This window comes from Callithrix jacchus, chromosome 7 (genome assembly GCF_049354715.1).
Source record: "Callithrix jacchus isolate 240 chromosome 7, calJac240_pri, whole genome shotgun sequence".
NCBI classification, from domain to species: Eukaryota; Metazoa; Chordata; class Mammalia; order Primates; family Cebidae; genus Callithrix; species Callithrix jacchus.
Window position 1 is genome coordinate 48811765 of NC_133508.1, and position 60948 is coordinate 48872712.

The 60948-nt window shown below is 51.4% G+C and overlaps 1 protein-coding gene and 1 pseudogene across 1 annotated transcript; both read right to left on the bottom strand.

The window, feature by feature from the left end:
- Positions 1-14624: 14624 nt before the first annotated feature.
- Positions 14625-34262, bottom strand: CIROZ (ciliated left-right organizer protein containing ZP-N domains). The gene is made up of 9 exons (XM_035307709.3): positions 34153-34262; positions 28621-28659; positions 27522-27659; positions 26934-27018; positions 24394-24590; positions 23457-23580; positions 17789-17979; positions 15773-16962; positions 14625-14818 (listed from the first exon to the last, which is right to left on the bottom strand). The coding sequence occupies exons 1-8, from the start codon at positions 34249-34251 to the stop codon at positions 15793-15795; spliced, it is 2043 nt and encodes a 680-aa protein (XP_035163600.3). The 5' UTR covers positions 34252-34262; the 3' UTR covers positions 14625-14818; positions 15773-15792.
- Positions 34263-56044: 21782 nt separating this feature from the next.
- LOC128928343 (cofilin-1 pseudogene) lies at positions 56045-60448 on the bottom strand (annotated as a pseudogene).
- Between the last annotated feature and the right edge of the window lie 500 nt (positions 60449-60948).

Genomic DNA, 60948 nt, shown 5'->3' on the forward strand with positions numbered 1-60948 from the left:
ATGGATCACGAGGTCAGGAGTTCAAGACCAGCCTGGCCAACACAGTTGCCCCCCCCCATCTCTACTAAAAATACAAAAATCAGCTGGGCATTGTGGCAGGGGCTGGTAATCCCAGCTTTTCAGGAGGCTGAGGCAGGAGAATCACTTGAACCCTGGAGTTACAGTTTGCAGTGAGCCCAGATCATGCCACTGCACTCCAGCCTGGGCGACAGAGCTAGACTCCGTCTCAAAAAAAAAACCCACCTACCCTCACACACATACATCTTGGACACTGAAGACTGAAACTCTCTCCCTGCAAACAAATGACCGCGTACATGAACAAGACTGTATTCGTCCACTGTCTCCATGCAATTCTGGGAGACTCTTGCCCAGGCAAATGACTCAATTGTGCACAAGAGAAACTTCCCATATGACCCACCACTTTCTCACCGGGAAGTATCGACAGACAACACCCTGAGATTCTGAGACCCTCCCCTTGCTGTCTCCACCAATCCTGGACTGTTTTATTGTGACCCTAACACAATCCTGGTTTTTGTTTTTGTTTTTTTGAGACAAAGACCTCACTCTGTCACCCAGGCTAGCATGCAAGGGTGCCATCCAAGGATGGAGTCCAGAAGGATTCTGGGGTCCCACGGTGTTGAGGGTCACAGTGTTGGCAGGGGCAGCATCACCTAGTGGTTGGGGGTTCGGGCCCTGGAGCCATTGGCCTGCCTTCAAATCCCTGCTCTGCTACTTTCTAGCTGTGTGGCCTCAGGCCAGTGGCCTGAGACTCAGCTTCCCCACCTATAAAATTGGGACAATAGGTCAGGTGGGTGGCTCATGCCTGTAATCCCAGCATTTTGGGAGGCTGAGACGGGTGGATCACCTGAGGTCAGGAGTTCAAGACCGACCTGGCCAATATAGTGAAACCCTGTCTCTACTAAAAATTACAAAAATTAGCCAGGCGTGGTGGCAGGCACCTGTAATCCCACTGAAATGGGAGAATTGCTTGCACCTGGGAGATGAAGTTTGCAGTGAGCTGAGATGGCACTCCTGCACTCTAGCCTGGGCGACAGAGTGAGACTCTGTGTCAAAAAAAACCAAAACCAAAACAAACCCAGGATTTGTAATTTTTGCAATGAGTGCTTTTCTTATTATGACTCACTTGATTTTTAAAAACCAATTTACTGGCCAGGCGTGGTAGGTCACGCCTGTAATCCCACCACTTTGGGAGGCCAAGGCAGGCAGATCATGAGGTAAAGAGATCGAGACCATCCTGGCCAACATGGTGAAACCCTATCTCTACTAAAAATACAAAAATTGGCTGGACGTGGTGGCAGGAGCCTGTAGTCACAGCTACTCAGGAGACTGAGGCAGGAGAATTGTTTGAACCCAGGAGGCAGAGGTTGCAGTGAGCTGAGATTGTGTCACTGCACTCCAGTCTGGCAACAGAGTGAGACTCCGTCTCAAAAAAAAAATACAATTTACCTTATATAGGTGTATATAATTCAGAGTGGCCCCAGGACTAGAGAGGGTTAGAAGGTGGGCGTGAGGGAGGGGTGGGGGTCTGGGGAGGCCTGGGGAGATGGGCAGGTATGGCCACAGGCAGTACCCCATTAGGTCCAGTGCTGAGTGCAGCTGGGGAGGGTGTCTTAAGTTGGATAACCGCTCGCTGAGAGAAGGAGTTATAATCCTCCACAGTAAACACTGGGAGCTCTAACCCATGTCAGAACCCAGAGAAAGCTGGGCAGGGTGGTTCAATCCCAGCACTTTGGGAGGCCAAGGCAGGCAGATCACTTGAGGTCGGGAGTTTGAGATAGGCCTGGCCAACATGACAAAACCCCATCTCTAATTTTTGTAAAAATACAAAAATTAGTGGGGCACTGTGGCGCATGCCTGTAGTCCCAGCTACTTGGGAGGCTGAGGCAGGAGAATCGCTGGAACCCAGGAGGCAGAGGTTGCCGTGAGCCAAAATGGTACCACTGCACTCCAGAGCCCAAAGAAGGTGCCTGATCTAGAGGGCTTTCTGGAAGAAGTGGTTAGAGCAGGAGCACTTCGAGTGAGTGATGAGACTGAGCAGTCACCAGGCTGCCAGCAGGGGAGACTATCACGAAGCACCCTCTGCAGTCCAGAGCCTGGGTGGACCCCATGCATCCCCAGGGCTGCAGGCTGAGCTAGCCGGACTGGGCTGGGGGCCCTTGTCCCCTGAACCCCACATCCACACGGTTCCTGCCCAGCCCTCCCCAAAAAGTGGCCGAGGGCACCATAGGAGCAGGTATACAAATCACCTCTGGGTGTGGCTCTCATTGCCTTCTGGTGGCTGGGGCTGCAGAATGTCCTAATGCCGCCCTGGGCCAGAGGTGGGGGTAGCAGGGAGGAACAAACAGCCTGAGTCCTCTTCCCCCCAACTACAACTTCAGTGGAAAAGAAAAACATCTCTCTTCTGGAAGAGCCCCCAACCCTCATCACATCTGGTTCCCATTGGCCCTGTTTGGTTCTAATCGTCCTGCTTCCTGCTACCGTCTCTGGGTGCTCCCAACCCCCACCCGGTGTGGGAACAGCACCTACCCCTTCCCTCAGCCTCCAGCAAATCCTGCCCAGTGGGGTCCCCAACAGCCTCATTCAGACATGGGAGGTGGAGCTCAGGAGCCATGGGTGGCTGTCGGCCTGGACAGCATGGCTCTAGATTGGAAGATTTGTCAGGGAGGAGTCCCAAGTATCCCCCTGCAGTCCTGGGGATGCTTAGGGTCCATCCAGGCTCTAGTGGGTCCTGGCTTCACCATGAACATGATGGGTCATCTCGCTGCCCCCACATGTGTCCCCAGACCTTTCCTCTGGCTGTTCCCATAGCCTGGGGGCCTGCACTTTCATAGTGCCCACCCACAGCCCGCCAGGTCCAGCCCAGACCTCCAGGAACCCCGTTGTCCCCTCAGCCTAGTTCTCCTCACCTCCTGGGGTGGGCCCTCTCGTGCATCAGACACCGAACTGGGGTCCCTGCCCCCAACCCCACCTCCTGCCAATCCTCCCTGGGAGGTCCTTGGTAACCAGGAGTGAACCAGAGGCTCTGTCTGTCCTGAGAGCACAGAAGCAAGATGAAGTTGTTTACCTGGAGGGCTTTCTCCTCAAAGCTACTTCCAAAGACCCCAGGGCCTCAGGGACAGAGTAGGGTGGGGGTGGGTACGTCAGGGAGCAAAGAGATGCCAGGTGGCAGGTGAGGCTGGGAGACTAAGCCCAGAGAGCAGGGACTGCAGGCGCTGCCCAGGCAGACCCAGAGAGGGAGGGAAAGTCACAGAGTCCCTTTGCCTGCCCTCCAGGTGGTGGCAGCTTGGGATTGGCAAGGAGTGTGACTTTCTCCAGAGCAGGACACTGCCTTCAGCAATCCCAGGTGCTGCTGTCAGGATCAGGTGACACGCGATGGACAGCAATTGGCCCAAATTATAACCAATCATTAACGGGTTGTACTCGCTGTGTGCAAAGTTCTGCTCCACGTGAGCCAAGTGTGTTAACTCCCTTCATCCTCACTGCAACCCAAGAGGGAGCTGCTTCCATAATACTGATAATTATTGTCATCCCCATTTCACAGATGGGAAAACTGAGGCATAAATAGGTTAAGTAACTCTCCCAAGGTCATACAACCAGGAAGCAGTGAAGGCAGGATCTGGACTCAGGAGCCGCTTACCACTCCCCGCCCTGCTGTGCAGAGGCCTTGGGGGCCTCCAACACAGGGGTCTCTGATTCCACCACTACCTCTCCTACCTAGACTGGACTAGACTTGGGACTGGGAGCTCCTTGAGGACAGCAACAGGGACAGGTTTCACCCACGTCTCCCCAGCAGTCAGTACTAGGCCTTCATTCATGCATTCATTCATTCATTCATGATTTTTATGAACAGCACCTGGGAGCCATGTGCCAAAACCCCTCTGAGCCTCAAGGCCCCTCATCTGCGAAATGGGAATATTACTGGGTGGGGCAGCTCATGCCTGTAACCCCAACACTTTGGGAAGCCTGAGGCGCGTGGATCACGAGGTCAGCAGTTCAAGACCAGCCTGACCAACATGGTGAAACCCCATCTCTACTAAAAATACAAAAATTAGCCAGGCGTGGGGCATGTATCTCTAATCCCAGCTTTTAGGGTGGCTGAGGCAGGAGAATTGCTTGAACCCAGGAGGCGGAGGTTGCAGTGAGCAGAGATCATGTCACTGCACTCCAGCCTGGTGACAGAGTGAGACTCTGTCTCAAAAAAAACCAAAAAGAACTAAATGGGAATATTGTCTAGAACAAAGCAGTCCAACAGAAATAAAACAAGCCACATACAAAATTTTAAATGTCTCCATAGCCACATTTTAGAGTAAGAAGTACCACATGCGATGGAGTCTCGCTCTGTAGCCTAGGCTGGAGTGCAGTGGCGCGACCTCAGCTCACTGCAACCTCTGCCTCCCGGGTCCGGGTTCAAGCAATTCTCCTGCCTCAGCCTCCTGAGTAGCTTGAATGACAGGCACCTGCCACCATGCCCAGCTAGTTCTTGTATTTTTAGTAGAGACAGGGTTTCACCAAGTTGGCCAGCCTGGTATTGAACTCCTGACCTCGTGATCCACCTGCCTTGGCCTCCCAAAGTTCTGGGATTACAGGTGTGAGCACCGCGCCTGGCTGTCAATGTGTTTTTTTTAAGGTGGTAGCTCCAGAATATTATCCCGTCAGCCCATAGTCAGGGGTAAAATGATGCGTGAGATATTTCGCATTCTTTTGCTTGCACCAAAGCTGAGCAGGCCTGTGCACCTTTTACTTGTAGGGCATTCAGACACAAGAGACAGGTGCTCAGGAGCCCAGGGTGGCATCGTCCTGGACAGCACCGCTCTAGATTGGAAGGTTCTGTCTGGGTTGGGGAAGCCCCCAGGTTCCAGACCGTGCCCAGGTAAGAGGGTCCCAGCCCCCTTTCTCTCGGCCTGGCAGAGCCTCCCCCTTTCCTTCCTTGCCATCCCTGTCCAGCCTGTCATACACAGCACAGGAGTCGGGGCCCCTCTGGGGTGCTCCTGGAACCAGGACCAAGGCCTGCTGGTTTCCGGGGAAGGCGGAGGAGAAGAGAAAGAGCAGGCTGGGCGGTGAGGAGGGAGCTGCTGCCTGGCACGGGGACAGGGCTTGTTTGCACCTCTTTGAAGCCGGGAGATGAAAGCGGGACGCACATGGGCTGCCTTTGATTCTCTCCTCCCTGGGCCCCTGTGCAGCTGCAGCCCAGCCAGGCCCAGCCCTACACTGCCCCAGGGGAAGCAGAAGAGGCCCCAGGCCAAGGGTGTTGCTCCCCTGGGTGGCTTGGGGTACGTGGAGAAGACCCTCAGCCCTGGGGGATCGCCCTCCTGCAGACCCACCCGAAAGGGACAGCCACAGTGTCCCTCAGGAAGAGCGGGCAGGTGCCATGTGCAGAACCTGCAGCCCCAAACCTCTCCTCTGCCAACCCCTGGAGGCCCGTCCTAGTGGCCAGCCTTGAAGGACAAACACAGCAAGAGCACAGAGGCTGAGACTCGGGTGGTCTCTCACCCTCTCCAAGCCTCATTCTTCTTTTGTTTTTCTTTCTGAGACGGAGTCTTGCTCTGTCGCCAGTCTGAGCTCTATGCCAGTGCAGTAGCGTGATCTTGGCTCACTGCAACCTCCGCCTCTTGGGTTTGAGCGATTCTCCCGCCTCAGCCTCCTGAGTAGCTGGGACTGCAGGCATGCACCACCACGCCCAGCTATTTTTGTTTTTTTTAGCAGAGACGGAGTTTCACTATGTTGGCCAGGATGGTCTTGATCTCTTGACCTTGTGATCTGCCCACCTCAGCCTCCCAAAGTGCTAGGATTACAGGCCACGAACCCAGCCTCTTCAAGGTCTCTTAACTGCCCCCAGGCTCTGAAGGGAGAGAAGCAGCGACTGGAACAGTGCCGCCCCTAGGTCCTGTCCCTCTGGGTTCTGGCCTGACATCGGCCCTCTCCCTTCTCCCAGATCCCTTGAGGGCAGCCCCTGGGCCTGAAGGAACCAGACCACTTCCCTCTGTGGCCAGAGAACGGCAGCTCAGATCCGAGGCGTCATGCTCCAGAGACCCCCTGGCCATTATGGGGGCTCCGGGCAGCAGCAAAGCTTTGAGGCCAGCAGGGGTCAGGGTATCTGCTTTGGTGGGGGGAGGGTGGCCTCTGCAATTCTGGACCCCCCCCATCATTTCAGGCCGCGTGTATCAGGTGTCCTAGGCCCTCCCCCTGTAGAAACAGCCTCTGGAGCTCCCCAGTCACCCCACCTCTGCAGGCAGGGAGAGCCACCTTTACCTTCTTCCTCCTCCTCCTCCCAGCAGGGCGTGGACTGTACTGCTGGTCACGGCAGCCTCCCATGCAGGGCTTGCTTGGCTCCCAGGCTGCGCAGGGACAGAGGGCAGGAGGGCCCGTGAGCCCCTCTGGGCATGCACCTTTACTCCAGATGCCCCTCCCTGGACCTCTTGCTGCCTCCCGTGGGTAGGGGAGGAGAGATGGTGCAACCAGGCTGGCAACAGGAGCACAGTAGATAAGAACCAAGCCCCGCATGCCTGCGGATGGCCACTGGGTTTGCAGGCCTGCTGATGCCGGCTCTTTCCAGGTGTGTCTCTGAGCCTGGCACTGCTGTTTCCAGGCCCACGTGGTCATCCCCATTTCACAGATGAGGAGACCGAGGCTCAAAGCTGTGGAGACACTAGCCCATGATCACACTCAGGTGTTAGCATAGCCAGGATCTGATCCCAGGTCTGACTGATTCCAAGTTTCCATCCAACCTCACTGCCAGGGAATTCAGCCCCTCTCCTTGGTGTGCGCTCAGCAGCCCCAGGTGGCTCCTCTAAAGCCTGAAACTGCGCGGCCAAGAAGCCAGCCCTGAAATTGACTCGAGGCAGACCCAATGCTGGCCTTGGAGGAAGATCAGCGGGCTAGGGCTCTCACCAGCCCCGGGGCCTCAGACGGGCCGCCTCACCTGACCTTCGTCTTCTCCGCCAGGGAAGGGGGATAGATGCAGGATTTCCAGAAGCATGCCAGGTTGGCAGATGATCTTAGCCTTTTTAAATCTTCTAATCGTTTTAGATTTGTTTTACTGTGTATTAGAGCAGATAGATGTAACTACTGCATCAAATTCACAATTTCAGGGACATTTTTGCTTAGGTACTATCCATGTGAGTGAAATAAGTGCATCGATTGAAGGGAAAATACTAAGTAAATGAAAACCCAGGTGGTTGGAGGATACGGCTCAGGGCGTGGAGGAAGATCCGCTCGCTGGTGTTGCAGCAGCGGAAACCAGCAGAAAGACCTGCACTGACCAGATCGGAGCTCAGCTGGGAAAGGGCTGGAAGCAAGTGCCCTGCCTCTCCCCTGCCGGCCCCTGACCCCATGGACAGGAGAGAGGGACTCAGGAAGGCAGGAAGGCCAAACCCAGGAGAGGAAAGGGAGCAAGGCGAGTAGACGCATCTACCCCGGGACCCCGCGTGGAGCCTGTAAGCCACATTGCTGCCTCCCACCCTGGGCCGCCCCGTCCGCAGCTGGCTGATGTAAAACACACATGTTTTGACTGAAGCCACTCTCCCCCCACCTCCTGAAAAACGCCAACATTAAAGGGAGCATAGCTTTGTAAAACTGAAACTGTAAAACGCTTCTGAAACCCAGCCTGGGGGATTAAAGAAACCACATGAAAAGGGACTCTGGACGACCTGGACGCTGACTTCCTGTTCAGAAGTTCGTTCAGCATGTGCCTCCCACCCGGCCCGTGGTGTGTGTGGAGGAGGAGGAGGGAGCAGGAGGGAGGAGGAAGGCCAGGGCTAGTGGGGGCCGGTGGGGGCCGCAGGGGCCTCCGGAAATCTAGAGCGTGGCTGAGGTCGGAGGCCTGCCACCCCAGGGTACCACTTTCTCTGACCTCCAGGGGATCTGGGGAGAAGGGTTGATATTGATCTTGGCCTTGGGACCCTGCCCTGTAGTCACAGAGGGGTCGGGGGCAAAAGACCATGGGCACTCAACACCCTACATCCCTGCCTCTGCCAGTCTCCCCTGCTGTTCCCAGCATGGTCCTCGCTGGCCCTGGGCATTTGGAGATGTGGAAAGTGCTTGGACCTCAGACCTCAGCTCAGCCTCCTGTCAGTGGTGGTTAAGAACCTTCCCCAGGCAGGCCCAGGAGCAACTGTGGGTTTAAATCCCAGCTCTGCCATTTCTTAGCTGTGGGTCCACCCAGGAATCCTAAAACACTCACCCCATAGGGCTGTTCAGGGAAACTTGCTCAGCGGGGCACCTGGCACGTAGTAAGGGCTCCAGGAATGGCAGCCACCACCAGCAACCACTCACCTTCTCCCCACAGTGAGGTTGGAGCATGCAGTGTGCCTGCAAGGATGCTGGCCTGATGCAGCCAGCGCCCTGGGCTGCCACAAGAGGGACGAGGCAGTTCCTCCTCTGCCCTCTCAAGGCTGGGTCTGAGGCCGGGCCAGGTGGCTCACGCCTGTAATCCCAGCACTTTGGGAGGCTAAGACGGGTGGATCATGAGGTCAGGAGTTCAAGACCAGCCTGGCCGACATGGCAAAACCGCATCTACTAAAAATACAAAAATTAGCCAGGCGTGGTGGCGCTTGCCTGTAATCCCAGCTACTCAGGAGGCTGAGGCAGGAAAATCACTGGAATATGGGAGGCAGAGGTAATAGTGAGCTGAGATCACACCACTGTACTCCAGCCTCCAACAGAGCGAGACTCCATTTAAAAAAAAAAAATGACTGAGTCTGACTTTCCCCCTGGTCCCCTTCTTGCTATGTGGCCTTGGCAAGTCCCCTGTGCTCTCTGGGCTCAGTGCCTGCATCCCTGGGAAAAAGAGGAGAAGAGGAACTGGGTGGAAGGTCCCCTCTGGTCCAGATGTTCTAGTTAGGGGCCAGAGGATGGAAAGGAAGGAGGAAGCCTGTCCGTCCCCTATGGTTGCAGGACCTCAGCAGGTGTATTAAGTGACTTCTGGCACTGTGGCTGAAGACAGGGCTGGCTGTCCAGGGTTGTGGCTGGGGTAAGCCCTGTCTGTGGACACTCACACCCCAGAATCTTGCACAGGTCACACAAACAGACACCCACCCATCACCCACACACACCACAGGCCACTGGGTGGCCACCACCCCCGGGCTTCCTCACAGCCCTCTCTCTGCTACATAAACTCCCCATGCCCTCCAGTGTCCCCCGCAATCACTTACCTAATATTAGGATATTAAAAAATATGGCAAGATTTTAAGAGACTTATTAAAATGCAATTAGCAGCGTGTACGACTTAAGCAGAGAGATTATTTTTAAAAATGACTTGATTGTGTGGAATACCGTGCACCTTCCCAAGGCCGTAAACCTGCCAATCACGCACATTCTCAAACGAGGAGGCTTCCTTGCTTTTTCTTTGTCCTTCAGGCTTTTCTCCTGTCCCCTTCCCCCCAGTGACCACGAAGGCTATGGTCCCCCACCCGCAAGAGCCACCCACCCCCCCCACAAACACAGAGACCCCTCGACGACCCTCAGAAGGAAGCCAAGGGGCTAATGAAGTCCAAGGTAAAGCCGGAGAAGCTTTGAGAAAGCAGCCAGGGTGTGAGGTGATGGAGAAGCCCCCTGCCACTTACTCCCACCCCCGTGAGCATTTGGATCTGGGCAGAGGCTGCCACCAGGGTAAGGATGACAAACTGTCCTTGCCATAAAGGGACAGGGGGTGGGAAGGGCTGAAGGGAGGAGGAAGAGGTCCCAGGGAGGGGGCTACCGCTGACCTCCTCCGAAGGCTGAGCCTCAGGGACCCCGGCTTCGCAGCCCCCGGCAGCGCCCACCAGACCGGCTAGAACGGTGGGTTATGCTGCCCCCTGCTGCTCGTTATCTGAACTGCAGCTCTGCTCCAGGACCTGGTATCAGAGCAAAGGCATTGGCATGGCCCCAGAATCAGCCCTTCTCCTGCTGGGTGGCCCACGAGGCCCCTGGGGGCTTCCACGGCGCTAACCTGAAGAGAAACATGCATCTGGAAATGAGGGGAACTTCTCTCTGGCCGCCACCTCCCACGCAGCCCCACCCCTGGCGGGAGGAGTTTATCAAATAACTTGCTACTTCCTGGCGTGAGGCTCCCCCTGGCACTTTTATTCCAACCATAAAAAGGCTATTTCATTGAGAAATAAAGTCCCATCCCCCTGACGTGTAACTCCTTTCAGAGCTCTTACTCAACTGCCAGGCGAAATTTATGTTTCCTGGATGTTCATGCCTAAGATTGCAACTGGGAACTGAGGAGAGGGCTGGAAAAGGGAATGCCTCTCTGGTGGGGGGGGACGCACGTTTACTCTCTTGGTCTAAGAAGCTCTGGGAACCCGAAGTGTCCGGGAGAGAGCCCTCCCCTTGGAATGAGGAGGACTGGGTTTGGGCCCTGGTGCAGCCATCTGCTAGTTGTGACCTTGGGTGGGGCCCTGAGCCTCAGTTTCTTCCTCTGTAAAATGGGAAGGACAATTCTTTTCTCCCTGGAAGGGATGGTGCTGGGTGCAGTGAACAGAGGGAGGTGGCTAGCACTTGGGGGGTGTTGCTACTGTTGTGGAGGCTGTGACATTCTCTGCATGAGGTGGTGTCCTTCCCAGATTATCTCATGCAGCTCTTCTCAGTGTACACAATGGGGCACCAGAACCCCCTGGATGGCTTAATTCCCACAGACTGCGGGGCACCCCCTGAATTTTCAAATCTGTAGGTCTGGAGTGGGGCCCGAGAATTTACATTTCTTTTTTTCTTTTTTCTTTTTTTTTTTCTTAAGACAGAGTCTAGCTCTCTCACCCAAGCTGGAGTGCAGTAGCACTATCTCAGCTCACTACAGCCTCCACCTCTCGGGTTCGAGCAATCCTCCCGCCTCGGCCTCCTGAGTAGCTTGGACTATAGATTCGCGCCACCAGGCCTGGCTAATTTTTGTATAAGACCCTTTTGCATTTCTAACAAGCACGGGGAGGGGGCTGGGAAGAGCTGCTGTTCCCAGGACTTGAGCTCTGGGATGTGGAATGGCTCAACCTGGTTGTTAGGGAAAGGACCCAGGAACAGGTGGGAGGTCATCTGTGGAAGTCACAGGTGGGCTCTGGCTGGCTGCATAGAACGAGCCTCTGTCCATTTCATCCCATCTTGTCCTCCCACCTGGCTTGGCTTGATGTCTCTGGTAGTCCCCAACCCCAGACACCAGACCTGTGAGACACAGAGGTGTCGGGCGGCTGATGGATCCTCAGAAAAGAGAGTTTCTCCCCAGGCTGCATAAGGGACTCAGAACTTCCCATCTGCATGGGATGGTCCGGGTGTCCTCCTGGATCAAAGGTTGCTAGGCCATTCACTTTGGATTCCAAACAACCCAACAGCAAAACTGAGGCTCAGAAAGTGAACTAACTAGCTCAAGGTCACATGGCTTGGGGGACAGATCCAGCCTCCAGACCCCCGGAAGAAAGCCCTTCCCAACCACATCGCCTCTCTGGTTACACAGTAACTGGGAGGATTACCAAATTGAAAACTACAATTCCAGCTTAAGTAATATTCAAATGCCCAACTGAAGGTCTGGGCACAGTGGCTCATGACCTTCCAGCGCTTTAGGAGGCTAAGGTGGGAGGAGCCCCGGAGTTGGAGACCAGCTTGGGCAGCAGAGCGAGACCTTGTGTCTACAAAAAAAAACAAAAAAAAAACACTTTTTAAAGCTAGCCAGGTGTGGTGGGGCGTGCCTGTACTCCCAGCTATGAGGGAGGCTGAGGTAGGAGAATCAATTGACCCCAGGAGGTGGAGGCTGCAGTGAGCCATGGTTGCACCACTGCACTCCAGCCTGGGCAATAGAGCAGGCTCTTGCTTCAAAAACAAAAAACAATACTCCACAGAGACGTGCAGTGAAGACTGGAAGAGTGTGTTGTGACATAAAGTGTGCTGTGGAAAGCACTGAAAATCTGGCGGCCAGGCACAGTGGCTCACACCTGTAATCCCAGCACTTTGGGAGGCCGAGTTTGGTGGATCACCTGAGGTCAGGAGTTCAAGACCAGCCTGGCCAACATGGTGAAAACCCATCTCTACTAAAAACACAAAACTTAGCTGGACATGATGATGTGCATTTGTGGTCCCAGCTACTCAGGAGGCTGAGGAAGGTGAATCACTTGAACCCAGGAGGCGGAGGTTGCAGCAGGCCAAGATCATACTACTGCACTCCAGCCTGGGTAACAGAGTGAGACTTCTTTAAAAAAAAAAAAAAATGCTGGGAGCAGTGGCTCACGCCTGAAATCCCATCGCTCCCCCACCTGGGGAGGCTGAGGTGGGCTGATCACCTGAGATTAGGAGTTCGAGACCAGCCTGACCAACATGGTGAAACCCTGTTTCTACTAAAAATACAAAAAAATTAGCTGGGTGTGGTGGCGCATGCCTGTAATCCCAGCTACTCAGAAGGCTGAGGTAGGAGAATCGCTTGAATCTGAGAGGCGGAGGTTGCAGTGAGCCGAGATCGCACCATTGCCCTCCAACGAACGGAGCAAGACTCCATCTCAAAAAAAAAAAAAAAAAAAAAATCTGGGAATTCAAAACCTTCAACCAGGGAAAAACAATGAGCCTGGATGCTGAAGGGAGTGAAGGGCTTTGTGCTGGAGAAGGAACACCCGAAAGAGAACGTGGACCAGCTCCAGCTGCTCCGTGTGGCAGGAGGAAAGTATGATAGATGCTGCCTATCCTTGGACTTCATGCGGAGTCAGGGGGATGAAGGATGAGAATGCGAGCCGCTGGGGGCGGGGAGCCACCGAGTGATGTCTAAGCACCTGGAACAGCCCGGGCTGTCTGAGACCTCCCAGCAGCTGCTGACCCTGAGGGAAAGAGCCGCCCCCTGCCAGGATGTCACTGATCACAGACGTGTCAGCCATAAACAAATGACTGCAAGACCTGGGAGGTCTCAACAGCAAAACCGGACATCCCAAAGGCAGAAGCCATACCGTGCATGCTCCGGGATCAGGCATGGGTGCCAGCCAGGTCGGCCCTCGTTGCAGAGCTGGGATTGTCCCATCTGGAGAGGGAATAGGAGCCTTCTCGAGAACCCAGAGCACTTTCTAATTAAGCACGACTGCCCCTCTTTTGAGCGGGTACAGAGCGAAGCAGGGGGAAGGAAGAGAAGTAAAGTGGCTTGTTCCAGCTGCACGGAGCGGTGAGCTGGGAAGAGTGCCCAGAACAGTTAATGCCCAGACCCTCTCAGCCTTGCAAATCGCTGCCCACCTGGGGGTGAAGAGCCATTTATGCCAGGTAAAGCCTGGTGATTTCATTAACTCCATTCCCTCTGTCTCATCTCCAAGGGCGCAGGGTGGTTGTTAAACACGGGAGGATGTGGTAAAGGGTCAGCTCTGGTTTACAGGACTGTCTCACGCCTGTGTGCTCCTGGTCTGCCCTGTCCCAAAGCTGGAGGGCTCTACAGGGATGGAGAAGGGGCAGGGGTGGATGGAGGTGGAGGGGAGGAGGCAGAGAAACACAGAGACTGATTCCTGGAGAAGCGCCCGGCCAGTGTTGAGAGAAAAGATGCGTCATGTCTCCAATATCACCCAGCCACCTCCCCTGTGTCATCTGGACACAGGTGTGGGAGTGGCACAAGCCCTTAAAGAGGAGACCCTTTGAGTCACCTTTCCTTTCAGTGGACTGCAGCTCTGTCCCTCTGACGTCCACTCTCCAGCCAGCCTTTCCAAGCATCTACCCAAGGCTACTGCTTTGCTAAAAGGCCCCTGACAGATGCCCCGTCAAGGTCAAAATAAAATCTGGGCTCTTGACAGGGCCTGCAAGCCGTGCAGACTCATCCTCCTCCCCCCGCTGCACTCTTTTGCTCACCCCACCGGCTCCCACGGCCTTCTCTCGGTCCCTCCAGCCCTCCTCAGAGCGCTTGCTCCTCTGTCTCTCTGCCCGGATACCACCCCTAGCTCTTTCTGCGGTGGCCTCCTCAAAGCGGCCGCCCGACCTTCCCACCCAAAGCAGCTCTCCACCCGCCTGCACCCGAGTTGCCTGCTTGCTCCTCTTCAGAGCAGGAAGTATCGTCTGAAATTGTCTCATGTGTTTCTTATTCGTCTCCAATCCCCAGACCTTTCTCCCCCACACCAGGGACTTGACACTGTGGGAAGGCAACTGGGGGGCCAGGGACCCTCCCACATGGGCCTATGACATCAGTACTGGGCTCTAACCACTGACTCTACCCGCCTTTGAAGACCATCCAGCCTCCAGCCATGGGCTCCTGTGGGCCTCCTCCAGCCCATGTCACCCAGCCCAGGGTCCAGGGTGACAGCCAGAGACTCGGGCCTCCTCCCGCTGGCCTTCCCTCTAGGTGTCAGGCTTGCCCTGGCGTGGGGGCTGCCGTCCCTGGGCAGCAACTGCCCTCAGGGTAACTGCCTAGTAGGGCTGGTGGGGGGCCAGCCTTGGAGTAACGCCTCTGGTTCGAGAAGGGAAATCGTCTGAGCTTTTAAAAAATTAAATGGAGTCAGTAATTTGATTTCAGAGAGAAGCTGAAAACCTCGTAATGGCAGGAGCGGCTCAATCTCGTGGTGAAAAGGAAAAGCCTTAAATGGGGCTATTAAGCTTTTGCCCGGGACGGATCTGCCAGGAGAGGGGGGAGAGAGTGCAGTGGGGGGAGAAGTCTTCTTCGAGGTGGGGACCGTTTATCAGCCAAGACAACCCTGATTATTTATTTATTTATTTGTTTCTCATTCCGGGTAGGTGTTGCCGACGGCCTCCTCTTCTTGGCTGCATTTCAAATCCCACTTCCAGTGATGGGTTGGCCTGGCGGGGTCCGGGGGTCTGGGGGGCACTTTTCCAGGGAAGCACCGAGTGAGTGCTCTTCAGCCGCAGCTGGGCCTCTAAGCCAGGGAACCTGGGGGCACGGGGGCACTGAGGGTCACTGGGGTGTCCAAGCCAGCGGGGTACCAGCTGCTGCCATGGAACCCAGAGGAAGGGAGTGGTAAGTAATGAAAACAAAGCAGTGTTGTCCCATTCTCCTCCCCTGGAGTCCTTCAGAGACCTGGGATCATGGCCCCCCAAGGCCTGGGGAAGGGGTAAACACCAAGGGTTCATATCACCATCACCAGCAACCCCCAGAGGTGTCTGGACCACGGCTCAGGCCCTCCATCCTCTCCTGGGCCCTGCAAACATCCCCTCTGCCTGGGCCGGGAGGTGGACGGCAGAATGATCACCAGAAGAGAGGCTCTCAAACTCTGGGCATGCTGGGTGTCCAGCTCCATGCTGAATGGTCTACGTCCCCTTCCCATCCACCCCTCAACAGCCCCATTGGGAGAAACCATTACCATCCCCTTTGCCTCATCAGGAAACTGAGGCTCAGAGAGGTGAGTGCCTTGCCAAGGTCACACAGCCAAAGAGCAGAGGAACTGGGCCTTGAACCCTAGCTCCTGGCAGACCAGGCTGCAGAGCCTGTGCCTTACCCAGATGCTTCTCCACCTCTGACAGCACAGCAAGCCCAGAAGCCCAGCTGGCCGGGCCAAGTAGAGACCAGGGGACATTGCCCTGCCCTCAGCATCTCTTCCCTCGGGGAGGTCCACACAGGCAGGCCACCCGCCGCGTCACCACTCCCTTCCTCTGGTTTCCATGGCAGCAGCTGGAACTCTGCTGGCTTGGATGGCATCTGTGACTCTCAGTGACCCAGTGTCCCTGGACTCCCTGGCCTGGATGCCCAGCTGTGGCTGAGCACTGTGACATGGGCCAGAAGGGCACCAGTGCTTCCCTGGAAAGATGCCCCACCCCCACCTCCAGGCCAACCCATCACTGCCCCACCCTTTGCACTCCACCTCCCCAGGGTGCACCCAGGACCCACCCTGGAGTCTCCATGGAGGCTCAGCGTGGGGGCCTCTCAGACAGCCCCTCCACACTGTCCTGAAGCTCAGGAGGCCTGTGGCTTTCAGCACTGGGGGCCAAGGTGGGCTCCGTCAGCTCCTGCTGGGGTGGGACCCCCTGGCCAGCCTGGAAGGGGTGTCCATGCTCCACCAAGCTGGGTGGTGATGTTTGTGTGGGAGCCCACAGGCTCAGGGTTCTCGTGGACAGAGGGCTGGATGTGTGTGTAACCCCCCACTCCTCCTGGCCCGCTGACCAGCTGGGGGCTGACTCCAGGTCTCCGGCCCGGTCTGGCCCTCCTATAGGTGAGGCTTTGGGTGTCAGAAGAGCTGCCGGGTGAATGGGTTCTGCTGGCAGAGGTTCCGTAGGGAGAACCACCAGCCTCACCCTGGGTGTCCTGGTGAGCACAGGTCCTGAGGCTTCCACACAGGCACTGGGGTCTGGCTGATTCACAGTTGGGGTGGAGAATGTGGCCTCCCTCCCTGGCAGAATGGGGAGTCCCAGCCCCTCTGTGTCCTGGCTTGGTTCTGAGGATGACAGGTCAAAGTACTCCCTGGCCCCCTCCCTGGGGAGACCAGGCCCGGTCTGGTGAAGCCCCTCCACCTCCATTCTAGAGGACGTTTCCCGCAGCTCTCCGGGGAAATGGTGGGGAACCAGCGCCGCTGCAGCCAGCCTGACCTGCCAGGGCCTCATCAATGGCTGGAACTTCTCTCTGGCTTGGTCAGGCTCCCCCAAGACGGGCTCAGGTGCAGCCACATGCCCCCTTGCCAGCCCTCGAAGCAGGAGGGGACTTCCTAGAGGCTGGGTGGGGTCCCGCTCAGGTCTCACAGTTCCTAGACCTTCAGTCAGGGTGACAGATGGTCCTGAGACCAGGAGTGATTCAGATTGTCTAGGCCTTGGAGCTGGCAGCGGAGAGGAGGCGTCTGAGGACATGCGCAGGGCCAGAGCTGGGTGAGCTGGCAAGACTGCATGTGGCTGCTGGTGGCCAGCCTGCACACCCTCTACAGGCTCTGAGGGGAGCGTGGCTGGAGGCATGGGGTGTCCAGGGAGCCCTGCTTCCCCTGGAGGAGACTGGGGACCTCGCTGAGCTTGCATCACTCTAGGGAAAACAGAGGCAGATGTCTGGTTTCTCCTTGAAGGTTTAGCCATTTGCAGGAACGGTCCAAGCCCCTTCTTGGAGAGAGAGAAGTGGAGAGAGAAAAAGCATCAGAAACAAGAGCACATGGGCTCCGGCTGCTCTGAGGATCTCAGCCCAAAGATGGGTTTGAGGCGCTGGGTGCAATGGCTCATGCCCGTAATCCCAGCACAATAGGAGGCTGAGGTGGGTGGATCACTTGAGGTCAAAGTTTGAGACCAGTCTAGTTAACATGGTGAAACCCCATCTCTACTAAAAATACAAAATTAGCCAGGTGTGGTGGCTTGCGTCTGTCATTTCAGCTACTACCAGGGAGGCTGAGGCAGGAGGATTGCCTGAATCTGGGAGGTGGAGGCCAGGGAGGCTGAGGCAGGAGGATTGCCTGAATCTGGGAGGTGGAGGCTGATGCTGCAATGAGCCAAGATCATGCCTCTGCACTCCAGCTTAAGCAACAGAGCAAGACTCCGTCTCGGAAAAAAAAAAAGAAGAGCTGGAGGAAGCTGTGACCTCTGGGTCTCCAGTCCTCTGATGTGCCTCGGTTTCCCTCCCTCTGTTTGTGTGCATAGCTGCTGACCCCCCTTCTGCTGCCTCCTTTGGCTGTGTCTCAAGGCACTGGGAGGCTGCTGTGATCCAGACCCACCGATGAGGGGGGCTGCCCTCAGGCGGGAGCTCTTGGGAACCCAGCTTTCTCTGGGAAACATTCTGAATTCGAGGAGGTGACATGGTTGGGGATCAGAGCCAGGCTCTCTTTGGAAGAACAGTGGTGAAAGAGAGGGGACTCAGGCTCAGCTGGATCTACCAATACCTATGGGGACCCGACCCTGTGGAGAAAACTGTGGGCAGAGGATGCAGCCATGGACTTGCCTTGGCCGGCTCAGCAGAAGGCTGGTACAGGAATTCCCGAGAAAGCCATTCCTGGGCAGCTGGTCCTGCAGCCCGCACCTGGGAGGTGGTAGCAGATGGCGCTCCCACTGGAGGGGTCTCTGTTCCTGGGGATGGTGGGGAGGGCGTGGTCCTTGGTGAGGCAGTTGAGGCAGGCGACTCTGTTCCTGAACCTTCCAGAGAGAAGGCAGAGGTCAGCCTTTTTTCTAAGGAAGCAAAATCCTCCCAACACCCTGCTGAAGTGACCGTGAGTGACCCCCTTTCCACAGGTGGGCAATGAAAGCTTGGGCAGGTCAGATTTGAGCCCTGGGTTGGGAAATGTCCATTGGCTGAATTTCACAGACCTCCCACCTGGAGTCCTTTTTGAGGCTATGTGGACATCAAGGTACTTTTTTTTTCTTTTCTTCCTTTTGAGGCAGAGTCTCACTCTGCGACCCAGGCTGGAATGCAGTGGCTCAGTCTCAGCTCACTGCAACCTTTGCCCCCCAGGTTCAAGCAATTCTCTTGCCCCAGCCTCCCAAGTAGCTGGGATTACAAGCGCACACCACCATGCTCAACTAATTTTTTTGTATTTTTAGTAGAGACGGAGTTTCACCATGTTGGCCAGGCTGCTCTCGAACTCCTGACCTCAAGTGATCTGTCCACCTCGACCTCCCAAAGAGCTGGGCTTACAGGTGTGAGCCACCACGCCTGGCCCATTTTTAAAAACTAAATCACAGAAGCCGGGTGTGGTGGCTCACACCTGTAATCCCAGCACTTTGAGAGGCTGAGGCGTGTGGACCACTTGAGGTCGGGAGTTTGAGACCATCCTGACCAACATGGAGAAACCCTGTCTCTACTAAAAATACAAAATTAGCTGGGTGTGGTGGCGCATGACTGTAATCCCAGCTACTCAGGAGGCTGAAGCAGGAGAATCGCTTGAATCTGGGAAGCACAGGTTGCAGTGAGCCAAGATCACACCATTGCACTCCAGCCTGGGCAATAAGAGCAAAACTCCGTCTCAAAAAAAAAAAAAAGTAAATAACAGAAATTCAGATTTTCTGCAAGGGGTCCTGACTCCCTGCTCCAGCTTCAATGCCCCAGCAGGTTTCATCTTTGAGCCATTTCCTATTTTGAGGTCAAATCGGTTGGCCCAGCCCCAGGAACCACAGAGAACCAGAGAGTGCTGCCTGCCCGACCACCTCTCAGACCAGACACAGCTCAGGCAGCATAGGCATTTCAGGCCGATCACGCTTTGTCAAGTGTGGAAGAGGAGGGGCAGCGCTGGGTGTTTAGCAGCCTCCCTGGCCTCCACCAACCGGCTGCCAGCAGGATCCCCCCACCGAGTCATGACAACCAAAACTGTCTCCAGATGTTGCTGAGTGTCTCCTGAGAGCAAAAATCACCAGCAGTTGAGAACTGCTGGGTTTGAGCTTTTGCAAATTCTAGCCCAGGGGTCAAATATACAGCCGTCGGACATGTCTGACTTGGCCTGCAGGGTGTTTGAAATATTTTTTAAATTAAGCGACAACATTTTAAAAGCAGGAGCTCTTACATAACCAGCTTCTCTTGGAAAACCAGATTCGGCCACAGGGACCTGCCCCCCTGTAAGATAGGATCAGCTTCAGCTGAGCAAGGCTGCTGCACATAGAAGGACCCGGTGGCTGTGGGCTCCCAGGAGTCTCCACCACCACTCCCTGTCACCTCCCACTGAGCTTTGCTGCCTCATCCTCCCACACCCAGGCCCTGGTGTGCTCTTTTCCTCCCCCACTTGCCCCCCGCCCTCCACTGACATTCCCTGCCCCACCCCAAGAGGCATTTCCATCAGTGAACCGAGTTTAAAATGTGAAAACAGGCCAGGCACAAAGGTTCACACCTATAATCCTAGCACTTTGGGAGGTCAAGGCAGGAGGATCCCTTGAGCCCAGGAGCTTAAGACAGCCTGGGCAACATGCATGATCCCATCTCTATACAAAGTATTTAAGGCCGGGTATTTCCATCACACCTGTAATCCCAGCACTTCAGGAGGCCAAGGCAGGCAGATCAGCTGAGATCAGGAGTTTGAGACCAGCCTGGCCAACATTGATGAAACCCTGTCTCTACTAAAAATACAAAAATTGGCTGCACGCAGTGGCTCACACCTGTAATTCCAGTACTTTGGGAAGCTAAGGTAGATGGATCACTTGAGGTCAGGAGTTCAAGACCAACCTGGCTAACCTGGTGAAACCCCATCTCTACTAAAAATACCAAAATTGGCTGGGCATGGTGGCTTACGTGGGTAATCCCAGCACTTTGAGAGGCTGAGGCGGGTGAATCACGAGGTCAGGAGATTGAGACCAGCCTGATCAACATGGTGAAACCCGTCTCTACTAAAAATACAAAAAAGTTAGCCAGGCATGGTGTTGTGTGCCTGTAATCCCAACTACTTAGGAGGCTAAGGCAGAAGAATCACTTGCACTCAGAATACAGAGGTTGCAGTGAACTGAGATCATGTCGCTGACCTCTGGCCTGGGCAACACAGCGAGATTTCCATTTCAAAAAAGAAAAAATACAAAAATTAGCCAGGCGTGGTGGTAGGTGCCTGTAATCCCAGCTACTCGGGAGGCTAAAGCAGGAGAATCACTTGCACCCGGGAGGCAGAGGTTGCAGTGAGCCAAGATCGAGCCATTATACTCCAGCCTGGGTGACAAAAGTGAGAATCCATCTCAAAAAAAAAAAAAAAATTAAAAACTAGCTGGATATGGTGTCTTGTACCTATAATCCCAGCTACTCAGGAGGCTGAGATGGGAGGACCACTTGAGCCCAGGAGGTCAACATTATAGTGAGCTATGATTGTGACACTGCACTCCAGCCTTGGCAATAGAGCAAGACCCTGTCTCTTAAAACACACACACACACACACACACACACACACAAGCAACTATATCTAAACCACCTCCTAGATTTCTCCAGACCAGACATTTAAATAATTAGAATTTGTCCCATAGGTTCTAATTACTTATGAGATCAGGGAGGAGGGAGATTTTTTAAAAATCTCTAACCTTGGGGAGTTTAGGCAATTCCAACACACTAATATTCCAACACGCTAGTCACATATTTATGAAAGAAAATTGCTATCTGTGTAAAACAGTTTTTAAATTCCTGGTGAAAATTCAAGCCAACAAGCATTTCTGACATGCTTCCCAAGGGCAAGGAGGCAAGATAAGGCCCATCAAGAAAGAGAAACGAACAGGGCACAGCCCCTGATCTGAAGGAATATTCATACAGAAGGAGAGACAGGAGCATGCACCCACAACTATAACAAGAACAGAAAGACCTTGGAGCTGAGGGAAGCTGCAGGGGAGGTGCAGGGGAGCTGCAGGAGAGCTGCAGGGGAAGTGCAGGGGAGGTGCAGGAGAGGTGCAGGGGAGGTGCAGGGGAGCTGCAGGGGAGCTGCAGGGGAGGTGCAGGGGAGCTGCAGGAGAGGTGCAGGGGAGCTGCAGGGGAGCTGCAGGAGAGGTGCAGGAGAGGTGCAGGGGAGCTGCAGGGGAGCTGCAGGGGAGGTGCAGGGGAGCTGCAGGGGAGGTGCAGGGGAGGTGCAGGGGAGCTGCAGGGGAGGTGCAGGGGAGGTGCAGGAGAGGTGCAGGGGAGGTGCAGGAGAGGTGCAGGGGAGGTGCAGGAGAGGTGCAGAGGAGCTGCACGGAGAGGTGCAGGGGAGGTGCAGGAGAGGTGCACAGGAAGTGCAGGGGAGGTGCAGGGGAGGTGCAGCGGAGGTGTGCCGGGAACCAGGGAGGGGAGAGATTCATTCTGGTGGCTGATGTTAAATTAACAAAATGAGAAAGAGACAATTGTTTCCCGTGTAAATCTTTCCAGAGAGGCCAAAAAACTCTTCCTAAAATGTTTCTATTGCTATTGCTGATCTATTTATACATTGTATTCTGTACCTTCCTATCAAGGACCTCCCCTCTCAGCAAAACCCAGGATAAAGATCATCTACTCTCTGGCATCTCTCCTGAGTCCACCTGCCCTCATAATTCTCTGGGCATTTCTTTTTTGTTGTTTTTTGTATTTGTTTTGAGACTAGTCTCGCTGTCGCCCAGGCTGGAATGCAGTGGCGTGATCTGCAACTTCCATCTCCCAGGTGCAAGTGATCCTCCTACCTCAGCCTCCCAGGTAGCTGGGATAAGAGGTGTGCACCACCACACCCAGCTAATTTTTGTATTTTCAGTAGAGACAGGGTTTCACCATGTTCTCCAGGCTAATCTCAAACTCCTGGCCTCTTGTAATCCTCCCACCTCGGCCTCCCAAAGTGTGGGATTACAAACATGAGTCACTGCACCTAGCTTAATTTTTGTATTTTTAGTAGAAACAGGGTTTCACTGTGTTGGCCAGGCTGGTCTCGAACACCTAACCTCAGATGATCCACCCACTTTGGCCTCCCAAAGTGCTGGGGTTACAGGTGTGAGCCACCATGCCCAGCCTTTCTCTGGGCATTTCTTATCTCCTCTTCCAAACTGGATGCTGCTTAAGACCAAGAACCAAATCCAGCAGCCTCTGTTCCCACCTAAGCCTTGCGTGGGGCCTCATACACTGTGACTGCCTAGTGAATATTTGTTGGATAACGTTCTAGCCCTCCCTTTCCAAGATCAATGTCATTGCTGCAGGAAACCGTTAAAATAACAGCCGAAATGTGTAAAAACTTTCAAGAAACATTTCCATTTTTAGCAGACTGTCAGAACTCACCCCCCATCCTGCCTTTTTCTTTGTTTCTAATTCTGAATTTGGGGCTAGCTGTGGTAGGCAGTCCCCCTTTTAATCTTTAAATATAGTTCTGAATATAATTACATTTTTATGCAGCCCCGAAACATCATATCCTGCTAACAGGGCATACTTGCGCTATTAACATCTGAGTTAAATCTCCTTCGCGTCTGTCTTCGATTGAGGACAGTTAGGAAGTATAAGATGAAAGTGATCGACATCATTTGTGAATTATGTGTATTTCCTTGTGCTGTATTTCAATGGGTTTTGCTCCTGGTGAGTTTGCATGTGTGAATACCAGGTTGTCCGTTAGTGGAACTTTCGTCAAAAACCCCATCCCAGTATCCTGGCGTGAAGGTGCATACCACGTTTAGAAGAAGTTTCCTCTTGAGCCGAGACAAAAAGTTGCATTGTGTCGTGCTCTTTGCCAAGGGCACTGATCTGTCTACCAAGTGACAGAGGAACTGGAGCCCACGCAGAGAGAGTGGGTAAATGGAAACGGCTCCTCTGCACCAGGCGCTCAATCTTCTAAGCCATTCATTCCCCTCATCTCATTCAATCCTCAAAACAGGTACTGTATGCCTATTTTCCAGATGGGAAAACTGAGGCTCAACACGGTTAAGTAACTCACTGAGGTGGTGCAGTTGGTTAGGAAATGGGTGCACCCCATCCACCTCCCCAGTTCCCTCTCTGGCAGACTCCAGGGCCAGGAACCGCATCGCTGCTCACTTTTCCTGACCCTGCCAGTTCCAGCCAGCATGTCTGACACCTCACTTACCTTGTAGGTGTGGGACCTGTCGGGCCCAGGGAGTGAAACATTGTCGCAGAAGAAAGAACCCCGGGGCCAAGGAAAGAGGGTTTGTGCAGTGTGTGCCTTGTGCAGTGTGTGCCTGTTATGTTACCAGCAGTCACACCCTGATGGTGGCTCACTCACCCACACACTGGAAGAAGCTCTCCACCGTCCAGAGGACTGGGGCAGCCATCTCGGCAAATTCCAGGCTCAGGTCTACCTTATAGAAAGCTTGTGTTCCCGGGATTCCTCCGACTTTCTGGCATTGCTGTGAGGCCACAAGAAATTAGTTGCACATTGGCCAGCCGCAGTGGCTCATGCCTGTAATCCCAGCAATGTGGGAGGCCGAGGCGGGCAGGTCATGAGGTCAGGAGATTGAGACCATCCTGGCTAACACAGTGAAATCTCATCTCCACTAAAAATACAAAAAATTAGCCGGGCGTGGTGGCACGTGCCTGTAGTCCCAGTTACTCGAGAGGCTGAAGCAGGAGAATTGCTTGAACCCGGGAGGCGGAGATTGCAGTGAGCCAAGATCGAACCACTCCACTCCAGCCTGGGTGACAGAGCAAGACTCTGTCTCAAAAAAAAGTAAAGAAATTAGTTTCACATGGCAGGCGGCATCCCGCGTCCTGTGGCTGCCCCCGATGGGGCTACCTTGGTAAGAGTATGGGCTTGAGGGGCGAATGTGGTGAAATCCATTTTCAGCCAGAGCCGCAGATCTGCCCTCCATGTTTCTTTCTTTTTTATTTTTATTTTTTGAGACAGGGTCTCACTGCCATTGCCTAGGCAGGAGTGCAGTGGCACAATCACAGCTCATTGCAGCCTCGGCCCCCTAAGCTCAAACAATCCTCACACCTCATTTTTAAATTTTTTTGTAGCAGTGGGGTCTCAGGCTGGTCTTGAAGCCCTGGGCTCAAGTGACCCTCCCACCTCGGCCTCCCAAAGTGCTGGGATTACAGGCCTGAGCCACCGTGTCGGGCCTACCCTCCACATACCTGACCACATACCATGGCATCGGTGGCCTAAGGAGAAGGGTCTAGGGAAAAGAAGGGACAAGACAGAGATGCCACCAGATACTCACCTGGACCTGGAGCACCCTGGCTGCTGGGATACTGACCACCACAAAGTCCTTGTTTTCAGTCACCATGAAGGTGTTGGACTGGTGAACCCGGAGGAACTGGAGGCTCAGGGTTTCCTCAATGTAGGAACCTCTTTTGACCAGACCCAGTCTCTGCTTAGGGATGTGAACTAAGACCTCTGACTCTGGCTGGGATGACACTGGAATAGGAAGGACACAGGACACAGAAAAAGACACACTTTGCAGGCTTGTGGAGGAGTAAGCGGTGGTGGGCCTTCGCCAAAGACCACACCTATAGCCAGCACAGCACACCCCGAGTCAGTGACAGCAAGTTACTTGGTGTCCTGGTGTCACTGCCTGTGCTGAAACGTAGCTGCATGGATGAAGGAGAGAAGAAAAAAAGACCATCCCCAAATACCCGATGGACCTTGCCACTTGCAAAGGCCCCTCAGGAAGCAGATGCCAGCAGGGAAGCTGCAGAAATGTCTCTACTGAGACTGTCTTTGGCTTCAGTGACTTAGCCCAGTGCCCCTTCTATTTCCAAAGCAGCTCTTAAGAAATACAGCTCCTAGGCCAGGCACAGTGACTCACACCTGTAATCCCAGAACTTTGGGAGGCCGAGGTGGGCAGATCATGAGGTCAGGCATTCGAGAACAGCCTTGCCAACATAGTGAAACCCCGTCTCTACTAAAAATACAAAAAATTAGCCAGGCATGGTGGTGGGCGTCAGTAATCCCATCTACTTGGGAGGCTGAGGCAAGAGAATTGCTTGAACCTGGGAGGCAGGGGTTGTAGTGAGCCAAGATTATACCACTGCACTTCAGCACAGGTGACAGTATAAGACGCTGTCTCAAAAAAAAAAAAGAAAGAAAGAGAGAGAGATGAAAGAAAGAAAAAGAAAGAAAAAGGAAGGAACAAAGGAAGGAAAGAAAGGAATGAAGGAGGAAAGAAAAAGAAATACAGCTTCTAGGCCAGGCACGGTAGTTCACGACTATAATCCCAGCACTTTGGGAGGCCAAGGCGGGTGGATTACCTAAGGTTAGGATTTTGAGACCAGCCTGGCCTATATGGTGAAACCCAATCTCTACTAAAAATACAAAAAATTAGCTGGGCGTGGTAGCAGACATCTGTAATCCCAGCTACTCAGGAGGCTGAGGCAGGAGAATCACTTGAACCCACGAGGTGGAGGTTGCAGTGAGCCGTGATCGTACCACTGCACTCCAGCCTGGGCAATAAGAATAAAACTCCGTTGGCTGGGTGTGGTGGCTCACACCTGTAATCCTAGCACTTTGGGAGGCCAAGGTGGGCAGATCACCTGAGGTTAGGAGTTTGAGACCAGCCTGACCAACATGGTGAAACCCCATCTTTAAAACAAAACAAACAAACAAACAAAAAAAGAGTAAAACTCCGTCTCAAAAAAAAAAAAAGAAGAAGAAGACTCTATCAGTTGTTTACATTATAACAAGAATTTCACTGTGTCAGGCTCTGGGGGGACATTTTAAACCAGCTCTGCAGTTACTAAATGGAAGCATCCGCCTTTGTACGAAGGGATTTTGAAACACTGTGAGCAGGGAAAGCGATGCTTAGGGGCTCATCACAGTCATCGCCACTGCCTGGAAATGCCCAGAGCTCTGATCCTGAAACTCAGTCCATGATACAATTCCATACAAAAGGAAAGCCTAGGCCGGGCGCGGTGGCTCAGGCCTGTAATCCCAGCACTTTGGGAGGCCGAGGCAGGTGGATCACGAGGTCAAGAGATCAAGACCATTCTGGCCAACATGGTGAAACCCCGTCTCTACTAAAAAAAAAAAAAAAATTAACTGGGCGTGGTGGTGCACACCTGTGGTCCCAGCTACTCGGGAAGCCGAGGCAGGAGAATTGCTTGCACCAAGGAGGCGGAGACTGCAGTGAGCCGAGATCGCACCACCGCACTACAGCCTGGGCAACAGTTTGAGACTCCATCTCAAAAAAACAAACAAACAAATGGAAAGCCTAAACCACCTCTAATCTACCCACATAGGATGAAGCCTTTGATCTACCCAAATTTGCACACCGAGTTCTTTGAATTTAAATTCTCCGGAGGTAGGAAGTGGCCTTCCAGGTTCCAGACCTCTTTATATAAGACCCAGGGCAACGGTGTCACTCCAGGCTGAACAAAATAGTTCTCACATACATGGTCTAGATCGGGGGTCCCCACTGCCCTCAGATCACAAAGCCAGGAGGGTGTGACCAGGCTGCAGGCTCTCTCCCATTTCTGTTCTCAGAGCCCCTGGTGCCAGTCTGCAGGTCTGTAGGAGATGATTTTACTCTTCATTCACCCCATATCCCACCCCTACTCCATGCACACACATCCCAGCACCTTCCAGCAAGAGCAAACTTCCGTTTATCCCAAGCATTTCAGAAATGCATAGGCAAGATTGGGACTGAAGAGAGGAGAGGTGGGATGAGACAGAGGGGAAGAACTTGCCCAGAGACGGGGAAAACAGGGACCAGAATGTGATGAAGTCGGAAAGGTGGACATCGGGGGCACTCCTGGGTCTTACCAGGTGGGCAAGCGGCTTCTAAAGAATAGGCATGGTGACCACTCAGCAGCCATAGTGGCAGGAGTTCAGTGGTGGTCTTCAGCACCTGGGAGGCAGGAGGGTCCCCACTGAGGTCTCCAAAACTGCTCCTTCCAGATGCAAACTCCTGCCACCGGAGCCCCCCTCCCACCTTCTAACTCGTCTCTGAACTAAAGCCCCAAGTGTTACAAAGCCCAGGTCAGGGACTCTTTCGCGGATGCAACCAGGAAATATTATTTAGCTGAGATATTTTTAGCAGGAAGCGAGCTCGGAGCAAATGTCATGTGAGCCATCTTCTCTTACACGGCAACTTTGGGCTATTTAAAGAGTTGGTAATTACGCTCCTGCCACCAGGATCAGGACGAGCTGAATGCATGATTGCAGGAGCCCCTCATCTGCAGAGCGGAGCACTTGACACTAATCGGGCCCAATTTTCAAAGGCGCCTGCCTAAATCTGTCCAGTCTCGCAGGTGGACATTTGACTTGACACTGGAGGGGTGGCTTCCTCTTCTGGGTGTTACTCCCCCAAGGCCCCCTACTGCCTGGCAGAGCCTACTGCCCACCACTGACCTCCCACCTCTGAAGAAGATCTTGTCTCGGGCTTTGGACGGTGACAGTGGTGGCGTTGATGTCCACATACAGTCCCATCAGGCTGGCGTCTTCAAGAGAAGCCACCAGCTCCCCTCGAAGGGACAGCAGCCATGGAGTCTGGAGAAACAGGACATGTTTGCAAATCATGTGACCAGGGAGGCATGGTCACTAGTGGTCATGGAGAAGGGATGCTTGAGGGGAGACATAGGGAGGTAATGGTCATGGGGAGGATGGGCTAGGCCGGGAGGCAGGACGGCAGGCCACGCAGGGAGGAGTCAACCAGATGCTAGCACCCTTTACTTTAGGGAAGTAGGTCCCTTGCAGGGGTGCTTGGCACACAGTAGGTGTACAACGAGGCTGAAAGAACGAACACACAGTTACCCCAACAGCAATGCCAGCCGGTCAACCCATATATTGTCCTGGCTGGGCACAACTGGAGTCCTGTCCTTGGCTCCATTTGCCACCATTAAGTGGGACATGGGTACCAGGGTCTTGGATAAAGGTGAGTGCCTGATGCGGGGAGAGGAGCAGGGAAGGGTCCCCAGCTCCCATCTCAGGAGGACTGGCAGGGGGACGTCAGGAAGATGTGGGGAGGTCAAGCTCACTGACCCCAAACACTCAAAGGATGTGAAATGGAGAAGAGGGACTGGCTCCTTCCGGAAGGCCGTGGAAAACACTCTGAGGACCAGCAGAAGGAAAATTTGGGAAACAACTGTGCAACGTGGAACACCCGGCCTTACGAGGGAACAAGTTCCCTGTCACTGGAGACTTGGCAGAGAGAATCTTAGCGTGGGAAGGACCTCAGAGCCTTCCAACCCAGCCTCCCACCCAAAGCTGGGGTCCCCTCTTCAAGGCTCTTCTCAGATGGCCTCAGGCCTCTGCCTGGAGGGCACCAGAGGGTGCTTCAGACTTCAGCTGGCAGGACCTGGTCCCTGAAGAGTCCGTGCCATACACGACACTCTCTGGGAGACAAGCGACCTCAAAAGCTGCCTCATAGCAAGCAACCCAAGTGCCCACCGGGCCTGGCAGAAACTTCCAGAAAGGAACTGCTCCTGCTACTCTAACGGGGTCCACCTACCTGTCCTTGGTCACTCGGCAGGGGCAGGGGCCTGGAGACCTGCAGAGACAGAGGAAGCAACATCTCCGGCATGCCGTGAGCAAAGGTGAGCAAACATCCCTGCCTGCGTGCATCGGTGCCTGCAATTACCCCAGCAGGAGGCCATCGAGAGAGCTGTGCCGCCGGCTGTTTGCTCATTAAGACAAGAAAATCATTTATGTTCTGGGACTCGAGTGTCAACAGATGTAGGGAAATGTGCCGCCGCCTCAGCTGCCACCCTGGGTCTGGCCAAGGCCCACTTCCACTGGGGCTGTTTCCCAGGCCTCTTGTCTTGTTTTTCTCCCTCGGTCCCAATTTCTTCCTCACCCTTTTGCTTTCCACTTTAGATCCAATTAGCAAAGGTAAAGAGTGAGGACTTCTACAGGCCCAGAGGGTACACCTGTGCCTGCTGATGGCACCGTTTTTGGAGGGACCAACAATTCCAGTTCCCCAGGAGTGGGAGGTTCCCCTGATTTCAGGTTTTCAGTGGTAAAACTGAGGCAGGCCCAGGCAAACAGAGACAGTGGTTACTCCTACTGCGCCCAAGTCTCATCGCCATCCCGAAGGGGGGCATCATTCTTCCATTTCACAGGGCCCAAGGCAATGGCGTGGGGAAGGGACCTTCCCCCAAACCCCTCTGCAGCCAGTGCCGCTCACCCAGCTGTTCCCTCAAGTCTCTCTACTTTCTTTTTTTTTCTTTTCTTTTGAGACTGAGTCTCGCTCTGTCACCCAGGTTGGAGTGCAGTGGGACGATCTCAGCTCACTGCAACCTCGGCCTCAGACTCCCGAGTAGCTGGGACTACAGGCATGTGCCACCATGCCCAGCTAATTTTTCGTATTTTTAGTAGAGACAGGGTTTCACCGTGTTAGCCAGAATGGTCTCGATCTCCTGACCTTGTGATCCACCTGCCTTGGCCTCCCAAAGTGTAGGGATTACAGGCGTGAGCCACCGCACCCGGCCAAGTCTCTCTACTTTCTCCAAATGCCCCTTTGGCTTTGTGTCAGGCCTGGGCAAGGGGGTTGTGGCACTGGACAGAGTCACTGACCAGCAGAGGGTCCCTCAGAGACCACCAGACCTCCTCTCCTACCCCATACAGAATGAGGAGACTGGGGCCAGGGCAGACTGACTCATCTTGACAGCTCCCCCAGCCAAAGTTACCCACCCCTTCTTCCCAGGGACAGAGAGGAGCTCCCAGGAGCAGAAAAGAGTGGGTGGGGCCAAGAGGAGTTCCCCGCCACCGCCATGCAGTCTTCCCAGCTCCCTAGCTCAGCTGTCCCTTGGCCCCAGAGAGCCCATGTTGGCAGCAGACTCAGGACAGCCCACGGGGAGCCCCTCGGGTGAGCCCTGTGATGGCCTTGCTTTTAGGGGGGCTGCCTTCCCTTGGGAAGCAACGTGGAAGAAATGGAGAACGCATCCGCAAGGTCTGGCAGGAGAATGAAGAGGATGTGGCAATTCCCCGATACCCACAAAGCTGCGCCACGGTGTTCCAGCCCATCCCACCTGCTGCAACCAGGAGGAAGGCAGAGAGGTTCCCCGGACGCCGGGCTGCAAGAAGGAAGGAAGCAATTCTGCTACAAGAAGGGAAGGCCAGGCACAGTGGCTCAAGCCTGGAATCACAGCACTGTGGGAGGCTGAGGCAGACAAACCACCTGAGCTCAGGAGTTCAAGACCAGCCTGAGCAACATGATGAAACCCCATCTCTACTAAAAATACAAAATAAAATTAGCCAGAGATGGTGGCAGGCACCTGTAGTCCCAGCTACTCGGGAGGCTGAGGCACAAGATTTGCTTGAACCTGGTAGGCGGAAGCAGTAGCAAGCTGAGATGGCATCCTTCACTCCAGCCTGGGCAACTCTGGCCAGAGTGAGACTCTGTTTCCAAAAAAAAAAAAAAAAAAAGGAAGGAAGAGAAGATATGACAAGTGTGCAGCCAAAATGCAGCGTGCCCTTTAAGTTGCCATGAGGAGGCTATATTTAGGGCCCTCGGACACTGAGCAGGAGCTCGGCAGCCTTCGCTGGGAGCAATCGCTAATCACTGCATTGAGCTTACTGGTGCCCCTGGGCACACTTAACCCAGGGCAATGAATAGTTATTGCGCAGCCTCCCGCTCGGGGCCTGTGGGCACACTTAAGCGAGCTCACAGATCACTGCGAGCAGGGCACGGCTCGGGTACACCCTTGGGCACCCTGTGCCATCAGTGGGGAGAGGCAGAGTATTAAATATCTATGTGCCCTGTGCCCACAGCTGCATTTAGCCAAGGGCAAGGCCGGTGAAACGGCTTTAATTAAAACTTAATGCAAGTTCAAGGTGCAGCCACGGAAGTGGCGGCTGCAGAAGTCACCAGGAATGAATCAGTCAATTCGATGAGGTTCTCAGATGGGGGAAGGGGCTGGAGGGGAGGCGGGGGTAGCAGAGACCTGCCTCTGTTCCTTGTGTGCTGCCCCCCTCTGTGAGTCCCTGTTCAGGGATGCAGAGGCCCCCCCACCTGCTCCCACACTTCAGTCGGTGAAGGATGCCGGGGACTAGGGCATTGGGACATCAGGGGTTCAAAGGCCAGACAATGGAGACCAGGCAGGCACCCGGGCGGGTGAGGAGTAGTTTCTGCTTTTCTCAGCAATTCGGCCCAGTTTCGCGTGATGCCGGCAACACCATCCCCCTGGCGGCAGCTTCCAGAATCACAGGCCCAGTGCAGAAGGAGACAAGATGAGCTCCGAAATGTCAAACAGGTGCCCTGGCAGCCCTGCTTGGGGTACTGGGGTGGGGTCTGGCAATTCTTAGGCTCGCCAACTTTGGCATGGCCACTCTGAGCCCTTAATAAAAACAGGTGGGGCTGGGTGTAGTGGCTCATGCCTGTAATCCCAACACTTTGGGAGGCCAAGGTGGGTGGATCATGAGGTCAGGAGTTCGAAACCAGCCAGACAAATATGGTGAAACTCCATCTCAACTAAAATGCAAAAAATTAGCCAGGCGTGGTGGCACCTGCCTGTAGTCCCAGCTAATCGGGAGGCTGAGGCAGAAGAATCGCTTGAACTCGGGAGGCGGAGGTTGCAGTGAGCCAAGATCTCACCACTGCACTCCAGCCTAGGCGACAGAAAGAAACTCTGTCTGAAAAAAGAAGAAAAAAAAAAAACCCAGCAGGTTGACAGAGGAAGCTCCTCCCGCTCAGACCCTGCTTCTTCAGGTTGAGAAGCAAAGGAACTCCATAAAGTCCAACATGGCAGTTAGTGGAGCTCAGAGTGGAGATGAGCCCAGGTCTTCTGAGCTGGGGGGTGGTGCAGGGGCCACAGCACATTCGTTTTTGAAGTTCAGACCAGATAAGGAGAAAGCCATAAGCTCTTCCTGGGGTGTCATGTCTTGGTCATATCTGTTCCCTTAGCAGCAGCACAGGGCTGGGCATACAATAGGTGATCAATAAATGTTTGTTAGGGCCAGGCACGGTGGCTCATGCCTGTAATTCTAGCATTTTGGGAGGCCGAGGCTGGCGGATCAGTTGAGGTCAGGAGTTTGAGACCAGCCTGGCTAAAAGGGTGAAACCCCATATCTTCTAAAAATACAAAAAAAATTAGCTGGCTGTGGTGGTGCATGCCTGTGATTCCATGAGAATCGCTTGAACCCAGGAGGCAGAGGTTGAAGTGAGCTCAGATCATGCCACTGCACACCAGCCTGGGCAAAAAGAGCGAGACTCCGTCTCTAAATAAATAAATAAATAAATGCTTGTTGGGTAAATGGTGTTTGTCATCAGCAGCCTTTTCACTCCAACCTCCTCCTCTCCCTTCTGCCTTCCTCTCCTTTCTCTTCCTCCTCCTCCTCCTCACAGACAGAATATGCCCACCCAAATCCCTCAGGCCAAAGCCAGCACTTTGAGCCATACGGTGCCTACAAAATTAAAGTTAACTTTTTTAAACTTGAGGATTTCACATACAGTTATAGATTTCCAGTCTATCTTGAAATGTTGGAAAATCTGGCAAAATGGGGCTGGAGTGGAGTCTAGCCTCAGCTCCCTCTGTGGGGAGGGGGGGAGGCCAGGACGGGAGCTTGTGCCTGTTCCAGCCTGCTCCAGCCCCCACCATGTGGCTGGCTCAAAGCCCAGCTCTGTTGCTACCAGCTGGCAAGTCTCCTAATCTCTCTCTGCTTAGTTCCCTCACCTGCAGAATGGGGATCAATATAGGATCACTACATAGAATCGCTGTGAAGGTGAGATGAGTTAATATTTGCAAAGTGAGTAGAACAGTGCCCAGCACAGAATGAGCCATAAACAAGTGTTTGCTGGGCCAGGTATAGTGGCCAATGCCTGTAATCCCAGAGCTTTGAGAGGCCAAAATGAGAGGCTCACTTGAAGCCAGGAGTTTGAGACCAGCCTGGGCAACATAGTGAGACTCTGTCTCTACAAAAAATTCAAACATTAGCTGGGCATGGTGTCATATGCCTCTAGTCCCAGCGACGCGGGAGGTTGAAGTGAGAGGATCCCTTAAGCCCAGGAGGTCAAGGCTACAGTGAGCCTGGGTGACTGAGCAAGATCTCGTCTCTTTAAAAGAACTTCTGGTGGCTCCCACTCGTAATCCCAACACTTTGGGAGGCTGAGGAGGATGATCATTTGAGGTCCGGAGTTTGAGATCAGCCTGGCCAACAGGGTGAAACTCTGTCTCTACTAAAAATACAAAAATTAGCTGGGCATGGCAGCACACACCTGTAATCTCAGCTACTTGGGAGGCTGAGGCAGGAGAATCACTTGAACCCAGGAGGTGGAAGTTGCAGAAAGCCGAGATCACTCACTGCTCTCCATCACACACACACACACACACACACACACACACACACACACACCTGACTAAACGAAGGAATGAGTAAATTACTGCCTCCTCAGTCCAGCACACTCATTTCTATGGCAGGTTTTGTCTTATAGATGTTCGGCTTTCCAGACACCTCCCACCCAAATCTTGTTTAGCTTAAAGAGGTGCCCCTCTGATGAGAGGTAGAGAGAAACTTGAATTCAAGGAGCTGGCAAGGCCATAAATGAGCTCACAGTAGGATATGGAGCTCAATATTCCTTCCCTGATGTTTAAAATGTAGACATTGCATTTTAAACTGATCGTACCTGAGGTCTGTAACTTTTTGACATTACTGAGGTCAAAAAAAAAGCCATTCAAACTAGCAAATGTTTCCAATCCAGAGAGAAAGGACACAACGATGCAATGTTGCAGCTTTGGTGATAACCCAAGTGGCCCCCGTGAGCCAACCAAGATGGGAAATCCAGAACCCGAGGTCAGAGACGTTTAATCTCCCTCTCCCCTCCCATCTCACCCCTCCTTGCTCAGAACCAAACCCAGCAGACCTGGCACCCAGCCAGTACCCAGCGATGTCTAGGAGAACGATGCCATACTGTATCTCTAGCTGCCACCTGTCTCCCCAGGCCACATCCTGTGGTGCAGGAGCCAGAGCTACCTGCCTTGGCCTTTAGAGAGAAGCTCAGCCTGGGAGCCCCTCTGCCACCTCCCGGACCTTCTGAACCTGTTACCTGGATGAACCTGGGCCCGCAGTGGACGCTTTCCTGGCCCAGCCTTGACCTTAGCACTGGACACTTCATTATGTAGCGATCACTCCGCTCCAACCTCATCACCCCTTTCTGAAATATTCTGATTTCCAGCCTGTAATTTGCTTTCTGGAAGTAGGGTAAAATTCACGTGTGCAAATGAGAGAGGAAAATACAGTTAGTAGGCTGCAATTATAGGTCAGTCCCTGTTCACAGCAAATAGGGTACCATGAACCTCCTAGAAGGTGGGCTTGCAGAGAGGGATGGGAAATGAGGCCAAGGTAGACAGCAACTCAGAGCCTGCATCCAGCTCTGTAAGTTTTGCCCCACCAATGAAGCCCTCCAGGCTGGGGAGCATTTGTAGATTTGGGGAAAGTCAAGCCTAGTCAGAGAGAATAGAGCTTGCATCCCAATGTCCCTTGACAGTTGACAAACATTTGTTCACGCTTTATCTCCTTTGGCCCTCACCAATGTCTCATAAGGCTGGGCTTCTTTGTTGTTGAGTTGTGTCTCGCTCAGTTGCCCAGGCTGGAGTGATCAATCTCAGACCAATCTCAGCTCACCGCAACCTCCACCTCCTGAGTTCAAGCGATTCTTGTGCCTCAGCCTTCCAAGTAGCTGGGATTACAGGCATGTGCCACAACGCCCAGCTAATTTGCGTATTGTTAGTAGAGACGGGGTTTCACCATGTTGGCCAGGCTGGTCTCAAACTCCTGATCTCAAGTGATCCACCCACTTCGGCCTCCCAAAGTGCTGGGATCACAGGTGTGAGCCACCACGCCTGGCCAAGGCTGGGCTTATGGGACATAAAATTCCCATTTTACGGAGGAGGAAGTTGAGGCTTAGAGAAGGTAAATGACTAAGCCAAAGGCATGTGGCCATTTCTGAGACTAGCTGTGGAGCTGGTCTAGCTCATTATCGTACAAGGCGGACTTCAAAGATGTCAAACCAATGGGTCCCTCCACCCATCCTGGGCTGCCCTCAGTCACCCACACAAGAAGAACCCAAGTCTAAGCTTTGTGGTGGGGCCTGAGAAGGGTGGGTGTTCACGGAGCTGTCAGAGTTAAGAGTGACCACAGAGAGGAAGGGAAAGAGGAGGAGCAGGGTAGTTCCTGAAATTCCTTCCCCACTCCAGACCACAGCCCCACTTGGGAAAAACTCTGAACTGGGTCAAGGAAGGGAGAACAAAGAAATGAAGGAATCCAGGTGCAGTGGCTCACGCCTGTAATCCCAGCACCTCGGGGGGCCAAGGCAGGCAGATCACCTGAGCTTGGGAGTTCGAGACCAACCTGTCCAACGTGGAGAAACCCCTATAAATACAAAATTAGCCGGGCGTGGTGGTGCACGCCTGTAATCCCAGCTACCTAGGAGGCTGAGGCAGGAGAATCGCTTGAACTTGGGAGGCGGAGGTTGCAATGAGCTGAGCTCGCACCATTGCACTCTAGCCTGAGCAACAAGAGTGAAATTCCGTCTCAAAAAAAAAAAAAAGAAAGAAATGAAGAAAAGGGGAAGTGGAGGTAGGGAAGAAAAGACACGAAAAAAAAAAAAAAAACAACTGTGAGCCAAACTGCAGGGCTGGTGGTCCCCTTGCAGGAACCCAGAGTGAAATTTAAGTAACAATGCTGAGCACAGTAGCTCTTGCCTATAACCTCAACTCACTGGGACACCGAGGCGGGAGGATGGCTTGTGCCTGGGAGTTCCAGACCAGCCTGGGCAACATGGTGAAACCCCATCTTCTACGAAAAAATACAAAAATTCACTGGGCGTAGCGGATCACTTGAGGTCAGAAGCTCAAGACCAGCCTGGCCAACATGGTGAAACCCTGCCTCTACTAAAAAATATTTAAAAATTGGCTGAGCGTGGTGCCACATGCCTGTAATCCCAGCTACTCGGAAGGCTGAGGCAGGAGAATTGTTTGAACCTGGGAGGCAGAAGTTGCAGTGAGCCAAGATTGCACTGCTGTGCTCCAGCCTGGGTGACAGAGCAAGGCTCTGTCTCAAAAAATAAATAAATAAATTAATTAAATTAAATAAATTTTAAAAAATAAGATAAAGAAAAAAAAGGAAAAAAAATACAAAAATATTTTACTTCTGTAAATTGATGGTCTTGTGAGCCCATAACGGGCCTGTGCAAGTGAGGGCTGTCAGTCAACCTCTGCACCTCCTTAGCTCCATTTATTCACTTAATTAAGCATTTACAGAGTACCTACTATGTGCCAGGCCCTGGGGGAAGCCTGTAGGTGTGACTCCCTCTCCCCAGAGACTCCAGGTCTAGCAGGAGATGGTGTGTGAATGGGCACATTGTGAGTCAGTGTTGGCAATGATAGAAGCAGGTCCTCTGCACAGAGGAGGGGGGATTCTCAGGAGGACTGCCTGGAAGAGGCAGCATCTGAGCTGGGCAGCCTTTTGAGTTCCATGCCCATAAACTCCATAAGGGCAGAGACTTCTGGTCTCCCTTAGCTCAGTTTCTACAGAAGAATAACAGCACAGTGTCTCCTTATTTCACATCTGAGCTCAGGCTTAGCTCCTTAAATCTCCCTCAAAAAAAAAAGTTTCCCAAACCCACCTCCTTCTCCACAAAGCAGGCAGAGTATTGAGCTCGAAAAATGAAGTCACCATCTGAAGTTGAATGCAGGAAGTAGCCACATTTAGCAAGAGAAGAATCCAGGCCGTCAGGGGCCCCCCAGGTGCCTAGAATGAGAAAGGGACAGAAGCTCGGGTTGAGCCTGTGGAGGCGGCTTCTCTGGCTGGGTCAGAAACATCAGACTTGCAGATAGAAACTGCTCTGCCTGGAAGCTTCTTACCTGGAGGGAATAAAAATAGCAGTAATTTTTTTTCTTTTTTTTTTGAGATGGAGTCTCTGTCGCCCAGGCTGGAGTGCAGTGGTGTGATCTCAGATAGCTGCAACCTCCATCTGCCAGGTTCAAGCGATTCTCCTGCCTGAGCCTCCCAAGAAGCTGGGACGACAGGCACCAACCACCACCTGCAGCTAATTTTTTGTATTTTTAGTAGAGACGGGGTTTCACCATGTTAGCCAGGATGGTCTTGACCTCCTGACCTCGTGATCCACCCACCTTGGCCTCCCAAAGTGCTGGGATTACAGGCATAAACCACTGCACCTGGCCAAAATAGCAGTAATTTTAAAAAGTCTGGAAAGGCATATACCAACAGGAAAGCCCGATGGCTCTTCATTCAAGGTATATCCAGAATCCGACTCTGCCTCCCCATGTGAGTCCTCAACCTGTGTCACTGTGGCTTCCTCCATTGCCCCTGTTGTGTATAGTTCATGCAGCAGCCTGTGGGATCCGTTCAAAACTTAGGCATATTGTGTCTCTCCTCTGTTCAAACCTCTTCATTGCTGGCCGGGTTCGGTGGCTCACACCTGTAATCCCAGCACTTTGGGAGGCCAAGGTGGGAAGATCACCTGAGCTTAGGAGTTCGAGACCAGCCTGGCCAACATGGTGAAACCCCAGCTCTACTAAAAATACAAAAATTAGCCGGGTCTGGTGGCTCATGCCTGTAATTCCAGCTACTTCGGAGGCGGAGGTTGTAGTGAGCCAAGGTCGCACCACTGCACCCCAGCCTAGAGACAGAGGGAGACTCCATCTCAAAAATATAAATAAATAAAAATACAAAAATTAGCCCAGCTTGGTGGTGAGCACCTGTAATCCCAGCTACTCTGGAGGCTGAGGCAGGAGAATTGCTTGAACCCAGGAGGCAGAGGTTGCAGTGAGCTGGGATTGCACCACTGCACTCCAGCCTGGGCAACAAAGTGAGACTCTGTCTCAAAAAATAAACACAGTTGTTGAATGAGCAAAAAATAAAGGGGCTATCTGTGGGTAGAGGGATTATGAGCAGTTTTGATTATCTCCTTTGGATTGCCTCTAGTTTCTGTACTCATCTTGTATTGCTTTTGTCATGATTATTTTCAAGGAACTTTTAAAGCTCACAGTTTCATTTTCGAACACTTGACTCGATTGTGCATTTGATGGGAGATGAATATGCTATTTCAGAAAACAGCTCTGGCAGCCTTTCTACGTGGGATTCTCTGGTGACACACTTTCCTTTCAAAAGCACGCAGCTTCCACCGCTATCTTTAGCAAGAGATCAAGGCCGAGCCACTGGCGGAGGAAGGCTCTGAAAGGTAGCTCGCTGGGGAAATAAAGCGTCTGAGCTGGGATGTGCAAATTGACCTGGATCGTTTTAGTTTTGCATTCACGTTTGCACTTTGTAAATATTTGCCTGGCACCCTGCTGCTCACACCTGCTGGCTGTCCCCTCAAGTTTATGGAAGGCAGCAGGCATCGCCATTTCTCCATCCCCACCTGGTGCTGCGTAAAATGAAAACTCTCCCTCAAAAGCCACAGGTGTCTCTGACAGCGCCTAAAACTAATGGCCTGTGGCTGGCCACTGTGACTAATTCTCTGATTATTGACTTTATGATTTTACGCTTAAAACTTCTTTATAATAACACACAGAAATGTTTAATGGGCTCTATCCAGAGCCATAAAAATTACTTATTGAACAAGCGTTTTAAAACTATTAATCTATTGTTTTCCATTAATAATGGCTCTCCAAAGAACAGGCGACAGCTTAATGTATCCACAGCTTTTCTCCTGGAAAAGTGGCCTTTTAATACACAAATGCCTCTCCCGAGGCAGCCTGGGCTGGCTGGCCAATGGGTGGCTGACCCTCCCAGGGCAGATTAAGACCTTACCGGTCCCAGAAGGTGCTTTAGGAATTTCCAGAATGAGCAGGGTCCCTGGGAGGTTTTCCTAGACTTTGGGAGAGATTGGAAAGCCTCACTCCTCCATTTCTCTTTTTCTGTGCAAAAGAGAGGAGGAATCTGGGGTCTCACTTTGCAGCCACTGAGGTGGAGAGCATGGAGGGAGGCAGGCTATTTGCTCCTCTCTCTACCCGTGTTACTTCCCAAAGGTTCCAGAAGGTTCCAGGTGCCCTGATGGCACCCAACTCTTTCCTACTTTTTCTGTTGGCAAGCTCATGGCAGAAGAGTTTCTGAAAGTGACACTATGCCCTTGTTTTTTGCTATTTTAGGTGTGCTGTTCCCCCACCAAGAATGTGGCAGGTCCCATTTCTCCCAAGTGTGTGAGAATCACCCCTTTAGACTCACTTCCACCTTTGCAGAGTGATTTAGATTTTGGAGCATATTGGCACCAGATGGGTGCTTCTTCCAGGACTCTGGGCCACTTATTCATTCAACAAATATTTATTGGGAATCTCCTAAGCACCAGGCAGTGTTCTCAGTTCTGAACACACAGCTGTAAACAAAAAGCACAGCTGTAAACAAAAAGCACGCGGGCTGAGCCCTCACAGCGCTGTCTTCTGTTGGGAAGAGGGGTGCAGATGACAAGCTTGGGAATAACGTCAGTGAGGAGTCCCTCACGGGATTGTGACTGTGGTGGGCTTGTACCACTTTAGAGAGCCTGGAGGGGCTGCGGGAGGAAGTGGCCTTTGAGCAGAGATTTGAGTGACGTCCAGGAACCTGCAAGAGCCTTGGGGGAGGAGCATCGCAGGCAGGGGGTGGAGTATCACAGGCAGGGGGAGGAGCATCACAGGCAGCAGGAGGAGAACTACAGGCAGGGGAAGACAACACAAAAGCCCAGCACAGGCCCCGCCCAGCCTCGGACTGCCTCTTACCTGGCAAGTGCAAGGCCCTGCCCAGCCACCGCCTCAGCCCCTCCACGTGGCTCTTTGGGATCCACAGGGTCATGTAGTCTGAGAAGCACTCCACTGCATCTGACCAACAAGAAGATGCTTCTGATAAGGAAGAAAGGGAGGAAGGAAGGAAGGAAGGAAGGAAGGAAGGAAGGAGGGAGGGAGGGAGGGAGGGAGGGAGGGAGGGAGGGAGGAAGGAAGGACTTATCCAAGGAAGGAAGGAAGGGCTCCTCAAGGAAGGAAGGGGCGGGGGGGGGGGGTGGAGGGCGGGCTCCTCCAGCCTTGCTTCAATGGAATAGGAAAGGGCATGTAGGAGTCGTACTGTCCTAACAGAGAGTGATCCTTTACTCCATGCGGAAGTCTCAGTTCACAGAATGTCCAAGGAGAAAGAACCTGTTGGGGAGGACCTCAAATTCCAGCATGCAGGCCAGGCACAGTGGCTCACGCCTGTAATCCCAACACTTTGGGAGACTGAGGCGAGTGGATCACTTGAGACCAGGAGTTTGAGAACAGCCTGGCCAACACGGTGAAACTCCATCTCTACTAAAAAATACAAAAATTAGCCAGGCATGGTGGTGCATGCCTGTAATCCCAGCTACTTGGGAGGCTGAGCCAGGAGAACTGCTGAGGTGAGTGGATCACTTAACCTTGGAAGTTCGAGACCAGCCTCAGCAACATAGCAAGACCCTCATCTCTAAGAAAAAAAATTTTGTTTAAATTAGCAGAGCATGGTGGTGTATGCCTGTAGTCCCAGCTACTCTGGAGGCTGAGGTGGGAGGACTGTGAGCCCAAGAGGCAGAGGCTGCAGTGAGTCCAGCCTGGGCGACAGAGTGAGACCCTGTACCAAAAAAAAAAAAAAAAAAAAGCATAAGCACTGGTGTCAGTAGGCATCTGAGTTTGAATCCCTCCTGTGTTCTGTGTGTGTGTGTGTGTGTGTGTGTGTGTGTGTGTGTGTATCTGTTGCTTAGTTTATTTCTGTGAATTGATTGTATGATAATGATAATGATGATAGTAATAATAGTGATGGTAGAAGTGGGATGATATTGATGGTGATGGTGGTGGTGATGATGGTGGTAGTAAGGGTGGTGATGATAGTAATGATGTTGGTGATGGTGGAGATAATGATGAATGGTGGTGGTGATGGTGGTGGTGATGGTGGTGACGGTGCTGGTGGTGGTGACGGTGATGATGGTCGTGATGATGGTAATAATAGTGATGTGATGATGAAGGTGATTGTGGTGGCAATGGTGGTGGTGATGATGGTGGTAGTAATGATGGTGATGGTGCTGGTGATGATGTTGACGAGGATAAGAATAGTGATGATGATTATGGTGATAGTGGTGGTGATGATGGTGGAGGTCATGGTGATGGTAATGATGGTCATGATGATGGTGATAATGATGTGATGATGATGGTGATTATGGTGGTACTAGTGATGATGGTGATGATAATAACAGTGATATAATAATGGTGGTGATAATGGTGATGATTATGGTAGTGATGATGATGGTGATAATGATGTGATGATGATAGGGATTATGGTGGTGCTAGTGATGGTGATGATGGTAATAATGGTGGTGATAATGGTGATGGTTATGGTGGTGATGATGATGGTGACAGTGAGCGTTGTAATGATGGTAAGAGTGATGGTGATGATGGTGATGGTGGTGATGATAGTTGTGATGATGATGATGGTGCTAGTGGTGCTAGTGATGGTGATGATGGTGGTGGTGATAGTGATGGTGGGGTGGTGCTGGTGATGATGACGGTGATGTAATGGTGGCGATGGTGGTGATGGCAATGATGGGACTTCATAGAGAAGACTTTAATGAGTTAATGCATATTAAAGTCTTTACAGGGTGCTCATCACAGAGCATGGGCCTAAAGATGACAGCTCTTTTTTTTTTTTTGAGATGGAGTTTCACTCTTGTTGCCCAGGCTGGAGTGTGATGGCGTGATCTTGGCTCACTGCAGCCTCCGCCTCCTAGGTTCAAGCGATTCTCCTGCCTCAGCCTTCAGAGTAGCTGAGATTAGAAGCATGCACCACCACACCCAGCTAATTTTGTATTTTTAGTAGAAATGGGGTTTCTCCATGTTGGTCAGGCTAGTCTTATACTCCTGACCTCAGGTGATTCGCCCGCCTCGGCTTCCCAAAGTGCTTCCCAAAGGGATTCATAGGCGTGAGCCACCGCACCCAGCCAACAGCTTTTAAAATAACAACAATGACTGTCATCCAGAGACGAAAGGACTTACCCAGGAACAGAGCAGCAAGACCATGGCCTAAACTCCTGCCAGCATTTTCCAGCTCATCACAGAGCCAGACAGAGTATCAGAGAAATCGGATAAATGTTAGAATACACACAATGCTGAATCAATGATGAACCCAATGTTGTGTGCCTGAGACGTCTGCCTGACTCCTACAGGCCTCAGGGCTGCATTGTGGACACAGTTTCCCAGGGGAAGCTGAGAGGTGTCCCCTGAATCTGCATGGCATGGAAATGGGATACCCACGTGCACTTTAAAAAATATGGGCCAGGTGCAGTGGCTGGCTACTCAGGAGGCTGAGGCAGGAGAATCGCTTGAACCCGGGAGGTGGAGGTTGCAGTGAGCTGAGATCACACCACTGCACTCCAGCCTGGGCAACAGAGTAAGACTCCGTCTCAGAAAAAAAAAAAAAAAGGTGAAATGAGATGATGCATGTGAAACCCTCAGCACAGGGCCAAGCCCAGAATGAGTGTTCAACAAAGACGTGTTACTCCCACAGTGTCATCTGTCTGCAGGTGACTAAGTGCAGAGGCTCCAGAGGGTGAAATCCTGGCTCTACCACTCATTGCTATGAGAACTCAGACAAGTCACTCACTCCTCTGGACCTCACTCCATCATCTAAAAGTCTTGTCAGGATAAGTTAAATTATAAAAACAAATCCCCCAAGACAGGCCTGGCACACAGCACATGCTCCCTGTGCTGGTGGTTATGATTGAAAAGAGCTCTGAGTCAGAGGCCAGGCCCAGCCCTCACTCTGGCCCCAGCCAGCCATGGGAGCTCCAGCACTCGACCTGCAGAAATGTCGCTTCCTGAACTCCACGCTTTGGTGAAGCCTTCAGAAGGCTTTCTCGCTTCTGAAGTCGCCCAGTGTCACCCAGCAGGTTGGTTCTCAGGCTGCTCGCTGGGGAAATGCCCAAAGCCTGATGCCAACCATAAAGGCATGATTGATTTACCTGTGGAAACTTCCGGTGCAGAGCTTGGCTTGTCCCTGTCTGACCTGAAGGAGAGGCTCCATGGGAACACCGTGTGCTGAATGCAGGCAAGACACACGGCCCTGTGGGAGAGGAGGGAAGGGCGTGGGGAGAGTTACTGCCCAGCCACTGCCTCATCTACCTTCATTCACTCATTTCTTTCTTTTGAGTGCCGACTATGTGCAATGGCCAAAAGATGAAAAACCAACAAACCATCTGTAAGTAAAGAAATAGATGAACAAGCCGGGCATGGTAGCTCACGCCTGTAATCCCAGCACTTTGGGAGGCCGAGGCGGGTGGATCATGAGGTCAGGAGTTCAAGACCAGCCTGGCCAACATGGTGAAACCTGTGTCTACCAAAAATACAAAAAATTAGCTGGGTGTAGTGGCAGGTGCCTGTAATCCCAGCTACTCAGAAGGTTGAGGCAGGTGAATCACTTGAACCCAGGCAGCAGAGATTGTAGTGAGCCGAGATTGTGCCATTGCACTCCAGAGACAGAGACTCCATCTTAAAAAAAAAATAAAAAAGAAATAGATGAACAAAATAATCTCAGATGATAATCATGTTTGGAAGAAAATGAAACAGAGTGGTGAGATACAGAGACCTGAGAGGACCTCTGATGGGGAGGTCAGTGTGAAAAGATCATTCTCAAAAAACTTTACATATATTTTCGGCCGGGTGTGATGACTCATGCCTGTAATCCCAACACTTTGGGAGGCTGAGGCAGGGGTGGATTGCTCAAGGCCCAGAGTTCAAGATCAGCCTGGGCAAAATGGTGAAACCCCATCTCTACTAAAATACAAAAATTAGCCAGGTATGGTGGCGGGCACCTGTAATCTCAGCTACCTGGGAGGCTGAAGCAGGAGAATTGCTTGAACCCAGTAGGCAGAGATTGCAGTGAGCCAAGATCTTGCCACTGCACTCCAGCCTGGGTGACAGAGTGAGACTCCATCTCCAATAAATACATAAGTAAAATGATAAATCTGTATTAAAGATTTTATAAACTCATTATTAGTGAGGGAACCAGGCAGAGGTTACAACCAGTTCAAAAGAGAAGAAAGAACAGATACATTTCTACATCAGGAATGTTCAAATGACTTTGCAGATAGCCACCAAACTGGCTTCTTCCACAGTGGAGAAGGGAGGCCAATGGAACCTCCCCTGATGAAATGTATTTGCATGTCCATAGACAGGTATGGATTGCATTGCCATAGGTTCTCTATGACTTAGAGCACCATAAACTAGCACGAAGGCAACGACAGGCTGGAGTTAGACAGCAGGAAGCTTCTTATCCAAACAATGCTTAGTTTTCCATTGAAGACATCAATAACCCTTAAAAATAATCTTTTTGTTTATTCCAAATTTCTCTTTTTGCCAAATGCAGTGGCTCACACCTGTAATCCCAGCACTTTGGGAGGCCAAGGCTGGCAGATCACCTGAGGTCAGGAGTTCGAGACCAAGTTGGCCAACATGGTGAAACCTCGTCTGTACTAAAAATACAAAAATTATCCAGGCATGATGTAATCCCAGCTACTTGGGAGGCTGACGCAAGAGAATCACTTGAACCTGAGGGGTGGAGGTTGCAGTGAGCCAAGATTGCACCACTGCACTCCAGCCTGGGCCACAGAGCCAGACCCTGTCTCAAAAAAAGAAAAAAAAAAGATAATTTTTTTTTTTTAAACTGGCAGCCTTGACCTCCCAGACTCAGGCCACCCTCCCACCTCAGCTTCCTGAGTAGTTGGGACTACAGGCACGTGCCACCACATCCGGATAATTTTTTAGTATTTTTTTATAGAGACGGGGTTTCACCATGTTGCCCAGGCTGGTTTCAAACTCCTGAGCTCAAGCGATCCACTCACCTCGGTCTCCCAAAGTGCCGGGATTACAGGCATGAGCCACTGCATCGGGCCCCCAAATTTTTTTATGTCAAGTAAAACATCACTGAGTGATGACATTTGAGCCAAGATGGTATGTATGTCACAGAGTCCTGCTGGGATGGTGGCTTATGCCTATAATCCCAACACTTTGGGAAACTAAGGCAGGAGGATCACTTGAGCCCAGGAGTTTGAGACCAGCCTGGGCAATACAGAAAGACTTGATGTCTACGAAAAGAAATTTTAAATTAGCCTGGCATGGTGGCATGCACTTGTGGTCCCAGCTACTCAGGAGGCTGAGGTGGGAGGATGGCTCGAGCCTGGGAGGTCGAGGCTGCAGTGAGCAATGATCATGCCACCACTCTCCAGCCTAGGTGACAAAGCGAGATCCTGTCTCAAAAAAAAAAAAACAAAAAGGGTCCTGGCCAGGAGCAGTGGCTCACCCATGTAATCCCAACACTTTGGGAGGCTGAGGTGGGCAGATCACCCGAGGTCGGGAGTTGGAGACCAAACTGACCAACATGGAGAATCCCCATCTCTACTAAAAATACAAAATTAGCCGACCATGGTGGCGGGCACCTGTAATCCCAGCTACTCGGGAGGCTGAGGCAGGATAATCACTTGAACTCAGAAGGCGGAGGTTGCAGTGAGCCAAGATCACATCATTGCACTCCAGCCTGGGCAACAAGAGTGAAACTCCATCTCAAAAAAAAAAAAAAATAGTCCCATGCAAAGACCTGAGGAAGGGCATTCCCAGCAGAGGAAATAGTCAGTGCAAAGGTGCAAAACAGTAGAAAATGAGATTAATGTGTCTGTGTTGAAGGACTCAAAAGGTCAGTGGAACTAGAGCCAGTGACAGAGGGGCCACTGGTGGGCAGAAAGGAGAGAGGCAGGGAGGAGCCACAAGGCAGGTTGGGGTTTTAACATGAAAAATTATGGGAAGCCTGGGAAAACTCTAAGCAGGGAAGGGAGAGGGTTGTGCTTTTTTTTTTTTTTTTTTGAGACTGAGTCTCTTGCTCTGTCACCCAGGCTGGAGTGCAGTGGCACATTCTTGGCACACTGCAATCTCTCCTTCCCAGTTTTAAGCGATTCTTGTGCCTCAAACTCCCAAGTAGCTGAAATTACAGGCGCATGCCACCATGCCTGGCTAATTTTTGTATATTTAGTAGAGTTGGGGCTTCACCATGTTGGCCATGGCTGGTCTTGAACTCCTGGCCTCAAGTGATCCACCCACCTCAGCCTCTCAAAATGCTGGAATTAAAGGTGTGAGCCACTGCGCCCAGAGCAAGGATCTCACATTTTTATTAAAAAACTCTCTGGGCAGCTGAGACTGTAGCTATTTAAAATGATTGCAGGCAAGAACCTAAACGTCCCACAAAGAAGTTTTCCTTAGAGGAGTTCAGAAAATAATCCTGAGGCTAGAGCTGGAAAAAAAGAGTGACAGTAACTGGGAGAGATGGCAGAATGTGGAGCGTTGAGAAAGCTCCTGCCTCCTGGTTCAGCCACTCTTGGGAACTGGTAGAATCTACTAGAACTGAACATTCCTCCACCCTGCGGCCCAGCACTTCCACTCCAACTGCGAGGCGAGGACGAGTGCATCAGGAGACACGTGTAAGACTGCTCATAGCAGTGCTGTTATTTCCTGTAACCTGGAAACCACCCACATGCCCAGCAGTGGTACAGTGAACCCATTGTGGTCTATTCCTTCAACGGAATACTGAACTGCAATGAGAAGAAATAAAATACTATTGAACGGGCACAGTGGCTCACACCTGTAATTCTAGCACTTTGGGAGGCTGAGGCAGGCGGATCACTTGAGGTCAGGGGTTCGAGACCAGCCTAGCCAACATGGCAAAACCCCATTTTTGCCAAAAATACAAAAATTAGCCAAGTGAGGTGGTGCATGCCTGTAAACCCAGCTACTTGGGAGGCTGAGGCAGGAAAATCACTTGAACCTGGGCGGCAGAGGTTGTAGTGAGCGGAGATCAATTGTGCTACTGCGCTCCAGCCAGGGTGACAGGGCGAGCCAGTTTCAAAAAAAGAACAAAGCAAGAAAGAAAAGAAAGAAAGAAATGAACTACTGAAATATCCAACTACATGAATCTCAGAAACATTTTGCTGAGGGAACAAAAATCATACGTAGACATATATACTCTTTGATTACATTTTTTTGAGACTGTCTTGCTCTGTCACCCAGGCTGGAGTGCAGTGGCACAATATCGGCTCACCACCATGCCTGGCTAATTTTTGTATTTTTAGTAGAGACGGGGTTTCGCCATGTTGCCCAGACTGGTCTCGAACTCCTTCCTTGGCTTTCCAAAGTGCTGGGATTACAGGCATGAGCCACTGTGCCTGGCCATTTTTTTTTTTTTCTTTTTTTGTAGAGACAGGGTCTCACTATGTTTCTCAGGCTACATTTCATGTGTATAAGTTATTATTACACCCTTTTAAATCTTATTTTGTTTTATTTTTATTTTTTATTTTTTTCTGAGATCAAGTCTTGCTCTGTCACCCAGGCTGGAGTGCAGTGGTGCGATCTCTGCTCACTGCAACCTCCGCCTTCCAGGTTCAAGCAATTCTCCTGCATCAGCCTCCTGAGTATCCAGGGTTACAGGTGCCCACCACCACACCCAGCTAATTATTTGTATTTTTAGTAGGGAGGGGGTTTCACTGTGTTGGCCAGGCTGGTCTCGAACTCCTGACCTTACGATCCCCCCACCTAAGCCTCCCAAAGTGCTGGGATTACAGGTGTGAGCCACCACACCTGGATGATTTATTTATATTTTATATTATTCATCAAGATCTGTTATAGGGATATTATAACCTTTTAAAGAATTCTCCTTTAAAAAATCAAAACAGATGAGCGATTCAAGATGGCCGACCACTAACAGCTCAGGATTGTAGCTCCCAGTGAAAGCTCAGAGAAGGAGACGACGCCACATCTTTAGACGAATTTTCGTCACTCACCGATTAGCCGATTCCCAGTGGAGGAGCCCCACGGGTCGCCAGCGCGACTCTTGTGGCTGCCGCAGCGGTTTTGCCGGCGTCTCGGTGCAGCAGCTCTTCACGCAGAGCCAACGGGACTGCTTCCCCTACTGACCGGAGTTTGGAGCTCCGGGAACTCAGAGCCGCTTGTTGCGGACTCAAGAGGGAAGCCAGACCAGAGATTCCCGGGCAGAAGAGCACCATCAGTCTTATCGCTGCTATTTAGGCTGCCACAGTGGGTGGCTCGGATCCCAGCACTGGGAATCAGTAAGTCGGACGTCGACTCAGAAAACTAATTAGAAAGGCGGTTCATCTATAATGAAAGGAAAAAAACAGCCTAAGAAGGCCGAGTATACTCAAAATCAGAACCCATCAGCAACGGAACAAGCCCTGATGGAAAAGGACTCATCAGCAACAGAACAAGCCCTGATGGAAAAGGACTCATCAGTAACGGAACAAGCCCTGATGGAAAAGGACTGTGTTCCATTATCTGAAGTAGGCTTTAAAAGGTGGATGATAAGAAACTTCTGGGAGTTAAAGGAACTTGTTCTAACCCAATGTAAAGAAACTAAGAACTTGGAAAAAAGGTTCGATGAAATGTTGAAAAGAATAGACAATATAGAGAGGAATACAAATGAACTTATGGAGTTGAAAAATACAACACGAGAACTGAGTGAAATATGTACAAGCTTAAACAGCCGAATGGATCAAGCAGAAGAAAGGGTATTAGAGGTCGAAGACCAACTTAATGAAACAAAACGACAAGACAAGAATAGAGAAAAAAGGATAAAAAGGAATGAGCAAAGTCTCCAAGAAATATGGGACTATGTGAAAAGACCTAATATACGCTTGATTGGTGTACCTGAATGTGACGGAGAGAATGAAGTCAAGCTGGAAAATACTCTCCAGGACATTATCCAGGAAAATTTTCCTAATTTAGCAAAGCAGGACACTATTCAACCCCAGGCAATACAGAGAACACCACAAAGATATTCCTCAAGAAGACCAACCCCAAGGCACATAATCATTAGATTCACCAAGATCGAAATGAAGGAGAAAATATTAAGGGCAGCCAGAGAGAAAGATCAAGTTACCCATAAAGGTAAGCCTATTAGGCTTACAGCAGATCTCTCAACGGAAACCCTACAAGCTAGAAGAGAGTGGGGGCCAATATTCAATATACTTAAAGAACAAAACTTTCAGCCCAGAATTTCATATCCTGCCAATTTAAGCTTTACATTTGAAGGAAAAATAAAATCTTTTAGGAACAAGCAAGTACTCAGAGATTTTATTACCACCAGGCCTGCTTTACAAGAACTTCTAAAAGAAGCATTATACACAGAAAGGAACAACCAGTATGATCCTTTCTAAAAATACACCAAAAAGTAAAGAGCATTAACATAAAGAAGAATTTTTATCAACAAAAGGACAAAATAGCCAGTTAATATCAAATGGCAGCAACCCTAAAGTTAAATCAACCAAATCTCCCAATCAAAAGATACAGACAAAATCCAACGGTATATCCAAAGATATACATAGACTCAAAATAAAGGGTTGGAAAAAAAAAACGTACCAACCAAATGGAGAGCAAAAATAAATAAATAAAAAGCAGGAGTTGCAATTTTCACATTTGACAAAATAGATTTCAAAGCTATAAGGATACAAGGGTAAAAGGATTAATGTAACAATAAGAGATCTTAACACCCAGATACATAAGACACATAGTGAGATTTAGATTCAACGAGACAACAAATTGATAACAATATCCAGGATTTGAACTCAGAGCCAGAACAAATAAACACAATAGAGTTCTCCATTTTAAACACATAAAATATGCATTAACCACTTTAAACACTCAAAATATTGATCGGCCATTATTGAAACCCATTTTAGGAATGAAGTAATATTCCTTTTTCCCTCTTTTTCTTTTTTTCCCCTTCTTTTTCTCTTTTTCCCTAAAAAAAAAAAAAAAAAGAAAGGGGCTTTCTCTGATCTCTTGCCCTGCTCCTTTCTTTCTTATGAGCATGGGTTCTACGTCTGTAGACTCAATTAACCAAGGATCAAAAAGATTTGAAAGAAATAAGAAAAAAAAAAAAATCAAAACAAAAAAAATTCTCCTTTAACAAGATTTATGATTTTCTGTATGTGTGAAACTTCAAATAAAGAAAGAAAGTTAGCTGGGCTCGGTCATTCATACCTGTCATCCCAGCACTTTGGGAGGCCGAGGTGGGAGGATCACCTGAGGTCTGGAGTTTGAGACCAGCCTGGCCAACATGGAGAAACCTCATCTCTACTAAAAATACCAAATTAGCTGGACGTGGTGGCGCATGCCTGTAATCCCAGCTTCTCGGGAGGCTGAGGCAGGAGAATCACTTGAACCCGGGAGGTGAAAGTTGCAGTGAGCCGAGATCACACCATTGCACTCTAGTCTGGGCAACAAGAGGTAAACTCCATCTCAAAAAAAAAAAAAATGTTCAAAAAGAAATATGGAAAGGCAGGAATACATGCTGCGTTTCCTTCTCGGGCTGCCTTCATTGAGCCATTGGATTCCTGGGTGGGCAGAGGGCCAGGGCCTCAGGCCCAGCCCAGGGAGGCCAAATGCCAAGGCCCACAATCTCCCTAGAGTGGGTTGGCAAAGAATGACAGGACCGGTTCCCCAGCCTGAAATTGAAGCTGAGCCTGCAGCCTACAAGCTGGGAGGAGCTCACTGCTGCCCTGCTGCCCCACTTCATTCACCAAATTCAGAAGTGGTGTGGAGAGCCTCTCCCTTGGACTGCTGGTCCCCTCCCTGGGCTCTGCTGCCTAGATGCTGAGCTCCAAGTGGAATTCGCCTCTCAGCTATTAGGGGAGGCTCTATTATTATTTGATTAATTTGCAAAACAAAAACCTGGCGGGGGCAATTGGTCTTGAAGGAAGGATCTCCCAGGGTGAGTAAATCTGAGACAGAACCAAAAGAATAAACGTGGGCCAGGTGCAGTGGCTCACGCATATAATCCCAGCACTTTGGGAGGCCGAGGCGGGCTGATCACCTGAGGTCAGGAGTTCAAGACCAGCCTGGCCAACATGGTGAAACTCCGTCTTTACTGAAAACACAAAAATTAGCTGGACATGACGGCAGGCGCCTGTAATCCCAGCTACTTGGGAGGCTGAGGCAAGAGAATTCGCTTGAACCCAGGAGGCGGAGGTTACAGTGAGCCAAGATCGCGCTATTACACTCCAGCCTAGGTGACAGAGCGAGACTCTGTCTCAAAAAAAAAAAAAAAAGAACAAACTTGGGTAAGAGGAAGTGGCTGACTCTGGCATTGAGCCCCGTCCTCGCCGGGGACCCCAACACTGCTATTACACAGGGAAAGCTGCCCAGAATTGGCCCAGCGGCTGGTGGGGGATGGACTGCTCTCTCCATCCAGTGCCCACTCCTATTCTCCTCCTTGAACACCAATCTGGAGAAAGATGTGGGTTTGGGTTTTCCCCCTCCCTTCACAGTCCAGCTGGGGCAGCCTCCAAACTGGCCCATCCCAGCCTGGGGGAGACATGATGCCTCCTTATGGGACATCCAAGAGAAGGCAGTGGGTCCCCAGAACAGGGCCCAGACCTCCCCCTTGCTCACCTGACCCCACAAAGCCCCACTCAGCTTCTCCACTACCTTCATTGTCTACAGACTTCAACCTCACAAAACACCAAACAAGCTCTGCAGTCCACGGCAAAGGCCACAAGCCAGCTATTGTGACATTCAAGCTGGCCTAGGCGGCTTCACTTCCCACTCCCAGGAGCTTTTTAAAGTATTTCTCAAAAACGCATCTCAGCTGGGGAAGGGAGGTGGCAATTCTGTTACCAAGGAAATGAGATTTTGGCCAGGCACAGTGACTCATGCCTGCAATCCCAACACTTTGGGAGGCCAAGACAGGAGGGTGGCTTGAGCCCAGGAGTTTAAGACCAGCCTGGACAACATAGTGAGACCCTGTCTCTACAAAAAAAAAAAAAAGAAATGTAAAAATTAGCCAAGTGTGATGATGCAGCCCTGCAGTCCCAGCTACTCAGGAGGCTACAGTGGGAGGATCACTTGAGTCCAGGAGTTAGAGATAACAGTGAGCTATAATCATGCCATTACACTCCAGCCTGGGCAACAGAGCAAGACCCTATCTCAGGAAGAAAGAAAAGTAAGAGAGAGAGAGAGAGAAGGAGGGAGGGAGAGGAGAGGGAGGGAAAGAAAGAAAGAAAGAAAGAGAGAGAGAGAGAAGGAGGGAGGGAGAGGAGAGGGAGGGGGGAGAGAGAGAGAGAAAGAAAGAAAGAAAGAAAGAAAGAAAGAAAGAAAGAAAGAAAGAAAGAAAGAAAGAAAGAAAGAAAGAAAGAAAGAAAAGAAAAGAAAAGAAGGAAAATTTTCTCCTAATCCTTACAATCAAATAGCTAGTGACCACGACTCTTATCATTTGAAAACTCCTTGAAATCAAGCATCTCTTAGTCAACTTGACCCCTAATTTGTTTTAAGCACCCTCTAGGACAAGAAAGCCGTGTTCTGTTTTCTCCCAACTTTCTGGAAATCCTTCCCAAGATTGAATGACTGGAATTCCAGAACAAGGGATGACAGGAGCATGAGGAAGGTGGGAGGGACTGTGGCCCGGCCTCACCTGAGAAGGTCAGCCCTTTCCAAGGCATCCGTGCACCTGGGCCACCTCGCCCACCTGGCCCCTCTTCCCTCTTAGATGCAAGGCTTCTGGATGGATTCTAATGGAAGATACTTGATTTCTCCAAGGAGTGTGGGCACACTGAGCATGCCACTGGCTTCTCCCAATTCCTGAATAAGGGACACTTACCAGGCAACTGCTGGGGACCCCCACATCCTCAAGCTCAGCAGCTCTCTCCTGCCCTGGGAGAACTTCATCTGAAGCAGTTCCAAGCTCCTAAAGGAAGGGCTGGCCCCTCCTCTCCCCCCCACCGACCGTGCAGGTCTCAAGGGTCACTCAGATGCCAGAAAACACAGGTGGGTGCCAACACTCTCAGCTCCTCCCCATCCCTTTGCATGGATGAGATGAATTGCTTTAGCTGTGGGAGCTCAAAATAAGAGCTGATCAGAAGGTTGAAGCTGGACAGGTGCCGTGGCTCACGCCTGTAATCCCAGCACTTTGGGAGGCCAAGGCAGGTGGATCATCTGAGATCGGGAGTTCAAGACCAACCTGACTAACATGGAGAAACCCCGTCTCTACTAAAAATACAAAATTAGTCAGGCATGGTGGCACACGCCTGTAGTCCAACTACTTAGGATGCTTAGGCAGGAGAATTGCTTGAACCTGGGAGGTGGAGGTTGCAGTGAGCTGAGATCACACCATTGTACTCCGGCCTGGGTGACAAGAGCGAAACTCCATCTGAAAAAAATTAAAAATAAAAAAAATAAGACCAGGTGCGGTGGCTCATGCCTGTTATCCCAGCACTTTGGGAGGCCGAGGTGGGCGGATCATGAGGTCAGGAGTTTGAGACCAGCCTAGCCAACATGGCGAAACCCTGTCTCTACTAAAAACACAAAAATTAGCCAGGCATGGTGGCATGTCCCTGTAATCCCAGCTACTCTGGAGGCAGAGGCAGAAGAATTGCTTAAACCTGGAAGGCAGAGATTGCACCACTGCACTCAAGCCTGGGCAATAGATCAAGACTCTGTCTCAAAAAAAAAAAAAAAAAGGAGAGGAGATTAGGGCATGGACACATGGAGGAATGACCACGTGGGGACACAGGTAGAAGACGGCAAGCTGGGAGTCAGAGAGAGGCCTCCGGAGAAATCAGCCCTGCCTGCACCTTGATCTTGGACTCCCAGCCTCTAGAACTGTGAAGAAATCAATTGGTATATAAGCCTCCAGTCTGTGATACCCTGTCACGGCAGCCCTGGCAAATACACCTGAAAAATGAGAATTTAGGACCAGATGGTTCCTAATACCCTTGGTAAGTGGAAAAAAAAAAAAATTATTGATTTTAATTATGCCATTTCATCTGTGTGTATCCTTGTCTCCCCCTGCCCCAGAGACTTGCCATTACTGAAAGTGGAGGAAGCCAGGTGCGGTGGCTCATGCCCGTAATCCAGCACTTTAGGAGGCCAAGGCAGATGGATCACCTGAGGTCAGGAGTTCGAGACCAGCTGGGCCAATGTGGTGAAACCCCCTTTACTAAAAATACCAACAATAGCCAGGTGTGGTGGGAGGTGCCTGTAATTACAGCTACTTGGGAGGCAGAGGCAGGAGAAACAATTGAACTCAGGAGGCAGAGGTTACAGTGAGCCAAGATCATGCCACTGCACTCCAGCCTGGGTGACAAGAGGGAAACTCCATCCCAAAAAAACAAAAAATCAGAAACTAATTATCTCCCAAGTTTAGAGGCCAGAAGTTCAAAATCCAGGTGTCAACAGGGTTCTGATCTCTCTAAAGACCCCAGGGGAGGATCCTTCCTTGCCTCTTCCTGGTTTCTAGTGGCTGGTGGGGTCCTGGGTGGTCCAGGGCTTGAGGCTGCGTCACTCCATCTCTGCCTCCGTCATCAGCACATGGTGTTCTCCCTGTGTGTCTCTGTCCAAATTATTCTCTTTTTTTTTTGAGACAGAGTCTCACTCTGTCACCCACGCAGGAGTGCAGTGGGACTAAGTGCTGGGATTACAAGCATGAGCCACAGCGCCCAGCCCAAATATTCCTCTTCTTATAAAGACTCTAGTCACTGGATTAGGGGCCAGCCTAATCCATCATGACCTCCCCTAACTTGACTGCATCAGCAAAAACCCTGTTTCCCAATAAGTTCACATTCCCACATATCTGGAATTTGGACTTTTTTTTTTCTTTCAGACAGGGTCCTGCTCTTTTACCCAAACATGAGTGCAACGGTGCAGTCACAGTTCACTGCAGCCTTGATCTCTTGGGTTCAAGCAATCCTCCTGTTTTAGCCTCCAAAGGAACAGAGTACAGGCACACACCACCATGCTTGGATGATTTTTAAATTGTTTTAGAGACAAAAGAGGCCAGAGGGCCAGGCACAGTGGCTCATGCCTATAATCCCAGCACTTTGGGTGGGTGAGGTGGGCAGATCACTTGAGGTCAGGGGTTCGAGGCCAGCTTGGCCAACATGGTAAAACCCCATCTCTTCTAATAATACAAAAATTAGCCAGGCATCATGGCACATATCTGTAATTCCAGCTACTCGGAAGGCTGAGGCACAAGAATTGTCAGAAGTTGCAGTGAGCTGAGATCACACCACTGCACTCCAGCCTGGGTGACAGAGCAAGACCTTGTCTCAAAAAAAAAAACAAAAGGCCAGATGCACTGGCTCACGCCTGTAATCCCAGCACTTGGAGAGGCTGAGGCAGCAAGCGGATCACGAGATCAAGGGATCGAGACCATCCTGGCTAACATGGTGAAACCCCGTCTCTACTAAAAACACAAAAAAATTAGCTGAGTGTGGTGGCACACTCCTGTAGTCCCAGCTACTCGGGAGACTGGAATAGGGGAATCGCTTGAACCTGGGAGGCAGAGGTTGCAGTGAACCAAGATTGTGCCACTGCACTCCAGCCTAGGTGACAGAATGAGACTCCATCTCAAAACAAACAAACAAACAAACAAGAAAGAAAGACCAGAAGTCTCTGAGACAGGGTCTCCACAGAAGAGACCACTGTGTTGCCCAGGCCTGTCTCAAACTCCTAGGCTCAAATGATTCTCTCACCTCAGCCTTCCAAAGAGCTAAGATTACAGGCATGAGCCGTGGCACCGGGCCTGTTTCTCTTTTTAACTCATCCTTTTGTTGATCAACTTTTCCTGCCAGGAGTGGTGGCACATGCCTGTAGTCCCAGCTACTCGGGAGGTTGAGGCTGGAGGATCGCTTGAGCCCAGGAGTTCTGGGCTGTAGTGTGCTATGCCGATCGGGTGTCTGCACTAAGTTTGGCATCAATATGGTGACCTCCCGGGAGCAGGGGACCACCAGGTTGCCTAAGGAGGGGTGAACCGGCCCAGGTCAGAAACGGAGCAGGTCAAAACTCCCATGCTGATCAGTAGTGGGATCGTGCCTGTGAATAGCCACTGCACACCAGCCTGGGCAACATAGTGAGACCCTGTCTCTAAAAAAAAACCTTTTCCTTTAATCCCAAGTTTTTCAGGATGCATCATAAGCCACCTGAGCAGACATGGAGTTGGAAGGGGAGCCCCAGTGCGCTGTATGGAAACTGGTTGTCGCCTGGGTCTGTTCACGCTCAGGTGAAAGGCCCTCATCACACCAAACAGAAGCAGCCAGGAGTGGAACACACAGCTGGTGAAACTCTCACAGGCCCTGGAGGAGGCCCAGATGCCCTGGGCCACTGCATACAGCCTCACACAGGAACGCCAAGACCAGGGCAAACATCAGAGAGCCCACTCAGAGAGCCTGCAAGGACCACCCCAGAGCTGTTGTTTAAGTCTTAAAAAGAGAAGAAACAGGAATTGAAAAACAGGTTTTCTTCCTTATTCTGATATCCTAAACCCCATTCCTCCTACACACACACACACACACACACACACACCCCTATAAACAAAGCCACAGACATCTCTATATACATACCCTGAAACCCACCTACATACACACCCCTATAGAAAACGCTTACACATATGCCCCACACACTCCTAGAAATGCATGCACCCCTCTGCCACACACACACATACAGTAGAGGCTCCTGTCTTACATATATATATATATATATATATTTTTTTTTTTTTTTTTTTTGAGACGGAGTCTCGCTGTGTCACCCAGGCTGAAGTGCAGTGACATGATTTCAGGTCATTGCAACCTCTGCCTCCCAGGTTCAAGCGATTCTCCTGCCTCAGCCTCCTAAGTAGCTGGGATTACAGGCAACAGCCACCATGCCCAGCAATTTTTTTTTTTTTTTTTAGTAGAGATGAGGTTTCATCATCTTAGCCAGGCTGATCTTGAACTCCTGACCTCGTGGTCCACCCACCTCGGCCTCCTAAAGTGCTGGGATTACAGGCATGAGCCACCATGCCTAGCCACACATCGCATTTTCAAAACAGCTCTTAAGAATTGGTTGGAAGCTATGGGAATTGGCCAAGTCAGCGCTTGCATGGTTTTTGCCCTGATTTTCTATCGCCATGATTTTCTTATAAACACCTTCCTTCTCTTGCAAATACCCACTGAGCTGGTTTTTCAAAAGCAGAAACCATGGACCCACTCACTGGTCTCCTTTGATACTTAGAGGTCAGAGATTAATAAAAATATACATATTGATTCTGACTGCCAAGCTTCCCGGCCCTTTGCAGTGTGTCCATCTTGGTGAGATTTGGCACTATTACTTACCACTTTTTTTTTTTGAGACGGAGTTTCGCTCTTGTTACCCAGGCTGGAGTGCAATGGCGCGATCTCGGCTCACCGCAACCTCCGCCTCCTGGGTTCAGGCAATTCTCCTGCCTCAGCCTCCTGAGTAGCTGGGATTACAGGCATGCACCACCATGCCCAGCTAATTTTTTTTTTTTTTGTATTTTTAGTAGAGACGGGGTTTCGGGGTTTCGCCATGTTGACCAGGATGGTCTCGATCTCTTGACCTCGTGATCCACCCACCTCAGCCTCCCAAAGTGCTGGGATTACAGGCTTGAGCCACCACGCCCAGCCTACTTACCACTTTTATGAGGAGTAAAGCAACACTTCACCAAACCATTATCAAGCTCGCTGAAGCTCCACCTGATCAGTTGGTCACAAAACACACTGAACAACTAGACACTTCTTTGCCTGGGAAGCAGAAGATGAAGGGGCAATGCACCCTGACGGCAAAACACGGTCTTTTTTGCTCTATTAGAATCATGAGGCTGGGCCAGTGGCTCACGCCTATAATCCAAGCACTTTGGGAGGCCGAGGTGGGCAGATCACCTAAGGTTAGGAGTTTGTGTCCATCCTGACCAACATGGAGAAACCCCATCTCTACTAAAAATACAAAAATTAGCCAGACGTGGTAGTGGGCACCTGTAATTCCAGCTACTCAGGAGGCTGAGGTGCAAGAATCGCTTGAATCTGTGAAGCGGAGGTTACAGTGAACTGGGATTTGACCACTTCACTCCAGCCTGGGCAACAGAGTAAGACCGTGTCTCAAAAAGAAAAGAAGCATGATTCAGGCCGGGCATGGTGGCTCACGCCTATAATCCCAGCAGAATTTCTTGAGCCTAGTAGTTCAAGAGCAGCCTGGACAATAATGTGAGACCCCTGTCTCTACAAAACAAAATTTAAAAAACTAACCAAGCATGGTAATGCTTGCCTACAGTCCCAGCTATTGGAGAGCCTGACGTGGCTGAGGCAGGAGGATCACTTAATCCCAGGAGGTTGAGGCTGCACTAAGCCATGATCCAGCCTGGGTCCTACTTCCATGAGTAACTGTGACCAGGAGAAAAGGGAGAGGGACCAGCTGGCAAGGGGAGGGTCATCTCACAACATTCCATTCATACACAGACAAGTATGAAGTCACTGTTGTCGTTAGGAGTTGGCAGCATGGGGAGGTGGAAGAACAGGTGGGCAGTAGGGGTATTGTTAAAAAAATACAGTCCCCTGCCCCAAACTGGGGTCTCTGAGGACAACTTAGTCAGCTTCAACCCAAGAGGAATCAGATCAAAATCGGTTTCAGGCTGGATGCAGTGGCTCATGTCTATAATCCCGGCACTTCTGGGAGGCTGAGGTGGGAGGATCACTTGAGCCCAGGAGTTCAAGACCAGCCTGGGCAACAGAGCAAAACCCTGTCTCTACAAAAAGTATAAAAATTAGCCAGGTGTGGTGACACGCACCTGCAGTCTCAGCTACTCCAGCGGCAGAGGTGGGAAGATTGCTTGAGGTCAAGGCTGCAGTGAGCTGTGATTGCACCACTGTACTCCAGCCTGAGCAACAGAGTTAGACCCTGTCTCAGATTTAAAAAAAAAGTGGTTTGGGAAGGCCAGAACCATTAAGAATAGCGAGAGAAAGAAAATTCAGGTGCTGGGAAGGCCCTGAGGCTGTTTGGAAGGGATTGTCTTCCCTATGCCGGGATCCTCCCAGCATTTCAGGTTTGGCAGGAAGGGGGCAGCCTCCAACCCCCAAAAGCAGGTTGCCAGATCCTTCAGGCCTGGGGCTGGAGGGGACTCACAAAGGTGTGCCCTCCAGGGAGATGACAGCACTGCTCCCAGCTTCTCTGCCAGGTGCCACGGTTCTTGACCTCCTTGCAGCAGTTCACTTGTTCAAGCTTGATCCCTGTCACCTTTTTTTTTTTTGAGACGGAGTCTTACTCTGTTGCCCAGGCTGGAGTGCAGTGGCGCAATCTCGACTCACTGCAACCTCCACCTCCCGGGTTCAAGCAACTCTCCTGCCTCAGTCTCCAGAGTAGCTGGGATTACAACCCACGCCCAGCTAATTTTTGTATTCTTAGTACGGACAGAGTTTCACCATGTTGGCCAGGCTGGTCTCAAACTTTTGACCTCAAGTGATTGCCCACCTTGGCCTCCCAAAATGCTGGGATTACAGGCGTGAGCAACCACGCCCGGCCCATGTCAGTTTCCTGATGTCGTCCTTAGAGCTGGCATAGATCATTTTGCCCTTAAGGGGTGCAGACTCGGGGGCCCAGAAGATAAACACCAGGTCCTCATTGCTCTCCTTGGTCTCATAGGTTGCATCACCTCTGAGGGCACAACAGCAGTCTTTGTTTGCAGCATCTTGGCAAAGGTGGCATGGGGTGGTCAGTGGTCCAGCACACATCATCCACCAGGGTCTCCTCGCCCTCCTCCAAGGTGGTGTTCGTCTCGTCCTCTGTCAGGCAGAAGAGCAACACCGCTTTCCTGCACTGCTTCACCTCCTCTGTCGTGGAAGATTTGCCCACCTTCAAGTCAGGAAACACCTTGACGACACCATCAGAGATGGCCACACCAGAGGCCATGTTTTCAGAAACAAAAAGGAGATAGCAGCCAGGTGCCAGGGCTCATGTCTGCAATCTCAGCTTTGGAAGGCCAAGGCAGTAGGATTGCTTGAGCCCAGAAGTTTGAGACCAACCTGAGTAATATGGTAAGACCCGGTCTCTACAAAAATTTTTTTTAAAAAATTAGTCTGGCATGGTGGCATGCACCTGCATAGGCCCAGCAACTTGGTAGACTGAGAGGGGAGGATTGCTTGAGTCCAGCAGATCGAGGCTTCAGTGAGCCATGTTCACGACAGTGCACTCCAGCCTGAGCAACAGAATAAGACCCTGTCTGAAAAAAAAAAGAAAAGAAAAGGAAGGCCGGATGTGGTGGCTCCCACCTGTAATCCCATCAGTTTAAGGGAGGCAGAGGCAGGTGGATCACTGGAGGTCAGGAGTTGGAGACCAGTCTGACCAATATGGCGAAACCCCATCTGCAATGAAAATACAAATGTTAGCCTGGTGTGGTGGAACGTGCCTGTAATCCCAGCTACTCGGGAGTCTGAGGCATGAGAATTGCTTGAACCTGGGAGACAGAGGTTGCAGTGAGCCAAGATTGCACCACTGCACTCCAGCCTGGACAACAGAAGGAGACTTCATGGGGAGGGTAGGGGAGGGGAGTTGGAGGGGAGTTGGAGAGATATTGGAGCAGAGGGGAGGGGAGGGAAGGAATAGAAAAGGAGATGGCAGGGAGAGTCAAAGAAGAGAAGAGCTGCTGTGGCTGCTGTCAGGATCTGACTGAACCAAGCACTTCCATTGTTCCAGTAACCCTATGATAGAGGCCTGTGCTCTTACTGCCCCATTTTACAGAGGAGGAAATAGAACCCTAGAGCTGTTGGTGATTTGGAAGAAGTCCCAAGTCTGGTGAGTGACTTGAACTTGGCCCCACGTTGGTCTGGATGAGGCAAGTTACGCCAAGACCTGTGTGTCTTTTCTAGAACATATGCCTCAAGTTGCAACAAAGGAGAAAGGCAGGTATGGAAATGTCTGCAAACTTCTATGTAAAAATGTTTTTTCAGCCAGGTGTGGTGGCTCACACCTGTAATCCCAGCACTTTGGGAGGGATTAGCCGAGCATGGTGGCGCACACCTGGAGCCCCAGCAACT

Excerpts from the sequence above, each read along its gene's own strand:
- CIROZ (XM_035307709.3), bottom strand. The coding sequence starts at position 34,251 with ATGAGGTTGGAGCGGAGTGATCGCTACATAATGAAGTGTCCAGTGCTA. Across the intron at positions 27,019-27,521 it reads ATCTTCTTCAGAGGTGGGAG|GTGCTGAAGACCACCACTGA; the intron begins GTCAGTGGTGGG and ends CCTGCCTCCCAG. Across the intron at positions 17,980-23,456 it reads GAGCTTCTTCCAGTGTGTGG|GTTCAGGAACAGAGTCGCCT; the intron begins GTGAGTGAGCCA and ends TCTCTCTGGAAG.